The sequence below is a fragment of the Pangasianodon hypophthalmus genome, chromosome 29 (assembly GCF_027358585.1).
Source record: "Pangasianodon hypophthalmus isolate fPanHyp1 chromosome 29, fPanHyp1.pri, whole genome shotgun sequence".
Taxonomy (NCBI): Eukaryota; Metazoa; Chordata; class Actinopteri; order Siluriformes; family Pangasiidae; genus Pangasianodon; species Pangasianodon hypophthalmus.
In genome coordinates, this window is record NC_069738.1 from 11728332 (window position 1) to 11800420 (window position 72089).

General features: G+C 37.6%; 1 protein-coding gene across 1 annotated transcript; it reads right to left on the reverse strand.

Moving 5' to 3' along the window:
• Positions 1 to 6326: 6326 nt before the first annotated feature.
• On the reverse strand, positions 6327 to 37476 carry oprd1a (opioid receptor, delta 1a). Its single transcript, XM_026942217.3, is given in 4 exon segments — positions 6327 to 10222; positions 10224 to 10729; positions 10864 to 11219; positions 37032 to 37476. Coding segments are annotated over 4 exon segments (1128 nt in total). The 5' UTR covers positions 37271 to 37476; the 3' UTR covers positions 6327 to 10195.
• Positions 37477 to 72089: the final 34613 nt, after the last annotated feature.

Below are 72089 nucleotides of genomic sequence, written 5' to 3' on the forward strand. Positions count from 1 at the left end.
AATTATATTATCAATCATTATTGGTCTTTTTTTTTCTCTTCTTCTGTTTCTTTTTGGTACCTTGCTTTTTCTGTATTAAATACTGTATTTAATACAATTCTGTATTGTTTTTTTCTTAATTGGAGAAGGGAGTGAAACTATTGCTTGATTGTTCTTGTTTGAGAGTTGCAGTTTATTATCATTTAAATCTTTTACTATATGATTTATACATTAGCAAAAATGGCAGAAATGATGATTACACACATTATGCCTTGAGGTAAGCATCATAAGTGAACACTTATAAGTGGGTGAACCTGAATCATAGCAAATCACAGTCAAAGCAAGTAGAATTTGTTTCTAAAAAAAAAAAAAAAAAAAAAAAAAAAAAGATAGAGACGAAACACATCATGACTTAAAGGAAAGTGTCTCCACCAGGTCTGTTATTTTCTGATATTATGGTACTGTGGTGGGCATTATCTTTATTTAGATGTTTAGACTCATCGCAAACAATGGCAAATGTGAGTTCTTCAAAGATTCAGTAGAATACCACAGACCAGGGTCATCAATTAGATTTGACATGAGGCCAAACTCTCATGGAGCAAAGACTTTGAAAAGTATTGTTTAAAGTAGTTTTAATGAAGATTGAAAAGTAATCCTCATTAAAACTACTCTTAAAAGTATATGCAATATATGAGTCACTGACGTTTTACAATAAACCTGGGATTGAGATGGTGATCTTGTTTAAAACTGAAGTACCAATAGAAACATGTCTCCTAATTTCAGTACCTAATTTATCCCCATTTACATTCTCACTCCTTGTCGTTTTTTTTCTGAAACTTAGTATAATAGTATTCTTTTTTTTTCAGTCTAATAGGTAACAATAACATTTTTGGCTATTTTGGCTTTTGTTCTGCAGTCCTACCCTGATAATGTAACTATTGCATGCTCAAACACACACATACACACACATACACACACACACACACACACACACACACACACACACACACACATACACATACACACATTCATATCCAGTGTGAGAGATTATCAACTATATAAATAGTCATACATTTCACTAGGTCTTAATGATAGGACAGTATTCAAATAATCTATCATTTTTAAAAGATTCTACCTAATTTTTAATGAAACTGCCAAAAAGTGTTGTAGGATGGGTTGGGGCCAGAGAAAGCGCTTTCCTAGGTTGGCTCTGGCCTGCAAGCCATCATTTAATGATCCTGACCTTAGACATACAGTATAATGGATAAAAAGGTACTTCATAAATTCCATGACAAAACTGATGCAGTCATCACAGCACACAGACTGGAAATGTGAGCCACTCGTGCTATTTTCTATGTCTTTTTCAAAAAAAATACTATTACTACAAATTGCTGCCGTAAACACTCATCAGCTATTCTTCAATTGAATCATCGGTTGCTACAAGATAATTCATGGAAATTGGCTTTGGCATGTGAATGAGCATTCAGAAAAGCAAAAGAGCTGATTATCTCAGAAATTGTGCTCATACAATACAACCTACCTCTGCACCTAGCTTGTGATTCTTTACCATATGGCATTGCAGCAGTGTTATCTAACAGGATGCATAACGGATCTGAGAGAAACTTTTTCAGTGGAAGTACAGAATTTTAATTAGTACCTGCATGGGCAGTGCTTTTCACTGATAATAACTGACCATTATATTTACATTTACATTTATGGCATTTGGTAGACGCCCTTATCCAGAGCGACTTATAAAAGTGCTTTGAAGTCTATCAAAAATACATTAATGCAAATATAGATGGATTTTTGCCTCTGTTAGAGCCAAAGGAAAGGCGGCAGGGGTGGCATTAAAGGGTGGCATGTTAAAAATGGATCTGCAAATCCAGCATGATAAGTGCTATTGTCTGTTTACCAAGGTTACCTCATGTGTTTTGTACTCTTGTACTATTTGCACTATTGTCACTAGGTTCACTTTAAACAGAACTGTGTACTGGTCGGTGCTGCACTGGGACTTACTATGCTCACTTGTCTGTCCCAGTAGTCACTGTACTGTCTTGTACTGTTTTGTACTGTCTTGTGCTGTCTGCACATGTTTGCACTTGTGCACTTTATTGTATAATTTATGTAGTCCCTTGTAGTTCTGTGTTGTTCTGTGTTTCTTATGTAGCACCTTGGTCCTGGAGAAACGTTGTTTCGTTTCACTATGTACTTGTATATGGCTGAAATGACAATAAACTCCACTTGACTTGACGTGACTTGCCTTGACTTGTGGCATATAATCCTTGTTTCAAAGTACTGGAGGGCTTCATGTAAAAACACTGAAGTGAAAATCTTTTGAAGAAACTGCTGTAGGTATATTAGTATGCACAGGGTATCAACAAACCCAACAACACTCTCAGACAGCCCCTGTTCACTCATGAAAATGGCCACCTATTGTCAGGGAATGGATGCCCCTTTCTGGAAAGGATACTTATAGTCAATGCACTCTTGACATTTCCTCACAATGTACAATGCAACCACCCGAAAATGGTTTGCAGGATGTCTGATATCATTTAACTCTTAGACCCCACCTGTGCCCTTCATGGGGAAAACCCTGAGATACAGCCTTTGGAGGAGGGTTCAGCAATAATTATACATAAAATTATAGCAAGTGATTGCATATGAAGTATATACTAAGATAAAATTCTACAATCATCATCATCATCATCATCAAAAAAAATGCAGAACAGCTATTGAAATGTTTTTGAAACATGGAGATGGTGAGATTATATTAGTGGCAAAGGAGGCCTGTCTAACTTAAGTGGAGCGGGAAATATTTTTGCTGGCAGAAGAACACAACAAGTCCAATACTGAGAGACAAAGAGCAACTCGCTGCCCTTCTGTCTCTCAAAGCTCACAGCCATTTCTCTCTCTCAAAGATCACAGCCCTTCTGTCTCTCAAAGCTGGCTGCCCTTCTGTCTCTCAACGCTTCCAGTTTCTCTATCTGAAGCATTGCAGACACACTCTTTCTCTCCCTCTGAAGAATCACAGACACACTCTCTTTATCTCTCTGAAGCAGTGCAGACACCTCCTTTCTCCACATGAAGCACTGAAGAGGCCCTCACTCCCCCTGAAGTATTGCAGACACACATGATTGGATCACAGTCTGACCCCACAGAACTTCATCAGGCAACTGAATACTTAGATAATACTGTAGAATGCTTACTCAAATGAAGCTCCACTTAAAAGAAAATAATTAGAGAGAAAAATCTAGTACCCTGGTATAATGATTACATATGCACCTTAAAACAGACCACTTGAAAATTAGAATGTAAATAGCATCAAACTAAATTGGTAGTATTTCAGACAGTATGGAAGGAGAGCCTCCTGAGCTGCTAGATCAACATATCTCTCCACCTAAAATGATAACCAAAATAATCCTAGATTCATATTTAATATTGTAGCTAAATTAACTAGGAATGAGACCACCATAGAAATATCCACACCATCAATATGTAGCAGCGATGACTTCATGAATTTCTTTCAATGGCAATATGAATGTAATGTAATATGTATGTAATATGAAAATATCAGGCAAAAAAATCGAGACTATAAATTTGTCATATATATCAGATAATCTGATAACTAACCTTGTAGATAACAATATAACCACATCAGATCAGCAATTAGAATGTTTTGCTCCCCTTTAGAGACCGAACTACTTTCCCTAATTTCCTCATCAAAATCATCAACTTGTGTACTAGAAGAAGGTTGGTCATGCTTATCTTCATGTTTCTTCAAACAGATAATACCAGAAGCATCTAAAAATAATCAGTTCTTACCTTACCACTGGCTGTGTACCTAAATCTTTAAAACTAGTAGTTTGCAAACCCCTGATTAAAAAACCTGACCTTGAACCCTGTCAGCTCTCCAAGTATAGGCCACTATCAAACCTCCCATTTATCACCAAGATCCTAGAAAATGTTGTAGCCCAGCAATTATTGTCATACCTACATAGGAATAACATTCATGAAATGTATCAGTCAGGATTTAGGCCTCATCATAGCACAGAGACAGCACTGGTTAAAGTGGTAAATGACCTACTACTGGCCTGTGATCAGGGTTGTGTCTCCTTGCTTGTGTTGCTTGACCTCAGTGCAGCTTTTGATACCATTGTTCATACTATACTCCCCTGATAGACTAGAAAATGTAGTAGGCATTAAGGGAACCGCCCTCTCCTGGCTCAGGTCTTATTTGACTGATCGTTATCAGCTTGTAGATGTAAATGGTGACTTCTCTACGCTTACTAAGGTAAAGTTTAGACCCACTGCTTTTTTCTTTATATGCTACCTCTAGGTAAAATTATTCATAAAAATGGTATTAGCTTCCACTGTTACGCTGATGACACACAGTTGTATGTTTCAGCAAAGCCAGATGCGAGACACCAGCTTAATAAAGTTGAGGAATGTGTAAAGGACGTTACACAATGGATGCTTATTAACTTCCTTCTACTTAATTCTGAATAGACAGAAGTACTTGTACTAGGACCACATGCAGCTAGAAGTAAGCTTTCTGATTACATAATAACTCTGGATGGCCTTTCTGTTTCATCATGTGCAGCAGTAAAAGACCTTGGTGTGATTATCGACTCCAGTCTTTCTTTTTAAGATCATGTAGATAATATTACTAGGATTGCTTTCTTTCATCTCAGAAATATTGCTTAGATAAGAAATATAATGTCACACGATGCAGAAAAACTAGTTAATGCTTTTTTTTTACCTCTAGGTTGGATTATTGTAATGCCTTACTGTCTGGATGTTCCAGTAGATGCATAAAAAAGCTCCAGTATGCCCAGAATGCAGCAGCGAGAGTCCTTACTAGAACCAGAAGATATGACCACATCACCCCTATCTTATTCACACTGCATTGGCTCCCCATCAAATTTCACATTGATTATAAAATACTACTATTGACCTATAAAGCACTGAATGGTCTCGCGCCACAGTACCTGAGTGAACTTTTGGTCTTTTATGAGCCGCCATGCCTACTTCAATCAGAAGGTGCTGGCTATTGTTGGTACTTTGAATAGTGAAGGCTACAGCAGGGGGCAGAGCTTTATCTTACAAAGCCCCACAGTTATGAAACAGCCTTCCACTTAGTGTTCAGGACTGAGACACAGTCTCAGTGTTTAAGTCTAGGCTGAAAACATATTTGTTTAGTCAAGCCTTTTGTGAATAGTTTTTTCTTAGGTAAAGGAGCAGATCTAGAGGGTTCATGGGCATATAGTGTTTTGCTGAACTTTGCTGAAAGGTAGAGCACAAAGGTAACACAGACACGAGGGTGCCCCCCCCCCATGTCCCAGGGCACCCTCGTGTCTGTGTTACCTTCGTGCTCTACCTTTTTGTTATGCTGTCATAGCTAGTCTTGCCGGCGTCCCTGCTATCACTCTGCACACATTGTACATTGCCCTTAACCATTACGTGACAATAAGCATACCTAATAATTGGTGTTTCTCTCGCTCTCTCTCACTCTCTCTGTCAAGCTACTCATGCTACTCCTGCGATATCAGTGATCTTGACCCCTTCTTCTCTCTGGACCTGCCTGATCCATCCCGATACCCTACTTGTGGTTGGAGTTTCCATCACTTGAAAACCACTCGCTGCTGTTGAGGATGGGCCCCACATGGACAGCCTAAAGATACATGAGATTACTGTGCATGGTTCCACATGAAGATACCTTATCATCCATGCTACGCTTTGGAGCCCTTGAACAGAAAGGGAGAGTCATTCTAATACACTGATAATTGAGCCATCTCTCACAGAAAATTATTTTGTGGCCCTAATGCCATTCCTTTGTTACCAAACTAACCTGATGCTCAGCTTTCATCCTCCCACTCTAGATGTCCATTTGCCTGTGATTAACTTCAAGAAGGTCTTTAGTTTGATCTCTTGATGCCTCTTCCATGGACTTCCAGATCATGCTTCCAGATCACCATGAGTTCATCTCCTAGGCATACTACAGCTACATCCAGATCAAGAAATAGAGCCTCAGTGAGGAATCACAAGCTACAGTACACATGATATTAACTGTCCTTTGGGGGCCTGGCTAGCTACTGCAAAGTTCTCCCCAGCACTGCAATCACTTTTAATGTTGAGTTTTTAGATGAGTGTGTGGTCTACACTCACAGTAGTATGTAGCACAATGAGTTTATTTTACAAAAATTGTAGGTGAACATGAAGACTCTTTATAATGCTCTTTGAAGGTAAACAGTGTGTATCGTGTTTGGGTGTCTGTTGTCTGGTGGTACTTTTCATTTTATGTGACTTGTTTGCAATAGGCCTATCTGCTTTATAAAAAAAAACCCACTCTCATTAATATTTATAAATATATTTACACACCCCAGCGGACATTGTTAATTATACATGACTGTACAATATGCAGTCCTCTAAGATACCAAGTTTCAGTCAGCTTCAGTATTCATGAGCATTTCTAGTTTATTAAAGACACTTAAAGTTAATGCTGAGTATCTTGCCGAGTTGTGTTGCTAGTTGCTATAGCAACAGTGGTCCCCCATCAGTTGGTTGGGTTTAATTTGAATGCTCAGATTTCTGATGAGCACATTCTATATATGACGGAGAATAATATAACAGAAATATAAAAATGATTTTTTTTACAGAAATGTAAAAAAAAAAAAAGCCTGGGAATGATATACATCTCCATGATAAAGAATCAGAATTGAAATACCATTCCAATTACATCTTATGTTTTTACATTAAAATTTGGAACTCAATAATAAATATAGTAATTTAATAATGCTGGTTTGTGAATTCCAACACAATTAAGTAATCACAGAGAACCTGGTTATGCTTTATCAGGTCCATGACTATCAAGGATTAATTAGAACTACTCAACTATAAGTTATGAAAAATCTTTAAAAAAAAAAGAAGAAAAAAAAAAAAAAAGTATCCCCATGTTGTGGAACACAGACTTGTTATAACATTAACAGCAAATTGTGCACAATATTGACAACATAAGTCATATTCAGGTGCCACAAATATAAGTTCCACAATTTTGCAGTAAAACTATTTTGCAGCAGTAAAAAAAGAAGCAAATGCAAATAGGAGCAAGAAACAGAGAATGGACCAAGAGAACAACAGTAACCTTACTGCTAAATACTGAATTTACACAACTCTTACATTTATGACAGAAAAAATTACAAAGTAAGTATTTAGAAAATTGCCAAACAAGAAAATGGGTATATTGTCAGGATTTCTGCCATTTCAGGTGTTTTATACTGCTAATATTTTATTTTTTATTTTTTATTTTTTTATACAAGGTTTTAACCCAGTTCTCTCTTTATCCACAGCTTTCGATCATATGAGGTTGTGCAACAGGGAACACAGCATGGCAGAATCTTAATTCATTTCATGCTCTTACTGTTAAAAATACAATCCGTCATTATACTAATAACAAAGTCACTTAGCATACCTAACATATTAACATATTATAGCATAACATATTAAAAATGTACTGGTTAATATTGTCGGTGTTTTTAAAATGGAGGAAACTTGTAAATATCTGAGGAACACAATGAAACATAAGAGTTGAAACAATGTGATACAAAAAGCCTATAAAATGCAGATCTGTGCTGAATTCCTTGTTTGTATTTGCATCCCTCTTTTCTGTCATGTTATAGTCAGACCTCCAAAGTGCCCTTCACTCACAACAAACACAAACATTTTGGAATTTAGTGCTAATTTATATCATAACTGGTCAAGTAGAATGAGACAAAGAGTGCTTATAAACTAGTTAGCTAGACTAGCTAATGATGGAGCCACAACCCTGCCAAAGTTTTCTTGGACTCAATGGGAATGGGGCCCAAAGGATCCAATGATGTGCAATACACCTTTCTGATCAAAATATTTTGGTCAAAAAAAACAGGTTTTGTCCTCTGGCCAGGACCAGACGTTTAGAGGCTATTTTATGCACATTCAGATCAGTGAATTATAAAAAATCAATATGTTGAGCATGTTTATTTTGCATGTATATAGCTATCTTTGATAACTAGATTGAGATGATGGAAAGTTAGCAACCTAACATGGATGACCTCTGCTGCCCACCATAGATTCTGGCAGGAAAGGTATTGTGTATATGGACATGGATGACAGGTGGGGACGAGGAATAAACAAATCATTCTGAAGTTTTTGTAGTTCACCTTGTAACTGCTACAGCAAATTCCACCCAATGCACCTTTAAGCCATGTGATATCAAAACTTGTTATTTCATGAATAATGACAATTTTAAATAAACAGTGCCAGAAGCACAGTTTTAACATTGTAACATCAAGCAAATAAGAACAATCAAATCATAAAGAACAAAAACGAGATATTTTCACTACAGATTTTTAGGCACTTTACATACATTTCTGTAGAAGCACAGAGAGACTGGTATCTACTGCTCTGAGTATAATACTAAAGCAACTTAGCAACAATTTGACTGTTACTCTTTAAGCATCTAGTATGTTTCATAAATGTAGTATACGATATACTATACACTATATATACAATGGAAGTTCCTTATTCCTACGTAAGCACACTTCCCTACTTAAATACACTACTGAAATAAATGTAACTTTATACAGTCCAGTGGAGGTTTTGCTTTATTTAAGGTCATCTGTTCAAACCAATATAAGGCATTCCTAGCAAGCTGCTGTGAATTCTTAAAATGATTAAGCTGATGTCTTATTTTAACATTAATTTCAATTTCCAGCTCCATCTGTGATACAATCAATGTTGTAAATGGCTGAATTTATTCAAGATTTTCTAACTGAAATACTTTGTGGACATAATCAATATTTCTTTAAATTTCCAGCTCAGCCTGTTTGGTCTTCATATATGCATCTCATGACATAAATGACACAAATATACTGCTAAAATGTCCTCAGCTGAACTTGTAGTTACTTAGAACTGTACGTTTAGATTATTTCAGTCCAATCTTATCTGCAAAGGGCTAATGTGGCTGCAGGTTTTCATTTCAACCAAGTAAGAGTTACACCTGATAGTTGATTGAAGTCCAAGATCAACTGATTGAAAAGGTAGAATCAGGATGGGCTCCTGTTTGGTTGAAACAAAAAACCCACAGCCACACCAGCCTATAGTGGTGAACACTAATGATCTAGATGCAACTATGTGACTATATTCCATTTTGTTTTCTTATTTGATTGTTGTTACCTTCTGAATGGAAATATTCATGATATTATACTGATTCAGTCCGGCTCAATATTGTAACCAAGTCTGTAGAGCTGTACAAGATCCAGGTGATGGTTCTAAGAATGAAAAACAATGAAAAGTCACAGTAAGGTTGTGAAATCTTCAGGTTTTCTTAAGTCTTAATGACTGGTAATGCAGGGCATTGATGTGTTGGGGTCAGCACAAAAAGGATGTGATGACACATTGTGAATTTGTTGGTCTGAAGCTCTTGTCACAGTGCATTATATTGTCTCTGTTCTTATCACAGACTATTCCTTTGGGCTCCAAGGAAACGCTGACATTGTTTCTTGAGCGTAAACATCTCCAGGGTTTGTTTTAGCATCTGAAATCAATTCAAAGTTGTCTTTTTAGTTCTCATAAAGGTTGGAATCTGACATTTTTTTTTAGCTGTAGCCATATATCAAAAAGTACAAAAATATGACACAGCAACAATTTTCCTAATGAGGCAACCTTATTCAAATGCGGCGTGTGTTGGTTTTTATCTGAAAATACAATTCTTTTCTCATTCAAATTTATTCACTTTTCAGTCTGTGGTGCAAAATACTTCATATAGCAAGAGGATGATTTCTGTGTTGGCCTCAGGAAGAAGTCCATTCCAGACTGAGACAGCAAAGTAAATAATTAAAAATAAATAAAATTAAATAAAAATTCAATTGTGTTTTATGGCACAGGCGATCCACTGATCAGAGCCATTTACCTCATATCTTCATATCTTCTGACATGCATTCGCTGCCTATGAGGATACAGTGAACAGTCTTCTTAATTCATGCCGGTTGCAATAATGTACATAAATAGTTAGTTAGAGATTGGTTTCACTCAGGTATACTAATCTTCCTAAGTGTATTATTTGGCACTCCTCATTTGTAAAATGTTCAATTCTAGAATTCAGTGGTGGAAATCTGGGTAACCTCAGACTGCAGGTCTTGTTGGAATCGTGAGTGGGATCCTGGTGGGATCCGTTCCAGGCCTAGTCATACTGGCGTCCTTCCTGCCTGGGATGGGGCACAAACTGATGCTGGTTCCCGGTTGGCATTCCTGGCTCTGGAAAGGCTGTTCTGTTCCATCCTGGTACGGAATGGTAGGCAGAACTCCCTGAAGCACCTCTTGAAATTCTCATCTAGGAAGGCGTAAAGAATGGGGTTGAGACTGCTGTTGGTGTATCCAAGGGCAATGCACAGGTGCCAGCTGGCGATGACAAAGGGATTCCTCTGATCAATCTCCACCAGGGTTTTGATAATAATGAAGATGTGAATGGGTGTCCAGCAGATGATGAAAGCTGCCACCACCACTAGCACCATGCGAGTGATGCGACGCATGTTCCGGTCCTTCTCCTTGGAACCAGAGAGAAGCCGAACACTGCGCAGACGAAGGATCATCAACCCGTAGCAGATTGTGATGACGAGGACTGGCACCACAAAGGCGAAAATGAAGACACAGATTTTTGTGACTGTGTCCCAGTACCAATCAGGATCAGGAAACTTCAGAGTGCAGACTATTTTTCCTGTTAGGAAATATTTTAAAAATTCAGCTGTGTTAGAACAACATCAGTGTTTATGCTTGGTTTTGTACGCTATACTTATGTTATATAACAATTTGTTATACGCAATTTATTTGAAAGAGCACATTGTCGTTCACCTTGGTCTGTCACCTTGGTAACTGCCATGATCATTATGGGCACTCCAATGGCAGAGGAAAGAATCCAAACGCACACGTTGATAAACTTAGCCTTGACGGGAGTCCGGAACTCGAGTGCCCTGACTGGGTGGCACACAGCGATGTAACGATCAACACTCATCATGGTCAGGGTGAAGATGCTAGTGAACATGTTGTAGTAGTCAATGGCTATGACAAGCTTGCACAGGGGCTCGCCAAAAGGCCAGGTGTTCATTAGGTATTTAGCACTCTGGAAGGGAAGCGTGCTGGTGGCCAAGGCATCAGCCAAAGCCAAGTTGAAAATGTAGATGTTTGTGGCAGTTTTCATCTTGGTATATCTGCACAAAACAAATACATGAAGAAGTATATTGTTAATATTTACTGTATATATGGCTTAAATTACTGTCTTTCAGTAGACAGTAGACATGCCCAGCATGTACAGTATCTAGGTTGGTGTAATGGGTTTACTGTGACATTATTGAATTATAAAGAAGGAATTATGTACATTTTCTTTGGAATTAATCTAAACTGAAGGCTATAACAATACTAGGGATGTAACCAAATAATGTGTTCTAACAGGATACAAATACAGATATGAATAAGAGCCTTGCTGCAAAGTTTTCACAGGACAACTGGTGAAGACTAAACATGCTCATTGGGACAAAAAAAGTTGTGCAAATGGTGGAGGTTTTTATTTTCATGCAAGCATGAATGAGCAGTCAGATATGAAACTTGTGGTGCAAAGAAAGACCTTAGCAACTGCTTGGTCAGGGTCTAAATTAAGCTCCTAGTTCATTTATATTTTGGAAATTAGAACCAACTTAATTTGTCAGAAAATATCACAGATTCAAACAGAAAAAAAGTAGCTGCAAGAAACAATCCACGGGGTCCAAGCACTCGTTGCAAATGTGCGTTAATGTATATTAATAAAAGCAAATATTGTAAAAAAATATATTGCATTTTGTTATTTAATGTAAGCGAATGCATTAACTAATGTTTCTTTTTGGTTCCGTTTGGATGTATATCATTTATTTACTTTAATATTTATCAATTTTAATAAAGGGAGTTTTTCCTTGCCACCATCACCTCTGGCTTGCTCATTAGGGATAAATTCACATATTTACAATTTATTTTGGTTTAATTTAATTTGAATCTATTTATTTCTGTAAAGCTGCTTTGTGACAATGTCCACTGTTAAAAGCACCATACAAATAAAACTGAATTGAAATTGAATTGAATTAATAGTTAATATTTATATATTCATTTCATTTAAAAAAGTACAGCACATTTTCATGGTACAGTCAGTACTGTTTATTTTTGTAATAAAGTTCAGCAATATTTTACTTTGAGTGTCATGTTTTCATTCAGTATCAATTTTAAAAACTATTAGTTGAGTAATCTGCCCAACTTAGTTATCGGTAAAATCCACTATCGCTTGATGTCTACTTTAAAGTATCAAAAATATTAAAATCCAGTTACATATTAGCAGAATGATGCAGTGCACCAAATTCCAGCTCAGTTGGACTTTTGGTTTCTGAGAAACAGATATTTGAACTTAATTCCACTCCTTATCAATGACCACGCCCTAATGTTTGCAACTGTCTTCAGAACCTTCAGAAGTTTGGCTCAAATCTATAACCAGCTCTGCCTCCGTAAAATCGATTGATGCCATATTGTGTAGAAATCTCACCATGTTTTTTCCAGGCTCCCACTCTCCCGAGTAGTTTGAAATCAATATTGTGAAGATTTGCAAAAAATCCTAGAACTAGCTCTCAGAAGTAGGTTTCACATTGTAATGCCACGAGTGCCCTCTCAGGCAAATCCGAGGCCACCTACAGTACATGGGCTTTTATCACAGACCCAGCATCGGTTGCTACGCGACACCCTTGTGTGGGTTATCGGCCTAAACTTGCTGCACCTGGCCTGCATATCTTTGAAAGAAAGAAAGAAAGAAAGAGAGAGAAAGCATTAAGGACCAGAAAGAAATAAAGAGAAAACATTAAGGAAAAGAAATACAAGGAACTCAGGATTAAAGAGAAAACATTAAGGGAAGGGAAGAAGGGAGGCTCAGAATTACAGAGAAAGTAAGTAAAGATTAAAGAAAAGAAAGAAAAGGAACGTAAGACTAAAGGGGAGGTTAGAAAGAGAAAATCTGATCTCGAAATAAAGATTTGGGTCCTTTAAGTTTGGCCAGGGAAAAGGCCTTTTTGAGTTGCACTGAGGTACTCTTTGTGTTGAGCCTAATGTTCTGAAGCCCCCACGTTTCTGACCCCTAAACAAGTCATGTGAGCACCACTACCCTGATGTGCACTGCTCTTGTAATCATGGAGGAATTTCCTGTTATCTATATCAATATCATTTGTTAATCAGTATTATATCAATCAGTATTTATGCAACAGTATTGAAAAGTGACCTTAAATCACCTCATGTATTAACTTTTAGAGCTTCATTTATATACTACACTGTACCATTTCTAGTACATTTAGAAGAGTGACTCTAGGCCTGTGGTCCTGCAGGGATGTTTCTGTGAGAACAAACTGGTGTGACCTTGAAGATGGAGTTTTTTGAAGGTGAAGGCTAATGTTGTTTTTGAAACATAAACTGACTGAACTCTCGCCGCGGTTAAAACTAAGTGCACTTCTTCGTCTGCCCCGCTCTCACACTTGGTTCCCTTAACGATATATTGCCCTTTCGGGGACAAACGGCCCCTATACAGCCACACGCTGAGCCCCGTAACACACATATTATACAATTTTTAACAATTTTGAGTGGGTGGAGCGGTTTGAGTAAAAGAATCAAGGTAAAAAAGCTAAATCATGCTAAAAAAAATTCAGTGTACTCTTTATTTTCAAAGCGACATGCTCTCTAACAATGATTCGGTCTGCACTTTCTTTTCAGCGGATAATAAGAATAATAAGAAAAAACTTAACAAAACAATAATGCTCCAGTACTGCGTGCTTGGACCCCTAATAATAAATGTGTGATTAAAGAAACAGTGCCATGCGCATGTCTAGATGAGAAATGTAGCTGAGGAGCTGTCAGAGTCAATGACCGGTGTAGGCCACGCCCACTTTGAGTTTAAACCCAAATACACTTAAATTATGCCTTTAAGTTCGGCCAGGGAAAAGGCCTTTTTTTTTGTTATCATTTATTACACTGATTTTATGACATTATGAAAATATGACGGTGCAGATAAAAAGCTTAAACAATTAAATGTTTTTATAATTTTTGTGTACATTTCACAGTACTAGGATGGACTGGAAAAAAGCCCTTTCCGGATAAGATTGGACCCCCTGATGTAGAGGATTTATTACCTCTTGGATTATTTATATCAAACCAGAAAAAAGAGCAAGTCAACATGCAGCCAGTAGCATAATTGATGTGGCGTGTTTTAAATGTACTCTTCCAGTTTCAGGGGAAAGAAATCTTTTTTTCTGGCAGTTCAATCAAACCATCTATTATGGTAAGACAACGTGGAAATTTGTCACTACTATTTTTCTTTTTTATTTGCCTCTTCTCGTATTCTGTTTTATTAGGTTTACTGTTCACAGATAACTCAATATGCTGACTTTTATTCTGTCTTTAAGGTTCCTACTGCCATGAGCTGTTGCCTCCTTGGCACTTTATGCCAGTCTTTACGTTCATTCCACTGCATCAGAGGCCCTGGGAGGCATTTCTTCAAGAAAGCGTGTTTTTAAATGTAGGTGTCAATAATTCAGTAGCTTAGATTTCGTTCATTCATTTTTGTAATGGATTCACCAGTAAAACAACAATGCTGATATGGCATAACTAGGCTGTAAGCAAAACATGAAACAGAAGCAAATAATTATAATAAAGAAAGCTGACACAATTATTGGTACCCTTAATAAATCATAGGAAGAAAAAATAATTACGGATGCAACAAGAGATATTTTGAGCTTAAACATGGACATGAGGACAGTGTATAGTTTTATTTTACCACCATGGTTTTAAAAGTTCATAAAAATTCTTACACAGTGTTCTGGTTTCCAAATTATCGGTTTCGTTGCCATTAACATTTGGTGAAGCCTTCCCTGCCAAAATAACAGTGCTCAGCCTCTCTTCTAGCAACAACGATGAACAATGTAAAGACATTTAATCATGTAAAACATTACAAGCTCATTTATATATGTTTATATTCATTACATAACATTTTATATTCATTTTATATTTTTTAAACATGCATTACATGACTTCTGCAAGTCAGCATCCATCTGTCTCTTTTTTGTTGAAGGCTCTTTCTTTTTCCCATTGTGATGGATATTTAAGCAATATCACATGAGCAGCAGTGCGGTTATACTGAATATCGCTCCATTCTTTTTTAATATATTTATTCTTATTATATTCATTTATAATGTTAAATTACTTTTAATACACTTTCTCACTCTCTGTGCTGCTGTAATATGTGAATTTCCTTCTTGGATGAATTCTGGGATGAAGTGCTCTATCTATCTATCTATCTATCTATCTATCTATCGGCTGTGATTTGGTGTAGGTACGAGGCCACAGGGCGAGGTAATCATGGCCATGCTGATATTCCGTATAACCACATTCTTGCTTGTGTAGTATTGCTTTTATACAACAATTCTATAAACAAGAAATTAATATTTCAGACACAATAAGGCCAAACGGTCTGTTTATTTTTGCTGTGCTCGCAGAAATAGATCACTTTCTAGCACATTGGCTGGATGGCTAGCTATCTCTCATTGATTTGTACATTCCTGTTAAAGGTGCTTCCGGTAAAATTGTCATCCTTTCTTCCTTTTCATCTCCATCTGACGAGCTTTTATATTGTAACTCAAAAGTTATATTCCTGAAAAGTATCGTTTGCCATGTCGGCTGATGTCATTAACTGTACTGTACTAAACGTTTTAAACTAGGAAGTGGAATGTTAGGTGGTGAACACAGATGAGCGGAATGATACACAATGAAACATCCCAGTGCGGTTAGACTAATGCAGATCGACCAATCAAATCAGTGGACCAGAACTAACTGTTGTATGTGTAAAGTTCACAAGTATGTAGCCTTATAATTATACCCCATTTAAAAAAGAAAAAACAGAAAAGGGTAAAATGCAACAATAAATTTCCTTGAGACTGACAGCAATGATTAAAAAATTCTTACAATAAGGATTTTTCTTTAATGATACTTAAATATCTCTAACTGTTGGATGGCAAAATACGAATTGTGTGTAATGTGTGTTTTATAGAACCATTTTACCCCTTAACTTGAAGGCTGCCAATAAATTTCATTTCCAGGAACCTTTTTCTATATACAGTATGTTATTCAGCATCATTTAGACACATCCTTCTAAGTGAACCTTATGGCCCAGAGACCTGTCTGATATTGAACTCTAGACCCTGGTGAGCAAAGGGAAAGGAAGTACACACACATCTCACTGCATGTAAAAGCTTCTGTGCTTCACTTTGTGTGCATGCAATTCACCTTAGAGGCTCTGTTAGGGCTGGTGTATACTTCTGTGAAAAGAGTCTTTACACCTCAATGCAGATGGGGTAAGCAAGTAATTCAAAATCTTACATCATCATCTTCACGCAAATGCTGAATGGTTGAGATGAGGAGGTGTGTTCTGTTGTGTACCTGGAAATGCTGTGACAAGATGCGTCCCTACCATGTTTTGAAACTGTAGTCTGTAACGGTTTTAAGAAATCATTTTAGCTCTAGCCTATTCATGCTGTCAGTTAATTACAGTGGCGTCTGGAATAAAATGTCTCCTGTAAGCGTTCTGGGTCGAACGCTTTCCCGCTGAGAAACTCAGGGGCGCTTTCATGGATTTATTTACAGAAAACGACAATCATGATATTACGGCATGGCTTTATACCAGCTGTCATTATAATGGCCATTTAATCTTTCTTTTCCCAGGAAAGACACAGGCGATGTGAACCGTAGCAACTCAGTTTTAAATTTCCATGATTGTAGGATTTGTGGATTTAAGTACTACTTAAATGGAAGTACTTCGGTGCATGTACCACTTTATGCTGCTCAGTACAGATGAGTGAAAATGTTTCTGCAATGCTTTTGGTGCAAATTGGGGTATAATTGAGCAAGTTTTCTGTGGGGCTTTTTTTTCTGTCACATCATCATTTTTGTCTAAATCACTTTTCACAGCAAATTTGAGAGTATTTAGGAATGCTTCAGAGGCGTCTCAAAACACAGAAAACACACAGGAGCTTCTGTGCTTGGATATATGAACTGCAGTAAGAATTCAAACACGTATATCGGATCGATTCCATGGTGGTGGTTGTTGTTTTGTTTTTTCCGCAGATTTTATTCAATGCAATGCAAACAAAGCAATTACTGGACATACTGCATGTAGTCATCTACCCGCCTCTGTTCACTTGATCTTGAGTATTTTTCTGTGAGAAAATTTAGATTCACGTTAATCCCTGCTACCATTTTCTGGAGATCCATGTTTTTATCCTGACAAATCTGGTTGAAACCAAACCGGCTCTTCATGCTGACCTTTCTGTCTTCCACCAGCACAGATATAAGGGCTGTACTCGGGTGCAGTGGGGCTTGTGCTTGGACAGAGAATAATTAAATGTCATAACTTAAACAGGATAAATCCTGAACAAAGCCCTTAGTAATTATGGAGCAGCTGCAACTGGATGTCCTCAGTGGAAGTGACATTAAATCTGTTATTTTTGAGATTGTAGCTTATTAAATGTGGATTATTACCTTTTTTGAATTTCATGCTAATATTCACCTTAGAAAACATGACTAGTTCTTCTTCTTCTAGTTATTACTATTATTATTAGTAGTAGTATTACTAGTATTAGTAGTAGTAATAAACATAAGCTAGAATTCAACACTGGTATGATTGTGTTTTTCCTACTTCACGTGCACTTCTATTGGCTCATAACACATTGATTATCGATATACGGTGAAGCAATTGTCATACTTCATGTTTAAGATTTACTCTGAGGACCTTTACAGCATTTCATCCAGTCTCAAGTAGACTTATTAGACTATTTTTTAGGAATAGTTCTCAGAAGATTTGTACATAAATGCCCTGGTCTTCAGAAAGAGTTGGGTAATTTGAGCTAGTAGGTAGGATGACCTTTTGACTGTAATGAAAATTAGAAATAAGATAAGAATAATAAATAATAATAATAATATTATAGGTAGGCAGAATAAAAGGTAGCAGCCTGATATGTACATACAGTGGATATAAGAAAAAATAAATAAAACTAAAATAAAGAATATAAAAAAAGATACATATCTTTTTTTTCCACCTTTAATGTAAATTAGCAACAAAATTCAAGTGAAAACAAATAGAAACATTTTAGGAAAAAAAAGGAAAAAGAAAAAACTTAACCAACAAAACAATAACCTGGTTGCATAAGTATGCACACCCTTTTATAATGGGACATGTGACTGTGCTCAGAATTAACATTCAAACTCATGTTCAAAAGTAATTATCATACACATGTAAACACTGTAGTGATTCTGATTAACCAGAAATAAACATCAGCTGTTTCTGAAGGATTTTCTTGACATCTTCTAGGTTTCATCTGACTGCTGTAGATATGGTTCACAAAGAGCTTACAAAGCATGTACAGGATCTTATTGTTGAAAGATATCAATCAGGAGAGGGGTACGAATTTCCAAAACATTAGATGGACCATGGAACACCGTGAAGGCCATCATTATCAAGTAGAGAATTTCTTTTTCCCCCTGAAACATTTCTAATTGTTTTTCACATTAAATTTTGTGGTTGCTATATCACAGTGATTTAAATCACTACAACTGACACGATTTATCTTAATTTCATTGTTTTACATCACGAAAACCCTGCGGTTTTAACCCTGCAGTTTAACCCTGCATAGACTTTTTATATTCACTGTACATGATGGCTGTAGAATATAAGCATGATAAGAATGCAGCGTGATAATAACATAGAGCAAGATGCACATCTACAAATCTGACCTTGCAGCTATACATAAGCTGATCCATAGTCATAAATATATTAAATATTTATCCATAACAAACAAACCTACTCTGTATTGTGTCCATCCAGCCACACCTATTTGTGAATGTCTCATTCATCTCACATTTTTTGGTGTGCTGTTCAGCAAAGCATTTTGCTAACACTAGGTTGAATCTCCTTGAATTATTAGTATTTGCCCCACAATGACAATCCAGTTGTTACACTGTGTAGCGATTTTGCTTATTACGTCTGATTTAAGTGCACAGCAGGAAGCTCAGTGTGATCACTACACTGTCCACAGTTATTCATTACTCTTCTGAGTTACAGATTGTCTTATTGACAAACCTCTCCTCATCTCCAAGCCAGACCTGCAGTTCAAACTCATCAATCAACCTGGTGCTAACTGAATCTAATAATCAATCATGGAGACACTGAACATGTAGCTCCAGGAAATAGCACCGTATAATTTCAGGGTTGCCTTCTGTCACAACATGTAGAGCAGTTCTTATTCTTCCAATTACTCTTAGAGAAAGCAAAGAAGAGAGCTCATCCCTGTTCGTACTCTTCCGGCTAAATATGCTTCACAAACATTTGCCAGCTGCTGAGGGGATAATTTTCCCAGAAGAACTGCATATTCATGAAATTTGTTTTTAGCGCAAAGCATAGAATGGACCTGACTCCTCAGTCCTTTACTTATTAACTAATTTACTTAGTGGAACACAAAGTAGATTATATTTTGTCAAGTGCATTTTATTGTCACAGTGGTGTAAAATCTGGCATTATGATAGTTCTTACACTCTCATTAATGTGGTAATATGTAAACAATCATTTTCTAATATTTTGTTACTAATACAATTTTATTAATAACGACTTAGTAGAAATGTTGTATTGTTTTTTATTTTGTTTTCCCCATAACATGGCACAGTTTACACTGTCTTTGTGCCATAATTGATTACAAAGTGATATACTTGGGTGGTGTATAGTGAGGTCCAAAAATCTGAGACCACTGCTGAAAATACGTCTGCACATTTCCTTTTTTTTTTTTTTTAGAATTTTCTATTTTTATTCTCAAACTTTGTTTATTTCCAATTTAAAAAAAAAAAATCTCAGATTTTCAATGTGGTCTCAGACTTTTGGACCCAACTGTATGTAAAATATGCCAGGAATAAGATGCCTGAACATACTGCCAAACCGCACAGTGAGGAAAATGGTGAGGAAGGCCAAAAAATGCAAAGATTGTAGTTTCTGTGGCTGTCGAATTTCAAAAGCACCAACTACCCAAATAGCACGCAAACATCTAGCCAGCAGTGGCACAAATTACACGTCAATAATGTCATCCATGGCTCATTTGCTAATTGGGAAGATGTCCACACAAGGTTGTTTTTCGTTACTGTTCATGCATTTTTGTAATATTCCAGTACTGACTGCAGTCAGCTGTGTGTTTCCCGGTTAAACAATAGCTCACACATTGTACTCAATGATGGCTGAAAAGAGCACACAATTTAAAAATAAAGGCATTGTGCCAACATCTTCCTAATTAGCAAACAAGCTGCATGCAACATTGATAAGACATAATTTGCACATGTCAACACAGAAGTGATTGCAGTTCAGCGTGTTTGCAATGGCTTTGTCTCTTTGTCAGTACTGAAAACCTGTGTGGAAGTACGGGGCAGCAGGTAGTGCTGCTGTCTCACAGCCACACGATCCAGGATTCAAATCCAAGCTTCGGTTAACATCTGTGCTAGGTTTTGCATGTTCTCTGCATGTCTGTGGCGGTTCCCTGCTGGTTCTCTGCTTTCCTCTTCCCTCTCAAAAACTTAGCTGACTACGCTGGATCTTGCTGATACGATTCATCTACAAGTGGTACATCAAATATTAGTAATTAGTAAACCAATAGTTTGGAAACAAACGTTTTGACTAGTGAAAAATGTAACTTAATGCTTACCGGATTAAAAGGAAAGCAAATTAACAAATAAATCGTCATTACTGAGTCAGGGCAGAGATTGCAGTGTTCCTGAGCTGCTCTGAGTCACTTTGATAACCTTGTAATAGTAATTTAGAGGCAGACAAAACAAATACATCCTATGTCATCTTGCCTGGAGAGAGAGAGAGAGAGAGAGAGAGGGGTTGTTCCTTTATATTGATGGCAACACCTCCTGGAAAATGATGCTTTCAAGCCCAAGCTCTCATTACAACCACGACCCCAAGTATGCCTTAGGCCTGTGATTGGACAGTGATTGCATTTCAGTGTGGCACTATTGCAGTGCACTGATGAAAGTGAAATCACATTCACTTCTGAGTCCATCTTTAGAATTGACTAAAGTCTACGTTACAGCAACGCGATGAAGATTTAGCTTTTCAGTGTGTAATGTTTTCTGCACGTCATTACTGAAAAGAAATGCAGCTTGTGTACTGCATTTCACACTCTTTCACCAGTGTGCGTGCTTTTCTATCTCTGGAATTGCACACTGAATTGCAATGTAGAGGCTGCTGCTTGTTTTTCATTCAAGTGACTGACATGTCCACTGGAGTTCAGTTAATCCTTTTGTCTTGATGTGATACAGACCAACCAAACAGTTGCGAATACAATTCGATATATAATTAGTGTACAGGGTTTTCCAAAGGTCTCCATACATAGAGGACATTAACAATTTTTAGCAAAAAGTCTTCCAAATTTTTTCATACTCAATTCATATTGTATATATATATCATATTGTATATATATATCGTTCTGTAAATAAATTTACATTTTGCTAAAAGTGTTAATTTCCCCAATGTATGGAGAATTTTGGGAAACCCTGTAGAGATTGCTGATACAAGATACAGAACCTGGTCTATATATAAAAACATTTCACTACATCCCATGTATGTAATATGTATGTCACAAATAAAGAATCTTGAACCTGCTTCTATGGAAGAACAATGCCGTTGCTGCAATCTGTCTTCAGAAGGATGCACTTTGGAGAGAAGTTTAAAGAGAATGGGATTGAAGGGATGGCCTGAACTCCTTTAGACTCCTCCTTACATATTTAAATCTCCATAGGAAGGGTATAAACTTGTGCTTTAAACTCTCCACTTCTACTAGCACAGCAGACAGTCCAGTGGCAATCAATATTATTCTACTTGAAAGCTGGAGTAGTTCAGCTGGAACACAAATAAGCTGCACTCTTGACACCAACTGAATCAAGTGTAGATTTGTGGTGTGAAGCACACAGTCTGCTGCCAATTATAATGTTTGTGCCAATTCTGCCCTTCTTCTAATCAGTCTAGTTCTAGATTAATGTGAACTCGATTCAATTACACTAGCTTGCCAGCACTGTTCGATGCAAATTGTAAAACTCCAACTGACTGAGCTCAGCTTTCAGATCTGCACACACTTCAGGTCGTGTAAAGTAAATCAGCCTCTGTTTGAAAGTACATGGACACGGCATGACAGAATCAAAAGAATATGCTTCATGATCCATGCTGATTCATGTGTGTGGTGGTGCTTTGGCCAAATCAATTTCCTTTAGCTGTTCTGTACACAGTATGCCCATAGGGTTAGAGCTAATGTAGCTTATCTGTAAAATAAAAACATGAACAAGCTGCTAAACTTGGCATTAGCTGGAAGAAGAGGCACAGCATGGTGAAGTCTGTGTTAGACAGGAGCTGGTCTGTTCATGATATCATGCCATAATCTCTGCTTTCACATTGCATACTGTGTCGTCTCAATCATGTTCCTCCTGCCACAGCTGTACCCGTACAATGTCTTGAATTAGTCCCTTAATAAATTGAGCATAATGAGTTTTCTTAAGAACAATAACATTTCTGAATAACAATAATTCCTTAAGCATGGAAACAGTAGGTTATTACTTTAACAGGATCATCTGTACACCTGTACATTCATGCAATTATAGCACCATTGCAATGCATAAAATAATGCAGATACAGGTCAAAAGCTTCAGGTAATGTTCACTTCAATCATAAGAATGGGGGAAAATGTGATTTCAGTGACTTTGACTGTGACATGGATGTTGGTGCCTGATGGGCTGGTTTGAGTATTATAGAAACTGCAGATCTCCTGGGATTTTTAAGCGTTTACACAGAATGGTGTGAAAAACAAGACACATCTTGTAAGAGGCAGGTCTGCAGGTGTAAACGGCTTGTTGATGAGAGAGGTCAGAGGAGGATAGCCAGACTGGTTCGAGCAAGAAGACTAAGGTGACTCAAATAACCACTCTTTACAACCGTGATAAGCAGAAAAGGATCTCAATGGTCACAGGCTCACAGAAACTGGACTGTTGAAGATTGGAAAAAAAACAGGTGATGTGGCAGTAGTGCAATGCATAAGTGGCTGTTCGGATAATTTCATGAACAAGCAGGGGTACAGGTGCTCCTATCAAAAGATGTTCCTCTCTGTCCAGTGGCAGGAACAGATACAATTGCAAGGTAAAGAAGCCTTACTGAAAAGTTTGAACTCAGATCCAAATTGAGAGGCAAAACTGTAAACAGGAAACAGGCAATGGTCAGGTGATCAACAAACAACATGAACTAGACTAGGCAATAATCAATGAACCAAAAAAAACAGAAAGAAGATCAAAGCCAGGTAATAATATAACAGAATGAAAGGCTTGGAATAAACTAGTAGCTAGGACACAGAGCATGAGTTTGCAAAGAGAGTGTGTGCATGCGTGCGTGTGTGAATGTGTGTTGAGTCCTTAAATAGTATGGCAGTAATTGTGCACAGGTGAGTGTGATGAGTAAGATGGTGAGCATGAACGCGACAGCCTCTGTGGTGGTTGGGTGTTGTAGTCCTCGGTGGCCATATTTGCAGGCCTCGTTGTGTTCTGAGGAGTGAAGTTTAACTCTGAATCTGGTGTTGACGTGACACTATCTAAGTGGCCGACGAGTGTATTTGACGTTAGGTTTCACTCTTGCTAACTGTTTGGTGAGGTGACTATGTTTTTCAAAAAATAAATATGTTTCACAGAATGTGAAACCATTCATTAAAAAACAAAAAGCCTTGTGGCTAGTAACTTGTCTTTGGACTCAGATACACAGGTACTATTGTCGTACAAGTGGCAAAGAGTTGCAGCGGGTATTAATTCTGCATCACAGCTCCATCATCCACAGATTGATCCTGAGCTCACGTTACTGTCTGGGTGGAATTTCCTATGTTTTGCCCTTATCCATCTGGGTTTCTTCCTGGTTTCCTCTCACTGTCCAAAAAAATCCTGGTAGGTGGACTGGTGACCCTAAATCATATATACATATATACATACATATATATGTACACATATATTTCTATTCAATAATTTCAGTAGTATTCACTGAAAATAGAAGATACATCATTTTTAGAGGTTGACAAATTAAAGGAAAAACCAAGATGAAGTGTCTAGTAAGGTCTTGGGCCTCCACGAGCTGCCAGAACAACTTCAATACGCCTTGGCCCAACTTCATTACGTCTCTGGAACTGTACTCAAGGAATGAACACTGTTCTTCCTAAAGATATTCCATCCATTGGTGTTTTGATGATGTTGATGGAAAGCACTACCTAACATGGTTATCCAAAATCTACTACAGGTTTTCAAATCTGGTGAATGTGATTTATTTTGATACTCATTAAACCACTCAGTCAGCTATAATGCCCTGTAAATGGGGGAGGGGTCATCCTGGAAGAGACCACTCCCATCAGGATAGAAATGCTCCATCACAGGAAACTGATCAGTCAGAATAACTTGATTGATTTGCAGTGACTCTTGATTGGTATTGATTTGTAGTGACCCTTTCCTAAGGGGAGTAATGGATCTAAACCATGCCAGTTTTCCTTTAATTTGTCACCCATCCGTAATGCAATACCACAACTGAGGTGATTTCATTTCATTGTGATTCATTTTCTTTTAAAAGAAAGTATCGAGAAATGGCCAGCAAACTAATTTGCAGCACTACAAATCATCCTCTTATAATAACCCCCACTTCGGAGCTACAGTCAATATGGAGCCATTTTATTTTCTAATTTCCTTTGATTTATTCAAGAGCACAATCACCTTTCACATTAACACAATTCCCTTAGGGGCAAGAACATGCATATTAATTGAAAACACTTTATCTTGTATGCATAGTTGAAAATGTTATAGTCAGCTTAAGAATTATTGGCACCCTTGGTAAAGCTTAGGATAAAAGGTTATGAAAAAATGTCTTTGTCGTTAATTAGCTTAATCTCTTAAGAGAGAAATGTAACCATTCATTGAAGTAAATTTACTCTAAGGAAACAAAAACCCTTTTTGATTTTTTTAACAAAACCGTATCTGTCAAAAAAATGATTGGCAATCCAGCATTTTGTTTTTTGTGCAACCTACATTTGTCAACATAACAGCACTGAGTCTTCTACTATAATCCTTGATGAGATATATTGCTTCCTAGGAGGAAATAGAGCAAGGAATTTGAGACCACTTGTCAATACAGAATCTCCCCAGAGCCTCTATCTCCTCCTCTTGTTGACTCTCTTCTACAGCTAAGCCCACAGGTTTTCAATGCGATTTAAGTTATGCGACTGGGATGGCCATGTCAAAACTACATTCTGTGGCCATGAATCCTATTAAGACTCCCAAAGCCTTTGGAGGAAAAACAGCCCCACATCATGGCTTATCCTAGAATATACTCTGGAGGAAAAACAGCCCCACATCATTACTGATCCTAAAACATACTTTGGGTATAAACCTAACGCACAACATTACATATGTTCATGCTGCGTATAATCAAAGAATGTCCACTATATGAAAACAATGTTCCCTATGCATTTCTAATTCCAGTTACAGCTATGTAATGTGGAGGAATAATACACTTGCATCTTTGCATCTTCTTACAGACATATTCATTAGAGCTCTAGCTGTTTTAAACATCTTAATTATTGCCCTAACAGAGGATATGCACGTTTTCAGGCATGTAGTTAGCAGTTATAGAACTTGTTATTGATTGTTAGTACCAGAAGGGCTGGTTTGAATAGTTCTATAACTGCTGATCTCCTGGGATTTTCACGACAACAGTTTCTAGAGTTTACTCAGAATGGCGCAATAAAGAAAAAACATCCAGTGAGCAGCAGTTCTGCGGCGTAAACGCCTTGTTGATGACAGAGGTCAACGGAGAATGGCCAGACTGGTTTTAGCTGACAGAAAGGCTACAGTAACTCAGATAACCACTCTGTACAATTGTGGTGAGCAGAAAAGCATCTCAGAATGCACACCACGTCGAACCTTGAGGCGGATGGGCTACAATAGCAGAAGATCATGTCGGGTTCCACTTCTGTCAGCCAGTAACAGAAAGCTGAGGCTGCAGTGGGAACAGGCTCACCATAACTGGACAGTTGAAGACTGGAAATACATAGTCTGTTCTGATGAATATCGATTACTGCACATATATGGTAGGGTCAGAATTTGACACCAACAGCATGAATCCATGGACCCAACCTGCCTTGTTTCAACAGTCGAGGTTGGTGGAGGTGGTGTAATGGTGTGGGGAATGTATTCTTGGCACAGCTTGGGCCTGTTAATACCAATCAATCTTCGCTTGAATGCCACAGCCTATTTGAGTACTGTTGCTGAGTATGTGCATCCCTTCATGGCCACAATTTACCCATCTTCTAACTGCTACTTCCAGCATGATAATGCACCATGTCACAAAGCAAAAGTCATCTCAAACTGGTTTCATGAACACGACAATGAGTTCAGTGTTCTTCAGTGGCCTTCCTAGTCACCGGATCTGAATCCAATAGAACAACCTTGAGATGTGGTAGAACGGGAGATTCGCAGCATGAAACGCACTTGAAAAATCTGATGCAATCATGTCAGCATGGACCAGAATGTCAAAGGAATGTTTCCAACATCTTGTGGAATCCATGCCATTCATGTTTTATTTTAAAAATCACTTCAGTACCTAGTTAGATTTCTCTGATATTTCAATATAAGATTAACCACAGACATTTTTTTCTCTAAAGTTTCATACTCTTTTTTTTTTTTTTTTTTTATCAAGACTACTTAGAATTCTGACTATATATTTCTTTACCCTCGCCTTCCACTTTTTACTTCTTTTCATAATCCCAACTGAGCGAGTTGGAACACATTTACATTCAGTTCACTATGAAACATTTCATCTTCATAAAGCATTGGGTGTTTATTCTGTCTAATTTTCTGGATGGATAGAGCAATTGGTGAGGAACAGGCTCAGCTTCAGCTCAGTAATCAGACGGAGGGCTTTTCATTTTCAAAAACTGCAGGTTGATAGAAATGTTCCTCTCCTGACAGAACTCAAACAAGTTTTGTCTAGTCATAAGATAAGCCTTGTGTCGTGGAATACACAGGTTTTCCATGTTTTTTTTTTTTTATGAAACAGAATGCTGCTCTCCGTTGAGTCTTGTACAACTTGTGTTCTTTTTCATGGAAAAGTACACAAAGAACATTTAAGCAATATTGCACAAGCAAGAGTCTGGTTATACTGAATATTGGCATAGCTGTGATTCGGCCATAGCTAATTGCAGCCGTGCTGATATTCAGTATAACGGCATGATTGCGAGTGCGATATTGCTTTTATACAACAATCCTATAAACCATAAATTAACATCGAGCAAATGACATTTAGGACACAATATGGCCAAATGTTCTCTTTATTTTTGCTCCGCAAGTGAAAATAGATCCAGAAGAAGCCACACTCAGGTTATATCGGCTGGCTGGCTAGCTAGCTCACATTAATTTGTACATTTCTGTTGAAGGTGCTTGCGGTAAAATTGGCGTCCCTTCTTCCTTTTCACCTTCATCTAACAAGCTTTCATATTTTAAGTCAAAAGTATCATTTGCCACGTCCGTTGATGATGTTGCTAACTCTACCGTGGTAACCTTTTAGGAAGTGGAATTTTACTTGGTGAACACAGACAATACACAACGTGAAACATCCCAGTGCGGATAGACTAAATATAAGCACTCTTGGAAAGCTGCTCGACCAATCAAATTAGTGGATTCAGCTGTTATCCTATGTAAATGCATCAGAGCTGACAACATTTTGGTTTAGACATAACATTTATGATTTTTTGACCCCTTCTACTCTTGTTCTTATAGATCCTTTCTTATAAAGAGGATAAGGAACAGAAAATGACATCTAGTGTGTAAGAAATCTGACAAAATGTCAGAAATTATTAAATATCTAACTTAATACCAAACAAGACTATTCTATGTGTACTGCAAATATTAGATTTTATAATAAGTCCATCTTTTTATAGTTAATGGGTTTTTTTAATATAAGAAATTCACTGAAGGGGAAAGGATGTAGGACATGAAAGATGCGCTTTTGCTTCTGGCAGTGTTTAATTCACTTAAATTTTATCAATTTTTTCAAAGAATTTTGACCTGTGAATTCCCAGTGTTTTGCCACATTGTTTTCTTTCTGTTGTTGGGTGCACATCTGAAAAAAAGCAAACAAATTTGCTAGCTAGATAATGTTACCCCAATATTCTTACGAAAATCAGATTGTGCTGCCATCTTGACCAGAACTTCCTGGAAGAAGAGATCCTGTACCTCAATGGGACTTTCCTGGCTAAAATAAAATAAACAGCATGGCAGAAATGTGGATTGGTAGTGATTTAACATCCATCAGAACCAACATATTATTGATTTGTGCAACTTGATGGTATTACGTGATCAGGATTTGAGTATAAGTAATTGAAATAACTGCATGCTAAAATTTGGAATGTACTTTTTTGTTTATATACTATATATTACATATATTAGAATAGTTGTGGTAAAAAGGATCTTTTCTTAGCACTTTGGCACTTCCGATGCATGTACACATGGCAACAGATCCTATTAGCTTGAGGTTGCAGAGGGAATACTGTTAAATAAGTCCATTCTTATTTAATAAGTCCATTACCTAGCTGTCATAATGAAGAATGATTATTAGGAATATTATGTGCAGTGGCATCTGCAGGACTTAGTTGCCTATTGAACACAGCATTACACAAACATTTAAGAAAAAAAATCTTTCAAATTTGAAACAATGACTGTAGATATGAGTGGACAACATGGCGCCATTTACTCTATTGTGCAGTTTAGAAGCCTTTGTACATTGTACAGTGTTATTACTTTAATATAAAAAATGCTCAATTGTAGTGACATAATTTTCAAGTATATTGATTTTACCATTGTCAGAAAAAATTTTAGAGCTTTGTGCCATGACTGACTGAGCTACCATTTGCTAGCTAGCTGACATTATTCATCATTTGATCAAAGTAAGTACTAGTAGCTAATGTAAGGTACTAACTGAAAATATACTGGTAGACAATAATCAATGTTTACACTCAACACAACCTATATTTTGAGGAAAAAATCACTGATCTCCATGATTTTCATCTAGCTATGACACCCACAAGTTGCTCTTCTGAATGGAGAAGTGCTCTTTTATGCTCCGCTCATACTGTAGGTGGAGTTAGCTGCCTTGGTTTACGCTTTGTTCACTCATGTTGGTTTGCTAGTTGTATCAGTACAACATGCTAGCTTCAAGGTTCTTTATTTGTCACATACATTACATACATGTGATGTATTAATGTAGCGAAATGTTTTTCCTTAGTGCCTCGTCCCACAGTGCAACTGTGATACATAATAAAACAGAATATAATAAGACATCAAAATGAGCAACATACCAGAAAAACTGCAAAGAGCTACTCAGTGAGGGTCTGTAAGAACAGAACAAGACATGGCTTTGTTACAGAACTGTCCAGAGCTTCAGGTGCATGTTGGAAAGTGCGTGCATGTTCATGAGGCTGAACTGTCACATCCAAAACTGTCAATCACCTCATTAACCACGCCCTTTTATTTATCATCAAATAACTCCTATAAAATGCATTTATCATACAGAAAAAAATACTGGGGGAGACATCAAGGTCAACTGAACTTCACATTGAATGACAGGATACTATTCCAAAAAATAAATTGAAGAACTTGGGTCTTTTTCCATTCACTAACATGGGAATGGGCGGGGTTAAAAATGGTACTGCAGCCAGCCACTAGAGGGCCTCGGAGACATTTTGGCTTCACCTTTGAATCCCTATTACGATGTCCACCCTTATATATAGTTATATAGAGTTATATACAGTTGTAAAATATAGACAATTGCAAATGCTTATTTGTAGGTGGTCAACATAATACACATACTGTACAGTGCAGATGAAAAACATTGTTTTGCACAGTAATTATGCTATAATGATGTTTATAACAAGTTTCTAATACACTTCCTTCATATTTAACTGTCAAAAAGATGCATCCTTTAGTTTGTTTAATCACAGTCATCACTGGTCAGAAACATGATTAACCAATCAGGATTCTGCATTTCTTCTGTTTCTCTTTGAAAGCTACTTGCCAGCTAGCTACACTCTGAGCACAGGGATATCACGGTGACAGCCAATAAAACACTGGAGGTCTACTGCAGGAGGGGGAAGAAGAAGGGTAGATATGGTTTTATAAGGGAAGATGTTCATTTTTCCTGATTACTAGTAGAGTATGTTATTTTAATTATTTCAATGGAACTGTCATGAGGATATTTTATTTCCTATGCCTATTAAAGTTATTGCAATAGCAGCGCTGGTGGACCGTAGATCATGCTTTAAATAATTAAATGATAAATTCTGAATACCATGGCCATACCTACTACTGTGCTCAGTGCTCGATCCAAAATGCATGAGTACGTGACATTTATCAATTTAATTGAATAAACTGATTATATTTAGCATATTTCCTCATCCCCCACTGAAATTCATTCCTGGCTATGCCACTGCTTCAAATCATTCTTGTATTTGCACGGCTGGCTAGCCTTGCCATTTGCTTTTGTATGCACTGCCTTTTATTTTTTTCAGTTAATAACTGTGAATAAGTTTTATTCAGTTAATAACTGTTATCACGAACACTTTTGTCCAAGTCCACAGATAAAATATTGCACAAAAGTCCATCCTACAGCCACCCCAGCATCCCCACACTAACTGTCATCACCAGTGAATTTGAATCTCAACAGCTTTGGATTATTCGAAGTTGTGAAACTTTATAGACTCTAAAAGCCAGCAAGTTTCAGAGACTTAATTTATAAAACTGTATAGTTTTATAGCATACATGCATATACAGTACATCTGAGGATACGGTTTTCATTTTCCATCATATGCAGCCAAATTAAATGGACAACAAATCAAGTCAATGAGTTGAGTAAATGTTATTTTGGCTTCCAATAAAGTCTCTATAGACTCTTGTTTGGCCAAGAAAGCCTATTTCATCAACTGGGTGCACAATTTTGTGCATAAACGGAATACATTTTCATGCATAGATCATGACTGATCAGTTTGACTTGTGCCTGGCAATGTGCATACATGCACAACTACTCCTTCCCAAAAATATTTAGAAACTCTTTGTGATAAAAATGTAACCCGAGTATGAGAGAGCATATAAGAAGGCAAATCCAACTTATTGTACTTTAATACGCTGATAAAGAAGTTGCTTTTCTATGGTTATAGGAATCGTTACCATCAGGATTAATACTTTTCAGGGAAGTGCCACCAATAATAGCTGAGTTTTCCATTAAGTAATGACAGTGAGGTGGTACACAACCTCTGTCCTGTGGTACTGTCTTCTTCTTTGGCTGTAATTCTTATTTTTAGCTTATAAATCAAACCATTTTTGACCTCTGCCACAGCACTGACTGTAATTGTCACTTTCCCTCAATGTGTAATTGACTTTATGTTAGACACACTATGCTAAAGTGCACTACTGAAGCCAATAGCATAGACTTCCTTACAATATTTTGCCAATTTTTCCGAGATCTTTTTCTTCAGGCTAGGATTATACTGTATGCATTTCCCACCCACTAGCTGATCCTCCCCAGTTGCATAACAGCTACTAATATGGGATGATGATGATTAAAATATGCTTATTCAGACACACACGAGACCAATTTATCTTTTTGAACTGCAGCATTATCAGACAGCTAAACACAGCTAAAGAGAATGCTAACTCCCCTGTTATGTATACATGTGCTAACAGTCTTGTTGAAGTGGATTATTTTATAGCACAAGCAGACTTACTATATCTTACAACCCAAAGTGTATTATTTTACTATAACGTTACGTTCTGAAGTGCTTTATTCCCCTTATACTATAATGAACAACACATCATGCTTTTTAACCATTTGTAGTTAACTGTTATCATGGATGTTACAGCAGCTATAAACATTTGTTCCCTCACCAGTCTTTCTTTTTTTCTGTCTCTTGAAGTTAATAAGACCAAATAAAATGTTGATGGAAAAATTTGACTGTCAGAAAGTGCTTACATCCATAAATGTTAAACATCTACTTATAGAGGGCTTCACCATACCAATGATTATACATTTTTCTTCGTTATATAACACATTTTGTAATCTGTTTATTATGAAAGTCATCTGCAATACAAGTCATCTCAATGAGCTGTTATTATAGAAATGATAATAGATTAGAACGAGCTCATTAATATAAACCGATCATTTCAATTTCAGCCAACATTACAGTCAGAGCCATGCTGTTATAAAAATGATTCAGCACCTTCTGACCAGCTGGAATGGAGTGCTATGATATAATCCTCATTAACATTGATTTAGTTGGCAGATGTGTTGATGTAAATCAACTAACGACTGAGCTCAGCAGTTAAATGTTATGGGCATGGCTTAAGGAGCCAACAGCATAAGCTTGCTGGTATGGGATTTGAACTCATAACCCTCTGATTAGTAGCCCACAGTCTTAACTACTGAGTCTCCACTGTACATTTACTATAATCTCATAACGTAATTGTAATTCTTAAACTAGACCAGCTTTGGCTATTTTTTTTTTTTTCAATACCACAGTTCAGGACCAGTATGGAGGCCAACTGGTCTCATGTTGCAGTGCATAGCATGATGATATCTGTTATCTAGGTATTTTAATATGTACAGTATACATATATTCTCCTTCTATTTAATTATGATGCCCTGTAAAAGGGACTCTCCTTCAGGAGACATATCAGACAGAATGCTAGAACATGATTGGTGTTCAGCATCATTCTGCTGAGGATGAGCAGGCAGTCACTATGAGCTAATGTCATAACAATCCAGATGAATGTCCATACCCAAGTACCCCAAGTATGTATCCCATCGTGTAATTGAATTAATTCATTCATCTTCTTTAACTGCTTTATCCTGGTCATTTATCCTATCCCAGGGACACTGGGCACAAGACTGGAGTACAACATACAATACAATCCATTGCAAGGCACCAAGCACACGTACATTCAGACACTTATTCAGTGGCAATTTAGCACAGTGAGTCCAAATGCCAAGCCATTTTGAGGAGGTGGAAGGAAACCATAGAACCCAAAGGTGCAAACTCCACACATTTACCCACAATCCTACAGCTGTGAGGCGGCAAAGCTGTGCCCATCATTTTAAGTTTCTACAATAATTATTTAATCCTTTCTCAGAGTACACTGGTGTTCCATGGAAATCGACTTATTTGACATTGTTTGTACGTCATTACGAACAAATTAATTACTTTATACGTCTGTTATAAGATTAGTCAGGACACTGTTGGGTTTCGGTGTGTAGAGTATCATGACTCTGTGTTTAGCTACAGATGAGCAAGTCGATGGGAAAGGGGAGGGGTGCGAGCCCCCTGCTGGGCAAACAATTCACACCTCTCCACAATAACACTGGTACAGAGATAAACAAACAGCATCTAAAGCTTTTTTTGATGAGCCATTAATCACTACTGTGTGACTTCACGAATAAATTCAATGCTGAACATGGGAACTGTCCTGCCACTTCTTCTATTCTAGCGTCAATTTATATGAGGAGGAGTTGCAATGAGCTTTTTTGCTGTAGTATTTATTCCAATCTGTATTCCAGTATTTTCTCAATTGTCCAATCATCTAACTGCTTGTAAGAACAGTAGTCAAAGTGAAGAAGGCAGGAATAATCATAGCTCAGAACCATGGAATCAGAATATATTCATGCACAAAACTTACACTGGAGGAATGACAAGGTCAAAACCAGTCACCTAACCTAAACCTGGGAAACAAGCCTATGAACTGCAGGACACACACACACACCAAAAATGAGGAAATAAGGTGGAAATAAAAGGATGACGCAAGGCTCCTCTACAGGAATGTCTTGAGGTAGGGAATAAAAGCAGTGACTAATGACATCTAATTATGAACAGGTGAGAATAATCAGCAGTAACCATGGGATACTGACTTTTCAGTATTTTGGAGACGGTGACATCTGGTGGTAAAATGTGGGATGTGTGAAAGTGAGAATACTGCCAATGTTTTAATAATTTTAGTGAAGGATTACTATGCTGTACCTATCAATTAATAATTAAAGCGTACTTCAGTCAGACCCCGATAAGTCACTAAAGTGAAAATCACTCAGTGAATGAAGTTCCTTGTCACAGCATATCCATTAACTTTAAAAGCAGAAGCACTGCTTAGGCTAAATCAAATAGTGTAAGGAATTAACACCCACTTAGCATGTTAATTAAAGTGTGTGTGTGTGTGTGTGAAAGCACCTCACAAAGAAGAAAAAAACTCAGTCTGCCGATATATTGCTCAGTAGACAGGGCAGAATTGTCCTTTGCATTAAATGGAAAGAGAGAATATAGATTTCGGTTAGCTAATGAGATCAGTGATAGATTAAAGTTCATGCCTGGTCTTGGAAAGAGATTCTCTTATGTGAACAGACACAAATCATCACACTACCTGCTATTTTACCATTTTAATAAATGCTATTTTAGATATGAGCAGTGCATCGTCAGTTCATATTTCTAAATCAAAACTAAAAACTTCTCTTTTCATGCCTGCTTTCCAAAATTTTCCTATTTATTTTATTTTTGTTATTGATATTACTATTACTACTATTTCATCTCTTAGTGTTATTTTTATTTATTATGCCCTGTCCATATTTTTAGTCTTTTATTATTTTATAATTTTATTCATATGTATGTTCAGCACTTTGGGCAACCATTGTTGTTGTAAATGTGCTTTATAAATAAAACTTACTTACTTACTTACTTATTGTTTCGCTCAATCTTTCAATCTCCTTTATTCAATTAGTGATGATATGATATTGTTGGTTGTGCAATGTCAGTACTGAACACTACTTTATCCTGTAATCCAGAACCAAAAATAAGATTAACAAGCTCAAGCCCAGCAGGATGTTCCAGCTAGGAGGGCCTTCAGTTCCAACAGCTCTCTATTTCCCTCCATTTCTCGCTCAGTGGGGATCTCCGAACTCAGACTGGTGCTCACTCAAGGGCACTGAGCCCAGCTGCTGGCCAACTCTGTAACATGGAAGTCCACTTAAGACACAGCGAGAGACAGACTTGTACAAGAAGAGTGCAATCACTTCTGATTCTGATTTCTGAGAGTAATATAAATAGAGGTAAGTAGTAAATTAAAAATAGTGACTCATGAGCATCTGGAAGCTCATCTGAATTGGAAATTTTACATTTGGTAGTCACTGAATTTTGGTGAAAGTCCCATCTGCGCCATTTTCTTTCCATTTTTTAATGACGGATTTAATGGTGCTCCGAAGGATGTTCAAAAGTATGTTTGTTACTGCCAAGGCGTGACTGATACATTTCCCGAACTTTGTCCTGGACTTGTTTTTATCATGTGACACTTTAATTGCACACAGTTTGACTGCATTCAACCGAATATGTGAGTTATGTTGGTAACTGGCTGCACCAGAGCTAGATATATATTTCACAGTAATGGGGTGAATACTTATGCAGTAATAATGTTTATATTTTTTAACTTGTACATAATTTTGCAATCTATATTGATTTTTCCCCCTACTTCATCATTATTATTATTATTATGGGGTATTTTGTGGACATTCAGTGATACATAATCTCAACTGAATTCATTTCAGCTCCAGGCTGTAATACTACAACATGTGGAAAAGTTCAAGTGGGGTGAATACTTATGCAATCCACTCTTATGCAATGCACTGTATATTTATTTTATTCTTTGAACTGATTTTTTTTACTTTTTTTTTTTTGTAACTGACATTTTTGAGGTAACATGAATTTTGAATTTGAGTAATATGAAATACTCATGATTTGTGTTTTGAATATGTGTCTATTACAAATGACTGATACTCGTCAGAAAAACAACAAGACCAATAACACAATGATCCCAAGTAGTAGGTCTGTCCACTTTAGGGTTGTTCCAGTGTGGTTAGTCACGGTGTATGATCAGACAGTTACTTCATGATTGACTTTCTCAAAATAAAGATCGAAATGCATTCCCATCTACTGTCTAGTCTCTAGTCCTTATTTATTTATACATACATATATATACATACATATATATACATATATATATATGTTCTTTACTCCAGTGATTCTCATCCCTTTTGTGTCTAGCTGTGACTTCCCAGAAATTTCTCAACCCCCTCACTCCCATTTCTCAACTCTCATGTAATCACACTACAGTGACCTCTGTTTCTGCGCCCAGGGGATGTCGAGTGCGCTGAACACCCTTGCTATGTAATCCACTCCTGTCGTAAACACATTACTTTGCTGCCACTCAGCATGTTCACAATTTTCATTTTAATTATAAATAACACCTCTTCTCTTCCTTTCCCTTCTCTTCCCTCCTTCTTCTTCTTCTCTTCTCTTCTCTTCAGTTCAATTATATTTTATTTATTCTAGATAATTAAGCAGCACTGCACACTGTCATGCTAGGTAGATTTTTGTTTTGCTTTTCCTCACAGCCAGTCTCTCTTTCAGCTTATAGTGACATTATTATTATTATTATTATTATTATTATTAATGGGAAAATGGTTTTCCAAAAGAAGATCAATTAGGGAAATTATCTATCTATCTATCTATCTATCTATATATATGTGTGTGTGTGTGTGTGTGTGTGTGTACAAAGAATTCAGTTTTACCACCAGTTTGTGTGTTTTTAAACACCATCACACCATGATAGGTCATCACCCCAGACCAAGCATCACTTCAGTGTTAAGTGATGTACCTGTAACAGGCTAAAAGTTAACGCTCTACACCTTTAAATCTTTAAGTGACTGATGTGTTGGTGATGTGTGTTTTTGCAGCAGAGTATTCACAGTGCATGGGAATGCGAATGCTGTTGCTCTCAGTGCTCGGAGCTCTTACCTGACCACCCCATACATCACCAGGATGTTCCCGAGAAGTCCCACGACGCAGATGACGGAGTAGAGAGCCGTGATGGAGACCGCGATCACCAGCCCCGCTGTTCCTCGGGAGGGATTGTGCTCACTGTGGTTCTGTCCATCCGGGACGAAACCAGCCACGTCGTCCGGGAAGGTGACATTGTAGGGAATGACTGAGTACAGGTCTGGGAATTCAGCTTCAGCAGCAGTGGACAGCTCCATGATGATGGCTCTGGGTCTCTGACTAATCACCCCGAGGGTCTGTGAGGAGTAAAACCCTCAGGCTCAGCTCCAAACTTCTAGCTTTTTTTCTTTTTATATAAATATATATATATACGAAGCTGAATAACGACGCACGCGCCTAACAAAAACTCAGCCACAACACTGAGAGAAAGGAAACAGGCTTCTGAGCTCTACTTGCTCTTCTGACACCCCGAGCAGGTCTGTTCATACATCTCCTGTTACTGAGGCTTATATCAGAGAGAGAGAGAGAGAGAGAGAGAGAGAGAGAGAAGCAGACAGCATATGGAGCTTGGAAGATGACAAAAGTATTTGAATATCAGTTTCTTATATCTGAATTACATACATGTAACATTAAATAAAATGATTTTTTTTTTATGTAATGTTTTTCCCTTTGGTTTGAAATTGCTTGGGCTAAGATTTCAGATTTAAAACATTTCAGAACCCTAAATACAAAAATCTCATTAAAATTGATTTCAAAAATCCAGATTTAAAAAGAAAATCTAAAAAGAGCCCTAAATACAAATCCCAAAAATTCAAATATCAAAAATACAGATTTAAAAAAAAAAATTCAGAACCTTAAATACAAATCCCAAAAATTCAAATATCAAAAATACAGATTTTAGTTTATTAATGATATTTCATGATATTAAATTAGTAAAGGTGAGTCATCCTGGAATCCCAGGGAAAAGACAATGCATTCAGAGTGACATAAGACTGTGATTGGTAAAATGCTGTGTTTGATGACTCTATTTTCCCCTGGGAATCCTTTTTTTTTTTTTTTTTAAATCTAATTTACATAAAATCTGTATTTTTGAGATTTAAATTTGGATTTTTAAAAATCTGAACTCTTACCCCTAGCCGTTTCAAAACAAAGGGGAAAAAATACATAGATTAAAAATGTAAATGTATTAAATACACCCCAGGAAAAAAAAAAGATTTAATGTGACGTACTCAAATGTACAAAATTCATATTCAGATACTTTTGTAAGCTTTCAAGCTCCATAAAAACATGCATACAGCATCCACTTGTTTACGTTATTGTTACTTGATCTCTGCTATGGACTTTGGACATTGAGAATGTCAGGAATGATTCACCTCGTAAATTAGTCTAAATCATTTCTAAAGTATCATCATGAGCAAATGTGTGGTAGCTTCTGACTGTATTTACTGTCACTTACAGACAAATCTATACCTCAATCAATCAAGTAGATCTCAGTCAAGGTTTCAAAGCTATTGGTTAAGCATTAAAGCACTTAAATCATTTTTACTTTTTTTAAATTTTTTTTTACTTGATCTGTATTCCTCGCAGTTTTTGTTTTCCACACAATTCAGACCTTCTACTTCTAGCTAATTAGAATTTGCGTAAAGGTCACAAATAAAACACTCTGTTCAGCATGCATTATTCATGAGATTTTATTCATTTCTGCAAAATCAGGAGATAATTGTTATGAATATTGAACTATTATTTGAACAGTGTAAAAAAAAAGAGCAAAAATAGCAGGCTTACGTTAAGCGACAAATATACAGGGTGATGAAAAATGTTAACACATACTGTATATAAGTTTACAACACTAACACTAGTGGAAACACTGTAACATTATAACACAAGGATGTTAGGTTATTAAACACAGACTGGAAAATGAAACGTCAATGATATTTCACCAAAAAAACACAAACAATACAATAAAGCAGAGATTAGAAACAATTTTTTTTTTAGTTCATTCTGTACAGAAACGGTATTTTTATGTTCTCGCTCCCCTCTTTAATTTTAAACCAAAATAAACAAAACGAAATGAAAGAATGGTTAGTAACATTATTTACATATGATGGAGTTATTTGGCATGTCTCCCACCTTCCTAGCGCTAATCTTAGTTGATTGTTCACATTTGCAGTCTTCTGCATAATGTGAAGTTTTGAAGGATGTTTTCTTGAATATGGCATTGCAGATCACTATCATTATTGCCAGCTTCCAGATTGCCAGAGCATCCTTCAACTTGTGTTGAAGTTGAAGCAGTGTGATTTGTTGCTTGCAGAATTATAGGAATTTTTTTTTTCAAAGGATTTTCCTGCCAGCGGCCCGTCTTCAAAAACCCGGCTATAGCAGCTTTCTAACATCACATGCTCCTGTAGGCAGATGTTCAGGAAGTGCACAAGAGTTTAGGCCTATTGGGGAAATGCTTAGGCTGAAATTACAATGGAAATGAATAATAACATTAACAACTGAAGCACTTTTTAAAATAAAAAGTTTTCACTCTGGAACAGTCATTTAGTCAGAGTCATTTAGTTCATGGTAAAAGAAAAAGTTTGTTAGTTTTTCTTTTTTGTTTTCATTCACTCTCATGTTTCTGCTATAAAGAAAAGAAAACTGTAAAGAAAAATGTTGATAGTAAGTGCTAATTTTTAATCACCCTGTATTATAAAGGATATAAATTCTTAGGAACAAAATCTGAAATGTCTTCCCATTTACATTTTTTTTAAAATCAGCTAGTCATCCATGAGTTAAGATGACACTTTTTATTGTTCTAGCAGCATACTTAAAAGACAAGGCACAAAATACACATGAGAAATAAAGTAAGAATGAAATAAAGATAAAATAAGATAACGCAAAACAAATATTGAAAATAAAATCAAATTTAAAAGTTAAAAAAACTCCACAGTTATTTCTGAGAGAGCAGAATATTTGTTAAATGTTAAATCTTCCAATAGCTTGATGGCATGGTGACGGCATCCTGGGTACAGTTTTATATAGATTAAATATGCAGTGAAACATACCAAAAGGTCAGAGAATAGGCAAATGAAAAGGTAAAAACATTGCCAACCTTAAAAAATCAGGTAATCACTCTAAAGTAAGCTACACAGCTGGAAATGTCAAAGAATCATTTTAGAACTGCAGATGTTGCATTATGGTACTCAGGATGCCGTCGCCATGCCAACAAGCTATTTGAAGATTTGACAGAGCGAATGTTCTGTTCTCAGACATAATTGTGGAGTTTGCTTAACATCACTGGTAAGTGTAATCTGGTTTTATGATCAAAAACTTGCAGCTTTTTGGCCATGAACACCATAGATGGATCTGGTGTACATATAGAGATGGACATGGAGGAGCCTAATCCCCAGTGTAATGTAGCTTGTGTCCACATTTTACAGCAAACCTTGATGGCCTCTATCAGGAGTGTAAAACTGGGTTGTCGAACTTTTTTCACAAGCCATAATAAATTGTTGTCCAAGCTTTTGTAGTGACCATTTCATCCCAGTAACCTAAACCCATCAGGTGAGCCGAAGAATAAGTAAGCCTCTTTACAAGTAAATACAGTGCAATGGAGACATAATAAGGTTTAGGGTGCGTCTCAATCAGCTCCCCAGCTCCCTAGGTGGTGAATCAATATATCGTGAGCATGAGTTCGGGCACTGGTAAGGACTCACTACACATCGGGACACTGATGACTCAATTTCCGGTCACATGACTACGTATTTGCGTTGTAAAATCTCACCCCTGGCATTTATCAACAACAGGCAGGACCGATATCTTTCTGATATTATATGTCATATAAATTTGTTCGCTTAATCACACGCATTTCTGTCATGGTACTTCAAGCAGCATCGTAGGCTAGCTAGTGGATTTTTTAAAAATTGTTATAAACTTAAGTTGTGAGACTCAAACAAACCCTATATAGAACGTCAAATAACGTTAAAAATCGCTAAAGTGAGGAATCATTTGAAAGCTACACCAACGATAACAAGCTATTTATATTTGTAGACGAAGTTGGCTGAGAGTTTTTTTCAAGAGAGTTTTTTTCATTTTTTTCAAGCTGAGAGGCTTCGGAAAATACGATGTCATTTCCAGTAAGGGAACATAGTGTGCACTGATGCTCCCTGGTTTTTGCGGTGCATTGTGGGATTTTTTAGGGAGTGAATATTCCAGTACACTGGAAGCATTTTGCGATTGAGACAGCCCTTAAAATGGCCGACTCCCGGATCAGTGCCCTGACTACTGAACTAGGGAGCTGATTGAGACGCACCCCAAGATTTTTTTTTCCTTGTTTGCTTGTAGATATTGCGACAGAGAGTGGGTTATCATCTAGCCTTGTGGCTGCACTTAAATTTTCAATTAGCAAGTACCAGTTCATGCTTTTGTTTTTACCAAAGAGAAACACATTGACTCTAGTGACCAAGCAGTGATTATTTTCAGCTTTAATTAAAAACTGAATGACATGCATTACTGTTCGCTGGGACAGAAGGCAAGCTAAGGGAGCCTTCATGCACTGATAATTTTAACACTCAGTGAAGTTGAAATCTTCTTATCTATTAGAAAGACAAAGTCTTCTGTTTGAGCCTATTAAACCTCATATTTCAGTGTTTCTGCAGCTGAATTGAAATACAGTTATATTAGTTGTGAAAGTGTGCATACTCAAGGGAAATGCTCGCAACCATTAGTGGAAGCTAAAGACATTTACTGTAAAAAAAAAAAAAAAAAAAAGTTACCACAAATTACCACAATACAAAGAATCTGGACTATGATAATGCTTGATTTTGTAATGCCCAGACAGCTTTTTTTTTTTTTTTAATATATATATATAGCAAGTAAGTCCTCTATCAAAAAACAAACAAAAAAACCTGTTGTCTGTGGTCACTGCACCGGAAACTAAAATGTAATGGACAATCGCTCCATCATGTGGAAGAAGGAAAGTGTCCACTGAGTGTGTGTGTGTGTGTGTGTGTGAGCACGTACATGTCTGATTCTTACTGAAGTAAAACACCTTAAGCCGCTTGTTTCCCCAACGATGCTAGTTATATAGCTACAGCCAGAAGACCTAAATGTCCAATAAAACTCCAACTAATGTTGTCCAATGTCCTAACTGAAGGTGAAGTGAGAAGACAGATTCTTGCTAGGCAACAGTGCTGACCTCACACGAAGAAAGTGAGCCATTCCATTCATCTATAAAGCAGCCAGGCTCTGCATGTAGAAGTTTGCATATTGGCTCAATGTTAGAAAATCACAAGCATTACAGCTGGAGTGGGGTCCAAAAGTCTCAGACCTCATTGAAAATCTGAGTCACTATTTAAATTTAAGCAAATTTCTGATACTGACCATGTTATCCCTTTGCACAAAAGGTCATATTTTCCTCGAAGCAAGTGTCCAGACGACATTATAATAGATTTGATTTAACATGGATCATCAGGTTTTACACAAACCCATGGAGTCCATGCCAACCTGAGTGCAAACTCTCATTAAAGTGTAATAAGCTTATTCTGAAATTCATGAAAATATTTCTACGAGTCTACATTTCGCTCAAATATTTGCTGATAGTATTTTTAATGAAACATTTTGTAATAAATTAGAAAAGAATGCAAAAGTAGAAGCATTTTCTTTAGTGGTCTCAGACTTTTGGACCCCATTGTGTGCTCAACTTCCTTGAAATCTTGTTCCAGGAATCTATCTGCGTTGTTTTAATCTTTTTTATATGATATACTGAGGTAGAACTGATAGATCGTTAAGTCATAACACCTCTTGTCTTGGTAATAGACACTTCGCCTGATGACTAGGCTCACCCCTGACAGTTTCCATTGCCAGGCTGTGCGGAAAAAAAAAAAAAAAATCTCTAAAGAACATCACTATCTAGATTGGAGAGAGCAAAGAAATAAGAGGGGGAGAGGGAGAGAGAGAGAGAGAGTGAAATTGTGTGGAAGACAGGGAGGTATAGAGTGATATAAGAGTGGGAGAAGTGAGAAATAGACATAGGGAAGGACAGAAAAAAAAGGTCTCCACTTAACGTTATGAGATATCGGACAAGGTTTCCAGCACTTGCTGCCATATTATAATGTGAAAAGCGTTGCTAAGGGTCTCTGTAAGATTCAGAACTAGTCTTCTGTATCTTTGCTTAAGAAAGATTGGGGAGGAATGAGAAAAAAAGGGGATCTGGATGGAGGTGTGTCAGAGACGTGATATGTCTGTAGAATGCAGCACTGCGTGAAGAGAGGGGAGGGAAGGAAAGAAAAAACACACTGATTCATGAATCACAGTTTATGTCTGCATATGATCCATATGCATTTCAGACAGACAGGATATGCTGGTAATTACATTTTTATGTAACCATTTATAGAATTACAGTGTCCTTGCATTTGTGGCAGAGGCCGTGTCGATTAGGAGCTAGAACATGATTGTTGATATTGGTGGCTTTGCATTCAAGTCCTTCCTTTAACCTCGCCTCCATCAACTTGAAAAAAGCCCTGAGTGGCCCTGCTGTGAGTCATTTCTGCAACACTATATTCTATAACGTTTGTGATCAAGGTTGAAATATCATTTTCCTTTAAAATTAATGTGGCTGAGTTAGTATTTTGGTTTGTTCTGTATTCCCAGCTGTGCTCTTCTTCCTTTAACTGTATGGGAAGGGGGTTTTTTTTGGCTCATAAATAAGCCATTGCTTATAAATATAACATGCTCAGTGTGGCACATGCATGAGTGTCTTCATTTATAATCATCATACTCAGAGAAAAAAACTCACACTTACTTTAACTACCATATTACCCATCATGCATTATAGTGTAGCCCTGTAACCATGGCAACCTCCAGGGATTCAGACTCCCGACTACAAACTGACTACAAAGTCTGCTGCTGATACTAGGCTTAAATGATTGGCCAGTGCAAACACTAGTTGGTGTGTGTGTGTGTGTGTGAGAGTGTGTGTGTTTACTCGAATAGATAAACGAATAGCATCCTTAATGGTTCCTGAAGTATATGAAAGCATGATGACCTTTCTGTTCTCCTTTCAACTAGTTATTCTGCTCTGTGAAGCAAGAACAGATCTCTGAATTGGCCAGAGAAAAAAATTCCAACTACCTGAGTTCAGGGAAAATTAAAATTCAGAAGCAGGTTTTGTGGAAAAGGCCACAAGAGCATAGCCTTATATTTACACTGAGCAAGGCTGAAACAAAAGGTGTGTGAAAGAAAGAATGAATATATGAAACATGGCACTGAATGTCTTTTGCTTTTAGATGATATCTCACAATTTTTTTAGCATACCCAGATTCTAAATTCTTATGACTTCTAATCAAGAATATAGTTGTGTATTTGTGAGAGCGATAAAGATGTGAATCTCAAGTACAGTGTGAAAAGAGCATTATTATCATTTAGTGAATTGTACTCATAAAATCCTTTTTGCTCGCTCTGTTGATAATTGATAAAAGTGTCATTTGTGTTCAAAATGTATTTATAAAGCGTATTTCTTTGTGTTGCCTTTAAATACTGAGACTTTGTTGAAAAATAGAGAAACTTCCACTGGTCCAGTCAATAGTCTCACTAATATACAGTATATAGCTATATATACTCACCAGTCACTTTAATAGGAACACCTTTACTGCTCATTAATGCAGTTATTCAATCAGTCAATCATGTGGCAGCAGCACAATGCATAAAATCAAGCAGATACAGGTCAAGAGCTTCAGGTAATTTTCACATCAAACATCGGAATGGGGAAAAGTGTGATCTCTGTGACTTTAACCGTGGCATGGATGTTGGTGCCAGATGGGCTGGTTTGAGCATTTCAGAAACTGCTGATCTCCTGGGATTTTCACACACAACATCTCTTGACCTTACACAGAACGGTGACACAAACAAAAAACAGCTTTGTGAAAAACCTTGTTGATAAGAGAGGTCAGAGGAAAATGATCAGATTGGTTAAAGTTGCCAGGAAGGATATAGTAACACAAATAAGCACTCTTTACAACCATGGTGAGCAGAAAAGCATCTCAGAATGCACAACAGATCAAACATTGAGGCAGATGGGCTACAACAGCAGAAGACCACATTAAGTTCCACTCCTGTCAGCCAAGATGATTGGCTACATGAATGTACTGGTATACAGGTGTTCCTATTAAAGTGGATGGCGAATGTAGATACAGGGGCATTATTTGACCCCACACCTTAACAGCTATCATTCTCACCCTGGTACACACTAAGTTCGATTTTAATCTGTTTTCATCCAAACAAAACTTGGCCAGAGACACCTGAAACAGGTGAATGAGCCCTTATGACCTAAGTATACAGTAAATGCCAGCTGAACTGCAAATTCAAACCCAGTTAACCTACATATGCTCCATAAGCTAAATGTTAATCTCATTACTAAACAGATTTTTTTTTCACTCATTTAAGTCCCATTAAAACCAGTCTGCTATGATTTTGGTGTAATTTTGACATCTATACATCAATACATCTATCTATCTATCTATCTATCTGTGACACCATGTAAGTAGGAAGATTGGCTGTGCTACATTGCCCATACATAGGTGTGCATAGTGCCCTGTAATGAGTCCTAATTCCAGGGTGTGTTCCAGAGACAGGCTCTGGATCCACCACAAGCCCGACCAGTATAAAGTGGTTTCTGAAGATGAATGAATGAATGAATGAATGAATTCGTATTTCTCAGAGGAAAAGAAAGCCAGAGTAAGACCCTTCAAACTGTGCTTATTTATTTGAAGGATTATTTTAATTACAATATTAACAAACTGGAGTGTAGAACTGGAGAATGCTTGGAATGTCATGATAACTACTGGCAAGACAAACCTCCCAGGGTGAGAGAAGAGAGAGAGAGATTTGTGGGGAACCATTGCATCCACTCCTAAACAAGTAAGGATGAACCAAGTTTCTCAACCCAATAGGCGATTGGACTGACAGAGATTAGTTATAGGGAGAAGGCATTCTCATAGTAGTGTGGTTTTAATGGTTAATGGGGCTCTTTATCTAGTCATTTACAGCCCATGTGGGCCCCAAATGTACCTGCTGCGTGCATTTCTCCTCTGGGCCAAAAAAAGTTTACCAGAAATTATTTCAGAAAATATCATTTCAGTGTATCCTATCAGCCTCTGCTGGTTTCCATGGATACCAGCAAAAAAGTTTAGGAAAAAAAAAAGATTGGTCTGTTGCAAGAAAGAAATCTGGGATTCAATTTATGTTCGCCAGTAGAAGGGAATGCAAAGGTGCAAGACATCACCATGGGTTTTTACCTTTATTCTTATTCTTCTCATTTCTGTTTATTCCGTCTCTCTCTTCAGACCCCTCACCCTCTGCAGGGTGCCAAAGCATCTCACCTCCTCCTCATCATGTTGCCCAAGACTCTTGTCAGAGAAAGGTGCCAATTATGATGGTATGGGAAGATTATGGTCTAGAGGTGCTATATTCTCAAGGCAGACATCCAATGGCAGTAAAAAGTGTTGGATCTGGGTTCTGAGACTGGAGTGCTTTGCCCAGGTTGATCATGTACACTGATGTAACTAAGACTGTATTAATTAAGGGTGCCAATAACTGTGGCAGATTCATTTTTATGGGTTTCTTTCTCTATTAAATATATTATATATACACCCAAGAAAAGATCAAGCTAAGGAAGAAGAAAACTTCTTTTCCACAGACTTTTTTTCTACAATAATTCTACATGCAACAACAAAAGCTTGAAAATGAGGAACTGAGAAACTAGAACTTATATAGTGGTGCTAATCAGGATGAAACGAGACACAGGTGATAGTGGTTAGGACATGTGATGTGCTGGGGCTGATGGGAAGTGTAGTTCAGTGCCCCTTGGCGCCACCATGACAAAGTCACAATGAAATAACTTGCTTGGAGAATCTGTAAGGATGTATTATCTGGAATATTAAAGGCTTACAGTTCTTACAAATGCTACAGTTGTTGAATCAGTAACAAAAAAGAGACAATTTCAAAGCTGTTGAGAACATTAAGTGCATAAACAATGAATACAAAGAAGGTCAGAATATTAAGACCTCATACAAACATCCATGAATACATGAATACAAAGAACTAAGTTCAGAAAAAATATAAGGAATCTTTATCCTAATAACTATCTGAAGAGGTAGGTCTTGATATCTTCGCTGAAGGAATGGAGTCATTTGGTTGTTCAGCCTGGCAGGAAGAGCTCATTATACCACTACGAAGGAATCAGGACAAAGAAGCAATGAGATCTTGCCGTACAGAGATGCTTTTGAGAAGACACACCTGGCATGCTAAAGTTAAAGGCATGAAAGGAAGTACACAGATAATGTGTTGCAGAAAATGAATAAGACTAGTGCAATATTAGAATAAGAATGCTGCTACAGAAAACCAGAAGAGTCGTTTCAGTAGAGACACATGGGACGGCTTGTGGAGGTTATGAACCAGGAGAGTTGCAGTGTTTCTAATGCATTGTAAGGAATATAGCATATAGATTGTGACCAGCTAGTAGAAACTTGCAGTAGAAATGAATCCAGTCTGGAAATGACGACAGTTTGTATAAGAATTTGAGCAGATTCTACAGTCAGGAAAGATCATGTTCTTTTAATGTTGTGAGGAAGAAATCATCAGGGTCTGTTGGTCAGATCAGAGAAATTGAGCTTGTCAATGATCATAATATATAATATATAATCAAGCTACACTCGCCACCCACTTTAATAGGAACACCTGTACACTTGGACATTCATGTGGTTATCTAATCAGCCAATCATGTGGCAGTAGCACAATGCAAAAAATTGCCATATTGGAAGGATATAGTAACTCAAATAATCACTCTTTACAACCATGGCGAGCAGAAAAGCATCTCAGCATGCACAAAACATTGAACCTTGAGGTGGGTGACTATAACAGCAGAAGACCACATTGGGCTCCACTCCTATCAGCCAAGACCAAGAATCTGAGGCTAGCACAGGCTCATCAAAACTGGACAGTTGAAGATTAGAAAAAAAAAACACCTGATCTTTTTCTAGTTTTCTATAACTAATATAATCAATTACAGATTAGAAGAACTAATCCATAATTAACCAAATATTTTAGCTGGGTGCTATGAGCATAGCAATGGTTAGACAAGCCAAGTTTCCTGATCCAGTCAGTCGGTGACATAGCCTATAAGAAGAGCCAAAGTAAACTAAAAACTGGCCCCTCAGAAGACATTTCTCTGTGTATTTTGTTATAAAATTTGATTTATGTCATCCAATCTGATGTATGGGCTGTATTTTCTCTAAAGTCAGCTGGCTAGCCTACTAGCATCGGCTCAGTGCGATGCTGGATTTCTTTATGTTGTGGTGTGATTACATACAATGTAACTGAGCTGACATATGATGAAAAACTCCCACTAAATCCAACCCGACAGCTTTAATGTGAATTACTATTATTATAGACCTTGTATAATGATGACTCACAGCTGTTTAGTATTTAGCCTTGACAGAATAATTATATATACAGTATATATATGTGTGTGTGTGTGTGTATATATATATATATATATATATATATATATATATATATATATATATATATACATATATATATATATACATATATATATATATATATATATATATATATATATATATATATATATATATATATATATATATATATTTATATATGATGTTGTAAAAACATAAACCAAGACAAATCTTTCAGATCTTTTTTCACCAGCAGGAATCAACAAAATTCAAGTGAAAAACAAATTGTTTTAGACAAAAGAAAAAAAAAAGTACAATAAAGTGCTTGCAAACTCTTTTATAACGGGGCATGTGACTGTGCTCAGAATGAACCAATCACATTCAAACTAATGTTCAAAAGTAATCATCATACATCTGTCATCAATGAAGTGATTCTAATTAACCCCAAATAAAGATCTGCTGTTTCTGAAGGATATATGTATATTTTTTATATCTGCTTGGTTTCATCTGACTGCTGTAGCCATGGTCCACAAAGGTGTGCAAAAGAATTTCCAAAACAGTAGATGTACCATGGAACACAGCGAAGGCCATCATCAATAAGTGTAGAAAATGGGGCAGCACAGTGACATTACCAAGACCAGGGCGTCCTTCCAAAATTGCCAAAAAGGACAGGAAGAAATCTTATCAAAGAGGCCACCAAGAGACCTGCCTATTCTGTGGTTAGACAGAAACCCTTTCTCACTAGAACCGAAAAAAAACCCCAAAAACCCAAGCCAACCTAAATCCGTGGCCCACCTGTGGCAAAAATGTGTTATGGTCTGATGAGACCAAGGTAGAACTTTTTGGGCATAACTCTAAAAGATATGTTTGGTACAAAAACAAAACAGCTTAGCACTTAAAGAACACCATATCTAGGGTGAAGCATGGTGGTGACAGCATCATGCTATGGGGCTACTTCTTTTTACCTGGGACTGGGCTGTTGGAAACCTGTGGAATGACTTGATGAGGGCTGTACACAGGAGATCCCTTCATTTTTTGCAAGGTAGAGTGGAATAAAAATGTCAAATCAAGATGTGCTAAGTCGGTAGACATCCATAAAGACTGAATGCTGTATTACAAGCAAAATGTGTTTTTACAAAGTATTAGTTAAGGAGTGTGCATACTTTTTTTTACATCCAAAAGCGCACAATTGTCTAGAATGTCTTTGTATGCCATATTTCCCTTCACTGGAATTAAGGAGCCTGTTCCAGCATGACAATGCCCCTGTGTACAAAGCGAGCTCCATGAAGACATGGTGTGTGAAGGTTGGAGTGGAAGAACTCGAGTGTCCTGCACAGAGACCTGACCTCAACCCCACTGAACACCTTTGGGATGAACTGGAACACCGACTGAACCCCAGACCTCCTCACCAACATCAGTGCCTGACCTCACTAATGCTCTTGTAGCTGAATGAACACAAATCCCCACAGCCACGCTCCAACATCTAGTGGAAAGCCTTCCCAGAAGAGTGGAGCTTATTATAACAGTAAAGAACAACTAAATCTGGAATGGGATGTTCAACAAGCACATACAGGTATGATGGTCAGGTGTCCACATACTTTTGGCCATATAGTCTATTTACCACCTATCTATCTATCTATCTATCTATCTATGGTAAAGAAAGCTGGCTAACATTAGTGTACTAGATAAAAAACAGGTTCTTATTGAAGGAGAGAGGTTTTTCTCCGTTAACTAGTACTTGGTAGCTGTGGCAGTCATGTTAATTTTTTTTTTTTCACACAACACTTCTATAATACAAAGTAAATGATAATGGTTACAGAGCATTATATCCTTGGCTTCGCTCACGTCCCAAACTGTATACTACCATACTAAATAGTGTGCCAGTACACCAGTAGAGTCATTGCTATTTAATCATATTATTAATGCACAGAATATGGCTTGAATTCTCAGTGTATTACCCCAAGCTATTAGTTTAATCCACATAGAGGAAAAGAGACTAATGTTATGAAATGGTCTTCTATGAGTAGCTCATAATAGCACTCTATCATTATATGATAATATGATAATGGATGATTAGTGAATCCAGAAGTATTGAATCGTGGCATTATACATCATATAGTGTATATGTATGAGCTTATGTTTGCTTATCAACTATTTTAGTTTGTAAAAGTTAAAGTAGCAGCTAGGGATATGCTTTGGTGTGGCTCTGCATCATAAGGAAGGGATTCAGGGATGAATGAAAGTGTGTTGCAGTACAGATATAGATGGAAGGACCATATGTTTTTGTTCAGTTTAAAGTCCCAGGGTTTCAGCACCACTGAAACAAACAAACTGCCTGAAGAACACAGCAGACCCAGGGAAAGCTTTGCACTTAAACTTTTATTTTTACCATGCCCCTTGGCAGGTCACACAGACGAAAGTGTGAATGAATTGAAAACCAACCTGTAAACATAATAAAATGCTGTAATGAATGTTTAAAGTGTCACCAGACCTTTGTTTTTTTGGGACTGGCTACTGGACAGAAGTGCATCTTACATTCACAATGGTGAGATAAAAAAGTAGAGAACTTGGCTTTAGTTGGCCTGGCTTTAGATTGTAATCACCTTCTCATGTTTTTCATTACAACAGATTATTTTTGGAGCAAATTTAAGTGAATATAACTAAATGTATGTAGTTTTTCCCTGTAAACATTTAACAACAGGGAAGATACTATCCTTGCCTAACAAATGAGTTACGCTTTTGCGCTACAATTTTGTATGTAGTGGTAGCTGACGCCAAGGTACAGAAAAGATTTATAGATCAATTAACATTCACACACTCGTTCACACATAGGGGCAATTTTTCATAAGCAGTCCACCTGCGTGTTTTTGGAAATCTGAGAACCCAGAAGAAAGCCGGTGAACACAGGGAGGACATGCGAACCTTTGCACAGACATTACCCCAACTTAGGAATGAACGAGGGACCCTGGAGCTGTGAGGTGGCAATGCTACCCACTGCGTCACTGCGCTGCTTCATGTTAGCCAGCTAACAGCATTACTAACAGCTAGCAGCAACTATAGTAAACATCTTGATGTTCAACATTAAAGTCTGGCATAGCAACTGCACAGCTAGTGACCGTAAGACTTTGCAGCATGCGATTAAAACCTCTGAGGTGGCCATGATATCTTTATCCTCCTGCCATCAGGAAAAACATTACAGGAGCATGCACTACCAGCTGAGCAAACAGCTTCTTCCCTCAAGCTGTGAGGCTGCTAAACTCCGCTCTTCTCCACATAAAAGACTCATGCAATATAGCAGCTCAAATACCAGCATCTGTAACACAACATAAATCTTTGCACATTTGCAACTAATGGGACACAAATATTTGCACATTCTATCACTTTCTATACTTTCTATGTCTTAACGTATTTGAACTCCCATATTATGGTCAGAAAGGGCTCATTACCTCATTGTGTTGTGCAATATGTAGAATGTTGACTTTATTGCACAACTATGGGTCAAATGATTCAGAGCTGCATTTCTGAATGGCTCTTTCAAATGACAGAAAGTACTTGCATTCAGTAATCTCTGAGATTCCTAAGATTTTTTTTTTTGCCTAATAATGTCGGGACAGGAGTTTTGCAGTAGCTCTGTATATATTGAGGTTGAGTAGTATATTGCAAATACACCACTCAATACTGCACTGTATGCCAAAAGTTTGTGGACACCTGGCCATCACACCCAAATGTGCTTTTTGAACATCCCATTACAGATTTAGTCCCCCTTTGCTGCCAAGGCAGCCTCCATTCTTCTGAGAAGGCTTTCCACTAGATTTTAGAATGTGGCTGTGGCCACAAGAGCATTAGTGAGGTCAGGAACTGATGTTGGTGAGGAGATCTGGGGTGCAGTCGGTGTTCCAGATCATCAAAAAGGTGTTCAGTGGGGTGGAGGTCAGGGCTCTGTGCAGGACACTCGAGTTCTTCCACTCCAACCTTGGAAAACCATGCCTTCATGTATCTCGCTCTGGGGTATTGTCATGCTGGAACAGGTTTGGGCCTCTTAGTTCCAGTGAAGGGAAAGACATTCTATACAAGTGTGTGCTTCCAACTTTGTGGCAACAGTTTGGGAAGAACCACACATACGTGTGATGGTCAGGTGTCCACAAACTTTTGGTAAACAGGTTATCATGGCTAGGCCTTAATTAAAAAATATAGGTTTTTCACATATTCATTGGCTGAATTAGATGTAGACTAATATATTGTATCTACAGAAGCAGAAAAACAAGTGTTAAAGCTGTTGCATCTGCTGTTAAGTGATGCCGCAGAATTGACTGGACAAGCCACAAAAAGATTTATGTTATTATTTTTTTTTATTTCATGTGCAGCTGGCCAAGCAGTGCTTCAATGCATCATAGTCTGAGGTCTGAATACTCAAGTGTACAATTTCAGTATTAACTCTCCACCTCACGCACTGATCACGCACCATGAACTCTGATTATGGCTCCCCAGGTGATTGACAAGCAAAATTAGTGAAAGTATTAGTCAAGCATTCTGTAACAGCTGTTATCTCACTGTTCCGTGGGCATGATTTTGAGAAAACATTTGATAACATGAGACAATAAATTATGTTATCTTAAGAAAATCATTTTCCTGAACTCGCAACCATGAGTTCAGGCATCAAGAAAATAATAATAATAATAATAATAATAATAATAATAATAATAATAATACAGTTACAAGCTGTTTAACTGAATGAAATTGTTTAATAAGAAAATATTTAATAATTTAATACAAATATTTAATAGCTAATAAGATTAGATTATTTGTATGTAGTGAGTGTAATCATTCAAGTGTGAGAGCAATAGCTCTGACATTCAGAAAGTAGGTCAACAAACCTAGCTAGCCGCATTAGTGTACATCCATTAAATCAGAATATGAATGTATTAAGTGTAAATATATAATATAACTCTAATAAATCTGCCATGGTGGAGGTGGATTGACTTTTGTATTTGTTTATGACATTATACAGAAGATGCTTTTAATGAAAAATTAGTGATCATTGGAAATGGCCAAGCAAAACACCATATTTAAAACTATAAAGAGTTTTTTGTTAATATGGATGGCAATGCCTCATGCCCCTGAGTACGGCTCAGGGCTGTGATTGGACAGTGATTGCATTTCAGCATGGCATGACTTCAATGCAATGATCGAAGTGAAATACAATGCAGCTTGAAATTGCATTCACGTCTGCCACAAATTCTTAAAAAGCTCTTTTGCTGATTGTTTCTCACAAAGATTGTAAGAACAATGTGTAAGAGCAATGAAGGAATGCAGTAAACATTCTTGTATTAATAATACCCTGCCTGCCGTGTCTGCACTTAAATATCATAAAAGCATGCAGTTTAAAGAAAAGTCCTGTCCTGATATTCCCCTCGCCAATATATTCACAGCATACAGAATTCTAACAAGCAGCAATTGCAGTCCTCATGCTGCCTCTCATAATGCAGTCGAACATCATACGATTCTCACTAGAACTGCTGCTAAATCAATACACTGTCCCAAGCAACTCAGGTGTTGAGAAGTGATTAATGGCCTTAGAGAATCATGAATAAAGAATATTGATAAGGAGCTTTTCAGAAAGCATCACAGGATCCACGCAGCATTTGTTTCAGAACTGCGATTCGACTCCGACTATCCACCTAAAAAAGCTGACTCAAAGAATTGACTCATACGCAAACAACAAATATCTCTTGCACATTTCACTTCGTCTACAGATCTGCAGTTGTTTTTTTGTTGTTGTTGTTGTTGTTGTTTTTGTGCAACCTTTGTGGTGTGCATTTACATTTAGATCTCTGGAGGTGTGCAGATAACTTGAGATTTCAGTGCTGTTTGAACCAGCTATTTCATTTCTGATCTCATCTGCATGTTTTTATTTAAAATTCCCCCCTGCACTCATGTACATAATGCCTCATTTCCTGGACAATATCCAGGTCCCCATACAGTTGATGAAACCTCACAAGTCCTTGGTGCATACATTCTCATTAGGCTCTTTTTGCTCAGCCCAGGCAGTGGGTAGCCTCTGCAAATTATTAAAGCAATAAAGGGTCACTTTCTGCTCAGTAACATTCAGCCATTGTTGTTGAGTGTGTACACTTGGACGATTGTTGATTCAGTTAGCCTGGAGGGTTTCTGTAGCAAGAGAAAAGTAATAACTTTCTGCACGCTCTCTGTTCTGCTAACATCTGGTGTGTGATATAGTGGACGGTGAACTTGAGCCAGATTGGGTTAAATACTGGAGGGTGACTCACAGAATGACCTCACTTAAAGCAAATTTAATAGAATTTCCAACAGCCCTTTAGAGCTATTAAGCATTCAGGTAGCAATGAAGGTCTTCCTCAGAGTGGAGGCAAAAAAAAGGTCAGAGGAAGTAGTGTTTGTGTGGTCTGTGTACATTTTAATAGCTTGTGTCTTGCATTAATTTGGAAAAGGCAGAAATGTGAACGTGCCTTGTGCTTTCTTGTTAATATCTTAGAGAACAAACAGAAGAATTTGCAGTAACCACAATATAGCATGTTCATGTTTTGTGCATTGTGAAAACACTCAAAAATCTAAGGAATAAAGATTAAACACATCAATATGATACAGTTAATTTATTGATTCATTAATTAATTGTATTATAACTGTAAAGTCCACAGATGTGTGTGAATGCAGGAGACCAGAGACTTTCCTCTCACCTTGTTCATCAAATTGTGCATTATTGATTCCCCTGAAGCTTTTCTTCCTTCTTTTATTAGCCAACCTTAAACTTTTTAAGGCTTTGTCTTTGCTATCTCTTTGCTATCTATGATACACAGCAAAACAGAGGTTTTGAGATGGATGGATAAATTTAACAGAACGTTCAGTGGTTTTTGGTGGATTGCACTGATATATAATTTAATATTTTATCTGATGATGGCTGCCATTGAAGCTATACGTCGAAAGGATATTATTAGGAACATGATGTTTGGTTCAGCCTCCAGTTGGTCGTTGTTCAGAGACAGTTCTGTTGTAATAGCTGGATGTGCATTCAAAGCTTGGTGATGAGTGTTTGCTTCAGACAGAATATTTCTGGCTATGGTTAAAAATTTCATGCCTGATTAGGAGGCTAATTAAACCAAAGATTTGTTCTGTCATTTCTGCTTACTGTACATGTCCACTCGCATGTTTGCGTGGCCATGTCCTATTCATCAACGGACTGCGCTGCTAGATCCATGAAATCTGGTGGATTCATAGCATCCACAACTGACAACTAGTAAATCTATTAACCGCCAGCTTCAGGGTGGGGGTGGGAGGTTCAGGGGGTGATGGGACTGTGGGGTTAGACTCCAGTATATTCAGAAATAAGCTGCTACAGTCCTTAATCTTACAAAATATTTAGCACACATTACACCCCATGCTCCAACAGCTACACTGGCTACCTGTTTCACAAAGATTTAAATACAAAGTCCTACATTGTGCTCACTTAGAAAGCACTTCACGGTCTTGCTCCATCTTATCTGTCTGAGCTGCGACAGCCCTAAACCCTGCTCAGACTCTCTAGTGGTGCCCGAGACCAGACTGAAATCAGTGGAGGGCGGATATTTTATTTTATTTTCCGTAGCCCCCAAATTCTGGAATTCCATCCTCCAGGACCTTCGTGACTGCACTTCCTTCCCTTAACTTAAAAATTTGCTTAAATCATTTTTTTCACCCAACCCTTTTCTCCTCCCTCTTCCCAATAGGATTTCCTTTTTTTTTTATTTTTGTTAATATATAGATGTGTGTACAGTGACCTTGAGTATTAGAAATGTGCTATAAATGAAAAGCATTGTTATTATTATTATTATTATTATTATTATTATTATTATTATTCATTTAATACTACAGCAAGGAGAAAACCTGGCTATCAAGCTGAATTAATTTTACACACTTTTTACACGCCTTTAGGACTCACAATTTAGCATTATGGTATCATTGTTGTATCATTATCATTATGATAACTTTGACACTAAATGCTACTCCTGCATGGACATAATCCCAGTTCAGACTTTAACAGTTGTTCAGATATTAGCTAAATGATAAGCATTGTGATGTAGCTTTATTACTCTTTAATCTTTATTACTCTTATTACTTTATTACATACACTATATGGCCAAAAGTATGTGGACACCTGACCATCACACACATATGTGTTTCTTCTCCAAACTGTTGCCGCAAATTTGGAAGCACATAATTGTAAATCTAGAATGTCTTTGTATGCTGTAGTGTTACAATTTCCTTTCACTGGCTTAGCTAAGGGGCCTGAACCTGCTCCAGCATGACAATGCCCCTGTGCACAAAGCAAGCTCCACGAAGATATGGTGTGCCAAGGTTGGTGCATAAGAACACGAGTGGCCTGCACAGAGCCCTGACCTCCTCACCCAACATCAGTGCCTGACCTCAATAATGCTCTTGTGGCTGAATGAGCACAAATCCACATAGCCACATTACACAAACTAGTGGAAAGCCTTCCCAGAAGAGTGGAGTGGAGGTTATTATAGCAGCAAAGGGAGATAAAGTCCATATTAATGTCAATGGATTTGGAATGGGATTAGATGGAAGGAAAGATTGGGGTGTGATGGTAGGGTGTGCACAAACTTTTGGCCATATTGTGTAGGAGAAAAGAATGATCTAAATGGTTTTAGACTATTAAAATTACTCACTGGCTATAACTGTAGGCCACATGTCAATGTCATGGGGCTTAATTACCAAAGCCAGCACTAAGTAGACTTCCTTCACAGATAATCTCAGCTTGACATCCATTGATTGCTATGCTTGCCCTTTAGCTTTGCCTCTAGATTTGTCTCTACATATCTGTATTTTAGGACACATTATGATAATAGATATCATCTTCTTCTCCCTGGGAGGTTTAAATATGACACTATAATCATCATAACGCATTCAAAGCCATTTGCTATAGTAATAGTTTTGAGTCATATTCACCCAGCCAGTAGCTACTACATTATTATGCACCTCAATTGTGCGTACAGAAGATCTTGGCCTTTTGAAGCCGTATGTTCCTCTCAGACTCAGAAAGCAAAAATTGAGCCAGAATTGTAAAGCCACATGACTACACTACATCACAAAGGGTTTGGGACTCTAACTGAAGGGAAATAATGCTGGTAAGGTCAGAGGTTGAGCTGCAGAGAGAATGTGGAAGTTATTGCTACTGTCAGATGTGTCAGTGAATGCTTTGTCTGCTTTTGACCATAATGTGATCACAGACCAGAGGTTGCATAAATTTCATTATGCTTCTGTCAATGACATACGAAGATCTTCTCTAATTACCTTGTTTACTGTGCACAATAGCAATTCAAAATTTGTTAACGTCTCTTTATCTACCTGGGATTTATTGGGAGCTCATCCAATAAAATGTTATTTTGTCATTGCTGTTTTCTCTTTCCAAGAAACAGGAGTGGCATCTGCAGCCCAGTGTGAAGCCATGGGTCCTCCATGGGGCATTGTATGCAATCTGAGAGTTAGCCAATACTGAAAAAGTGTGAAATATACACTCATTGGCCACTTTAATAGGAACAGCTGTACACCTGTTCATGGAAATTGGGCCGTTGAAGACTGGAAAAAGGCCAGGCAACATTTTTCCCATCTTCAACTAAAACTACTGGTTTTCGGTCAGCCTGTCTCCACTGTAGCCTCAGAGACCCTGTTCTCTGTTGACAGGAGTGGAACCCAGTGTTGTCTTCTGCTGTTGTAGCCCATCCACCTCAAGGTCTGGCGTGTTGTGCATTTTGAGATGCTTTTCTGCTCACCACTGTTGTAACGAGTGATTTTTTGAGTTAATGTAGCCTTCCTGTCAGCTCAAACCAGTCTGGCCATACTCCTCATCAACAAGGTGTTTCTGTCCCCAGAAGTGCCACTCACTAGATGTTTTTTTGTTTGTTTGTTTGTTTTTTGCATCATTCTGTGTACACGTTATAGATCGTGGTGCATGAAAATCCCAGGACATCAGCAGGTTCATTTCACATTTCACAGCAGGTTCCAGATCACATTTTTTCTCCACTCTCATGTGTAATGTGGACATTAACTGAAGCCCTTGACCTGTATCTGCATGATTTTTATGCATTTTGCTGGCAGCACATGATGGCTGATTGGATAATTGCATGAATGAGCAGAGGCTAGTGAGTGTAAAAAATTAAAATTCTTGACAGATGCATATCTAACCTGGGAGATTCAGGTCATATGATGCAGAGTGTATTGTAAATTGATACAACTGAATTTTTTTTCCATTACTGCTGGTCATTTTCTTGGAGACTATAAAGCATAGCTTCACTATCTATCCTTTGCGTCTCTAAATTCTTTATAGTGTCAGGTTACTTTCTGTACTACTATATACATATTCCAGACCTAGCTCTCTCTATGAGCAAACAAAGACATTATGAACATTTATATATTTCCATTTCTTGAAAGTGTGGTTTTGTATATGACAGTGTACTGTACTGTAGTCAGTTATTTCCCAGCCAGACTGTGGAAAGCATGAGTGTGGATGATGGAGGAGAATGGGCCACTCATTATGCATTTTAGATGTAGCAATTTGTGTTTTATTGTCCAAGAGTGGAAAAATGAGCTATGAATGCAGGTTTGCAAGTGGGTACACACTTCTGTGCTAAGATGGATTCGCACTCCTTACTGTCTTCAAGGGGAAAAAAAAAAACAGGAAACAGAGACACGTTGCAGACAAACAGTCCAATGAGACAAACGGTCCTACACTACTAGGTCTACTTAACACACATACAGTTGAGTTTTTCACACCTCAACACGTTTCATGTTACCATACATTTCGTTTTTGCAAGTCAATTAGGGTGTCTACTTTGTTTATAAATTTTAAAACAATTGATTAGTCAATCCAGTAATCAATCCAGGGGGTCAAATATTTACATATTCACCAAGTTGAATGCCTCTTTGAACAGTCTGGAGGATTCCAGAAATTGGAATTAATGACTTTTATAAGCTTCTGATTGGCCAATTGTCATAATTAGGAGTTACCTGGTGCACCTATGGCTGTATTTTAGAACCAGTGCCATTTTGCCCTTGATACCATGGGAAAATCCAAACAATTCAGCCGAGACCTCAAAATAAAATTGGACCCCTACAAATCCAGTTCCTCTTTAAAAGCAATTTCTAAACAACTGAAGGTACTATGAACACCTGTACAAACAATCGTATGCAACCATAAAAGTCTTGGGACCAAAAAGACACTGCAACTTCAACTGAACCCCAAGACAACAACAAAGGAACCGGTGAATGAGTTGGAGACTTGTGTACCTACACCAATAAAAGACTCCTACATCACCATGGCCTGAAAGTTCGTCATGCTAGGAGGAAACCCCTAATCCAAGCCTGGCATAAAAAAACAGATTGAAGTCTGCAGGTGATCACCAGCCTTTTGCAGGAGTGTTCACTGGTCAGATGAAACAAAAATTGAATTGTTTGGCATAATTATCAGCACTATGTATGGAGGAAAAAGAGTGAGGCGTTTATTATGAAAAACAACACCCCAACTGTGAAGCATGGGGGTGGCAGCATCATGGCTAATTGAAAGAATTGAAGTGGCCATCACAAAGCCCTGACTTGAATCCCATAGAGTTACACCAGTTTTATCAGGAGGAAAGGGGAAAAATCCCAGCAAAGTATTGTGAGAAGCTTGTGGGAGGCTACAACAAGCATTTAATTCAAGTTCAAGTGTGTAAAGTTTAGATGCAGTGAAAATCTGATACAGTAAATAAAAGCTAAAATAAATCTGTCTCTTAGCTATTATTTTGATATGACCACATCTGGAAATAAAGCTGATACATACTGATGATTGACTTAACACAGGAAAGGTATAGTACCATGAAATGCATGGAGAAATAAATAGTTGTGTCTAGATCTGTACTCGTATTTCATATCTTGTACTTATAAATACCAAACCAGCTAATACAGACTGACTGTAACACCATATTTAATTGCAATAACTATTAAATTTACATTTGAAGAAAGAGCTACACTCAAAACTCAATTTTGTTTACTTGTTCAAAAACAGAATGTTCTGGTTCTACCTCTTAGAACACCAAAAAAAAAAAAAAAAGTGATTAATTATTTGAATTTAATTTTGAATCACTTGACATTGGGTCAAGATGGATTTGAATTCTGGATTTCATCCACAAGCAAAGAGCTTTGGTACTTTTTCCTTGGCAGGAAAGCCCAAAAGTATAACATAATAACAATTACAGTTGAATCACTTCCTCGTCTGATCAAGGGAATGTTGCCTGGTATACAGTAATGTCAGTTTTTCAAAGCGATCACAGTGTTTTTTTCTTCTAAACCCTGTTCAAAAGCTCCTGAAAATGCTCCTCAAATGCCAAAACGCCATATAAATAATCGATGAAGGCCCTTTAGTTTAATGACATTTAATTGGAACGTGACCTGTCGTTGGTCATTCCCTGACATATAAGAGAATGCCTCTCAAACAATATCCCAAAGGCCATCTATCTCATCTGTCTGAGGATCTTCTGTTTCTAAAAGCTCTCATTAAAGTCAGCTGAAGCCACTTTGATTGTAGTGTTGCAAATGAGCACTGAGGCATGGGAACAAAATGGTATTTATCAGAACTGCGTTCCGGGGAAGGAGAGAGGTGTTGAAATAATGCAGCAATTAAACCAGAATTAAAAGATTCACATTGGGACTGTATACTCTCCCTTCTCATCTACTGCAAATCTATAGCCCTAGTCAGATCGGATTAGTTTATCAGGGGGACGTCGGTAATAATTTTTTTTTTACACATCTCCTCAGTGATAAAAATCTCTCATCCAGACAGCAATAAAATTTCCACAAGAGGAGTGTTGTATTTTCTTTTCTACAAACCCGGATGTTTGCGTCACATGGTCATATGATCATGCTCCATTCCCAACATGGCGTCCAAGCGGTCAATTAAAGAAGAGATGCTGGCTCTTATTTCAGTTTGGAGTGAACCAAAGTTCCAGCAACAATTTGAAAATACAATAAACAAAAGCTACAAAGTATACAAGAAGAATTTATTTTTCATTTTGTGACTCTGGAAGTGTTTAATATCTGGGGGAGGGTCACTGATACACATGCTACAAGACTGAATACAGCAGGTAGCAGCAATCAAACACCTATTTTTCCAACCCCAGGCAACATTTGCATAGAAAATCATGTGCATATGCATCCGGACTAAAATTATCAGATGACTGCTGAGTTTGGGGAAAAAAACAGTAGGTAATACGTCCTGTAATTTTCTCAGATGAGGACAGAGAACAAAAAATTAACATTGCCGATCCTGATGGAAAGAAAATCACAGAGATCGTCTGTAAAATAAGTAATTACCCCAGGACCCTTTGTAAATTTAATCCTGTCTGGTTAGGGCTTTAGAAAGTAAAAAAAAGCCTGAAGAACAAAGCTGGGTAATGGAAATATAATCATTATTACTTTGCATGAGACAGCAAATTAAAGTAGAAATGTATTATATCTTTAGTGCAGTTAATCACTGCAATTGTTTTTAATTTTGTTTTTTAAAACATACAGTGGTTATTGGGGACTGTGAAGTATGAAAATGTTGGACGTTACAGTATATGTATACAGTAATTTGTATCTGTGCAAAACTTTGTGTGTGTGAGTACATGTTCTTAATCCAAGTATATTCCCAAGTCTTAATGCTCATTGTATGTAACAGTTGTAGACAATTGTGTAATTTGTACTATTTGGTTTATGTAATAGTGAATATCCCCTCAGCACAGTCACACAAATTATGAAGATGGCTAAAGATTGAAATCAAATTCAAAGTTGCTCTCAATGCTTGTAATCATAATACAATGAGTTTATTGTTATGGAGCAAAGAGTCCAGGCGAAAGGCTTCGAAAAACAGACACAAAGTCTGCGACAGTGAGTCGTGACTAGATTAAGTGTGTCAGCCTCATGTATCAGAGAAAAAGCCCTAATTGATTTTGATTCTATATATCACAATATTCTTCTAGAGTTTGCCCTTGACACTGTTGCTTCTAGCTTGCTCATTAGCATTAGGGATTTACATCTAATCCAATTTTCTAAAAATAAATAAAATTTTAAATTTGATTGAATTGAATACACTATGGAAATTAGGCAAATTTGGAAAAACTTGGACCTGTAGAGCTCCCACTTAACTTCACATTTATCAGATGCATGCGGAAAAGGACAAAAACTAATTGACATTGTAGTGCAATAGTGGACTACGCAACAAAAGTAAAACCCAGCTGTACAAAAGAATTCCCAAAACAAGCCATACCTGTTAAACATTTTGGAAATATCTCTAATGAAGCTTTCAATTCAAGAAAATTCATCGGTTTGTTACAGATATACAGCACGTTGACAGTTTGATCTTCTCTCTCAAATGCTTTTTGTACAGACCTTCCACATTCCAGTTCCTTCAGGTTTTATGATTCCACGCACACATCAAGGCACCTCTAATTTGGTATGACTTGACTATGAATCCGGGAAGTTCTAAATTAAGCATGTTCTGGTTGAGCGATGTGAAAATTGGAATAATTTATTTAGTTACCTAACGTTAAGCTGATTCATTCAGTCAGCTCATGAAAGCATTAGCTCGAAGCACTTGCACGTTTGCAACTTATTATTGCATGCACGGTCTTTATTGATCGTGACTTAAAACTATTCAAATTCTAAAAGCACCAGTTCAATACCTGCACCTTAAATGCCTAATTATCATATAAATGTACTGATTCATACTGTCTGAACCTAAATAGCTAATGGCTTATTCAAAACAAAAATGCATTTAGTCAATAGCAGCCACAGGCATAATTTCTTTTTTCTCACCGTGAAATGTTTCATTTTGTCTCAATCACTTTTGGAAAGTGTAGTCAATTAGAAAGCTTTTATATTTAGACTTATAGCAGAAATGGATACAACCGTTTCTAAAAATCAACTTAATCATGGTGTTTAGTTTCTTGGTGGGGCGTCTATTGCAAAATGTTTCCTACGTGATTAAACTTTCTCTTCAGTCGGGTATAAATTAAAACGACACAAGAGGAGCTGTGCTGCTTTCGACTCGATGTTGCAACTTGTAACTTGAAACTGGACTGAATACAGGCATCTACTAGTGAGAGCTCCAGGAAGCCATGATTTTAAACAAGTACAGAAATACAGAAGTAAAAGCAATTTTGCATTACATACACCACTTACCACACCAAGTACCTGTTTTGGCATTAACCAGTTGTTAAGCTTTTTTTTTTTTTTTTCATTTCTATAAGGTTGTATTCATCTTCATATAGTTATATACTCAAACTCCTGATCAACTGATGTGAAGAAAATATAAGATTTTATGGTCCTAGATTACAAACCGGCAACTTCAGAAAATGCCTCCTTGATGTCAAAAAAAGTCACAGAGGCCAGGAAAAGTAATGAATATATTCATTAGGAGGTGCTTAAGTGCAAGGCAAACCTTTCTAATTTCATATTTGCTCAAAGGCAATGAAGTGAAGAAAGCAGGCCTTCAGTACAAAAAGCTGAAAATTAGGAAGCCTGAGCTGAAAATAAAGAAAAACGGAGAATGAAATAATCAAATGAAGGTTTAAATAGTATTATGTTCCTTGTCTTAGGGTATATATTTTTTTCTTTTCATGGGCTGAACAATATTACTATTGGGTATAAGGAGAATAGGGCGTCATGGGTAACCCCTATCTTCAAGCAGTATGCCATAAAATTCACCTACAAACGTAAAAATTAATACATTTGCATTTTTATACTTACATTTACATATTTACATATGTATTAGGAAGAATTTCTGCAGTGGAAATATTCTTATCCTGGGTAAAACTCTGTGCCAGTGAGAATCCTTGAAATATCCTTGAGTCATGCACAGAACCAGGCCATTTAGCCTCAATGATGGAAATGAGGCATTGTGCATTACAATGCATCTGCAACAATTGGATAGCAATTTGCAATTCTATGACGTTCTATCATGTTTTAAATGCACAACTTTGAATTTGGCTATTAGACTTGCAGTTGCTTCCAATGGTTTCTGACTTATATCTGTGTATCAGGTAACACTAATACTTACCAGTACTTACCAGTACCAGTAGGGTTAATGCTGTGACATGACCTCTAATTGACATAATCGATGGGGTTTTAATACAAAACTGACTACAGTGTGTGGATTCAAAGATTTACTACTAGACTACATAAAAGCATCACTAAAATGCCTCCTTGATGGCTGGAAAGTTGTGGTTGCCAGACAACTTAATCATAAGGCAAACCTTCCTACATTCATGGCATACCGTAGCCTTACTAAGATGTTCTGCATTCCTAAAACTGGCAAAGAAGCACAAAGCCACGCAGATGGTTTCTGAAATAGTTAGGGCTTTAGTGCACTAAGTGGCATAAAATGTAGGGCTCCAGGAATCTTGAAATGTAGGGCTCCAGTGATTTACATAAATATGTAATACTGTGCCAAATGGGAAGGGGATGAAAGGGTGATGGTTGATGTGGGACACTTATATTTTCCAATGACCTGTATATGTCAACTCTGTCTAAGCAGGAAGAAGAGTGTGTGTGTGTGTGTGTGTGTGTGGTCTTGATCTGAGCAAAGCCAAAGCTGAGCTGGAAATGAGCTAGAGTTACACTTTTATTATCAGCAGGCAGTTTGGTTTTTTCCGTGGCATGGTTGCTGGTTGCTGGTGTCAGATAGGCTGGTTTCAGTTTTTCAGAGATTGCAGATCTCCTGGAATTATCAGGATTTTCAGGCACAACAGTCTCTTTAAACAAAATCATCCAGTGAGCGTGAGTTCTGCAGGTGGAAACACCCTGTTGATGAGAGAGGTCAGAGAAGAATAGAGACAGGTACGAGGTGTCAGGAAGGCTACGGTAACTCAAATAAGCACTCTTTACAGCTGTGGTGAGTAGAAAAGCATCACAGAATGCACAGCATAAATATATAGAGTCCCCTCAGAAAGTAGAATGTCAAGGTCAATTCGTTGTTTTTACTATACGCTGATGACATTTGGGTTTGAGAGGAATATGAGATGATAGATCAGATTTTCAGCTTTCATTTGATATTTATATCCAGAATATGGCACCAATAATATCATTTGGAATTAATATTGTTGTATCTAATCAGACTGGTGTGTGTGTGTGTGTGTGTATATATATATACGTTCCCTTCTTGCTTTAATGACAGTGTGCACTCGAGCTGGCATGGACTCCACAAGTTTGTGCAAAACCTTATGATCCATTTCAGATCAAATCTTTCAGAGTGTCATCTGAACACACGCTTCAATAGAAGAGATTAGACATGAGGAACATCTGACCTTTTGCACGAAGCAGTTAACATGGTCTGTATCACACATTTGCTTACATTTAAATAGCAACCTGAAAATAGTGCATGAATTATGAAATATTCAAGATATTGAATGTTTAGTATTATGGATTATAGATTACAGTATTACGTTTAGTATTGTCTCAGACTGAGAGAACTACAAGAACGTAAGACTTTTCTAATAGAATTCATCAAGCTAAGCTTCAAACTTTACCTGACATGAAGTGAAGTGACTTGTGGCCAAGTATGGTGACCCATACTAGGAATTTGTGCTCTGCATTTAACCCATCCAAGTGCGCACACACACACAGTAGTGAACACACACCCGGAGCAGTGGGCAGCCTTTTTTTTTTTTTTTTTTTTTTTTTTTTTTTTTGCTGCGGCGCAGTTGGGGGTTCGGTGCCTTACTTCACTCCCCCCACCTACAATCCCTGCCGGACCCGAGACTCGAACCCACAACCTTCAGGTTACAAGTCCGACTCTCTATCCATTAGGCCACGACTGCCCCTAATGGAGCATGAACTAATTGAGCAAGTATGTTCAAAAGCATATGATTTTGTAGTAAGTGAGCATAGCTGGAACTGAAATTGATAGAAATTAGCTGGCCTAGGTCAGCAGTCAACAAGAAAAAAGACAATTGTGCAGAGATGAGGAAGACGAAAGGCTATAAATAGTAAATTATTATTATTATTATTATTAAATCACTCTTTACCAGGAGTAACGCATGAAAGAAAAATCTATGAGGACGGCTGTAAATGATTGCAGCTGGCATGCAACTACCCAGTAAATCTCTTTTAGGTTGGGTGCTGATTAAACTTGAAGGAACCCAATCCAGTTTAAGAGAAATAAATATTAAGGGAAAGCATTTTATTACCACAAATTACCACAAAGATGAGAAATGCAATGCCTCTCAGGTGTGAAAATGTTCCCAGGCAGAATACCACAGTGGCTTACTCACCATGGTAACTCATGCCTTTACATGGAAGTTTCCCTTCTCCATATACTGTACATGTGTACACGGTTCTATCTGGGTCTTTTTTAACACCAATATTTTTATTCATTTTGCCATGTAACAAAATAACAGAATATTTCCACATATACAGTACATAGGTGACAAGGAATAATTATTGATCAAGTAATGCAAATTATTCAGTAGTGTTCTAGCAATTATTCGCAAAACAGCCCTCAAATGCACAGACACATTTGTTTAAGAACATGCACATACACACAAATATACACCCACATGTCTCATGTCTTCTGAAAATGTAAATCACATTTAATTTAACCAAGATGCACACCCACAGCGTTCCTGCCACCGTTGTTCTGCTGACGGTCAAGGTCTGTGGAGCTGTCTGCATCAACCGTCTGTGTGTTCTTTCATCCTCTCTTCTCTCCGCAACAAGAAATCAAAACAGTTTTCAGTAATTGCACACAGGTATAGACACTCACTCGTTATCTCCTCCTTCTCTGCCTCCCACCTGGTGCTCCTCCACTTCCTTGCTGTCATTGTGAACTTTTGATATTTTACTACACAGAGTTCTGTAAACTATAGGCTTTCCTCAAGTGAAAGCTAGGGCATGTAACTTATCCAACAACTTGATCAAAGCTTGACATTCACTGTGTGAGGAAATCATACTTATCTAGCAAGGTTTTAGACATCACTAACCGTCCGATTGTGCCCTGCGATGAATTGGTACACCGTCCAGGGTGTCCTCCACCTTGAGTTCACTGGGATAGGCTCCAGGCTCCCTCGTGACCCTATGTAGGATAAATAGTATGGAAAATACTTTTGCATGCAAGATTGTGCAATTGTGTGTGTGTGATTGTGCCCTGCAATGGGTTGGCACCCATTCCAGAGTGTCCCCTGCCTTGTGCCCCGAGTCCCCTGGGATAGGCTCCAGGTTAGCCCGTGACCCTGTGTAGGATAAGCGGCACAGCGGATGGATGGATGGATGGATGGATATTTTCGAGTATACAATGACATTTGTTCCAAAAAGTGAACCCTCAGAATGATCACACATGCTTTTGACCCGGCTATAGTTAACAGTTGGTCTGAGTACATGCAAGATCGGCCAAGATACAGGCAGTACAGGCCAAGATCCCCAAAAAAAAGACATCCTAGAGCTCCTCCTTTTCAAAACGAACGTGGCCCAGTGTCTGGTGAGACTTCTTTTCAAAATCTCTGAGACTAGTTCACATACTGTATATGTTTAAAGTCTAGTTCACAAATATAGTTAAAAAATGAGGATTCCTCCAAGGTTTCTTGAAATTTTATGTTGCTTCAGTCATGATGTCTATTGTAATGGGCATGAAAAAAATCTAATAAAAACATGAGTTGGCACAAATCTTTTTTAGACTTATTTCTACATTTGAGTAAATATCAGTGGAAAAAAAACAGGTTTGAAGGCTTAAAAAAGAGATCTCAGAAATGTCCACGGAAACAGTGCCAAGTGGTCTATACTACATCACATTCAGTGCTGTACTTAAATAAGTAATTGAGTATTTGTCAGTGGTGCAAGTTGCACTCTCAGCCGGGAGCTGGTATTAGCCAAGGACAATAGTAAAAGACTGCTTCTTCAAGCAGGTGAGAAATGGTTGCCATGTTTTATCAAACTTAAAAGAGAAACCTTTTAGAATACATAAAACATGGTCCGGAGCAATGTGGCAATAAACGTCTCATAGGGTTTAAATGGGAAGAGCAGGAGCTTGCTGTCTTAATAATATTTGTTGGCTTCCTACTAAGATAACAAAGGTAACAAAGGCAATCAAATTCAACTGAAGGAATGATAAATGTACAGCCATGCTATCTTTTTATTACAGAAAGGGGATTCAGAAATGTATCTGGGAGGGATGTGAGGGATCTGAATTGAGGATTGACCTCACAAGAGGAAGAACTGGTAGTAAGTAATAAGTATTAGTATGTACTGGTTGGATATAAAATCTTTGTCATTCTATAATTCTACTAGTTTTTAAATGACAAGGCTTGGTCAGATATGAAATGTTTTGTCCATAATGGATGGAGGGAAGACATGGTTTGCCATCAGTGGAACTGGCACAGGGGTGAAAATGCTTTGAATTGCTTCTAGATGATTTTCTCCCTAATTGAGTCATGGCCAATTCTCACCAATCAGGCAGACAACTATCACACAACAGATACCAAAAACATACCAACCAGGGAGGAACTGCTGCTCGAACTGCTGCTCGTACAACGTCAGTTGGCAGCATAACACACTCGGAGGAAAATGATATCCACCCATTTCTGCATGCATGAGCTCACAGACAACCATGATTGGCTAGTGTCACAGTGATTGATACGGGAGGGAGAGTAGATCACCCCTCTTTCCCCGAGAGCACGACTAGTTTCGCCTGCTTGGGCTATCGATCATGGATGACTATGGCATCATCAGGATTCAAACTTACAATCTCCAGATGATAGGGCAAATGCTTTTCTATGGCTGGGTATCTATCTGGATCTTAACCAAATGGTGGAATTAAGCCTTTCTGAGTAATAAATTCGATGGTACCTTCATTATTTTATTATAGTGGCGCATGCTGGAGTTTACTGGCCTTTAGGTACTCGATCCAATATATGACCAAAAGCCAGTGCATGAAGTGGGTTAGTACCAGTCTCTTTATTCTGCATTTTGCCCTTTTGACTAGTGAAAGCATTTTTTAACCAACTCAGCACCTGGTACTCAAATGGACAACCTATCTAACAATAACCATCCATCCATTTTCCATACCGCTTATCTTACACAGGGTCACAGGGAGCCTAGAGCCTATCTCAGGAAGCCCGGGGCACAAGGCATGGGACACCCTGGACAGGGTGCCAACCCATTGCAGGGCACAACTGCACACCCACTCACACACTATGGATAATTTAGAGATGCCAGTCAGCCTACAACACATGTCTTTGGACTAGGGGAGGAAACCGGAGTACCCAGAGGAAACCCCCGGGCACAGGGAGAACAGGCAAACTCCCACACAGAGGGTGGAGGTGGGATTCGAACCCCCGAGCCCAGAGGTGGGAAGCAACAGTGCTAATCACTAAGCCACCCTAATAATAACCAGTGCAGGACAAATTTTGATGATCAGTTTCTAGAGACTTCTCTGACTGCAGACCAAAACATGACATTATATGTCCAACACGCGTGGTGTAAATATCTCCCTCTCTCCCTTTCCTAGTGCCTGACCACTTGAGGGGCATGAACCTGTCAGTAAGTTGTGGATTTTTTAAAATAATTCTTGTTTAAGTTGTACTCTCATTAACTTACTTCTAAAAAAGACATTCTGAGCTAAATCTTTTTGGTGAAATATGATAGACTTGTAAAGTTCTAATATTAATATAAGATTTTTTTTAAAAATAAAAAGCACATTGCATAACATTGGGTGCCTCTGTCATTAGACAACTAAACATGCTGCTGTAAATAGCCAGCTAGCTTTTTCAGCCAATTAATAGATGTGCTGAACTATGATCGCCTTTCTCCTACCTCAGAGTGATAAATAACGATTGATATGCTGCACAAAATAATGGAGTAAAAGTAGGATATTTTGCTTTGATACAGTAATGAATTCCATGTATATTAGTGTCCACCACTGAGAATAATAGTATTTATTTTTTTTTGGCCACTAGAACTAAGTGGATGTTAAGTGATTGTGTGATATTGGTGGATTTCTATGGAGTTGATGTTTTCACTTAGTGAAAAACAATCGACCGAAACAAGCGTGATACTGTGTGCTATAAAAAGTTACTTTCAGTCATTTTCAGTCATGCTGCTGTAATCATTTCGGCAGATAATTGCTACCCCTCATGATGACACCCACGCCACACGAAACAATCTAATTGGCCACCACCCACCTTTTCCTCTTTCCTCCCCTACTTTGCTCCCGTCTCACTCCCACACTCATCCGGGCACAATTTTCTCTGTAGAAAATGAGTAGGAATTGGGACAAAAAATTCTTTGTGCTGCTGCAGTGTGAACGCACTGTAACTGCACAACGTGTCTAGGGTGAAATGGACTGAATGGAACCAGTGTTAGCATGTTAGCCATCACTTTAGAGTGATAGTCAAAGAAGGAGAAACTTTAAAATAATATGCTTTAAAATAATATGCTAAAATTATATTCCCCAACTATAGGCACAAAAAAGCAGGGGAGAGAATTCATTTTTGGTTAACCGACCAAACATAAATGAGAACAAGTCCAATATTGTACGAGGAATTCAGAAGTGATGGAGTTTTAGTTTTTTCTTTCTGAAAACACAAGGCATATTTGTTTTTTTTTTGGTGGGAAACTAGTGAATAATAGTCAGACAATTTATCTTCATTGTGGAATTTGTATCTTTAACCAGTAGCGAAGATATGTAACTAGCTACCGGAGTTATGATAGCCAGCTAAAAGTGTTTCTCTAGAAGTGTTTGTTTTTCCGTCACATATTTCAAACTTATATCACCAAGAGTTAGTCATCTTGAGCATGTGCTCTCCTTCACTGTGTAACATAATTATTGCTCTGTGTTTTGGCTAGCATGCTAACACTATCTGACTCACACCTAACATGTTTGACAGGCTGGAGAGCAAAATACACAGATTGGACAAGGGTTAGCGGGCTAGTTTGAGTCTATCATTATCACAGAATGTGAGGAGCCATCTCCACTGGAGCTAGATGCAAGCATACACAATAGCACACAGCGAGCCACAAATCACGATATGAGATTCACCTGGTACTCATTAACTGTGACAGTCATGTTGATTTTTTTTTTATTATTATTATTATTTTCATAATACTTCTGTAATACTGAGGAAACGACAGCCTTTAATTATATCCTCAGAGTGTGAACGCTTGGGCTGCATCCCAAACAGCACACTACAATATCAAATAGTTTTTCAGTTTTTCAGCACTGGTGTCATCATTAATCAGACCTACTACTTAGTGTGCTTCTGTATGCATGACAATATCGTACCACATCGAGCAGTTCTGCAAAAGAGCCCTTGTACCTCATTATACAACAGTTACTTCCAGTTCGCTAATCTGATTGGACGAGCAGCATTCCAAGAGTGCGTATATTTAGTATAACCGCACTGGGTGAACATGTTTCACTGTTTGTATCACTCCACTTGTCCGTGTTCGCCATGTATAATTCCAATTCTAGCAACAGTTAACTGAAACTGTCACTATATTAGTGACATCATCAGCAGATATGGTAAATGATATATTTCAGCAAGTTAGCCAGCTAGCTGATGGTCTATCTTCTGTTAGCGGA